Source organism: Papaver somniferum, chromosome 5 (assembly GCF_003573695.1).
Source record: "Papaver somniferum cultivar HN1 chromosome 5, ASM357369v1, whole genome shotgun sequence".
In the NCBI taxonomy this organism is placed as follows: Eukaryota; Viridiplantae; Streptophyta; class Magnoliopsida; order Ranunculales; family Papaveraceae; genus Papaver; species Papaver somniferum.
Genome location: NC_039362.1, coordinates 43,600,210 through 43,672,298, shown reverse-complemented (window position 1 = coordinate 43,672,298; position 72,089 = coordinate 43,600,210). Strand labels below are relative to the sequence as shown.

At 35.5% G+C, this 72,089-nt stretch overlaps 1 protein-coding gene and 2 long non-coding RNA genes across 3 annotated transcripts; all 3 read right to left on the bottom strand.

The window, feature by feature from the left end:
* Positions 1-6,048: 6,048 nt before the first annotated feature.
* On the bottom strand, positions 6,049-8,575 carry LOC113277390. The gene is made up of 5 exons (XR_003324887.1): positions 7,633-8,575; positions 7,320-7,531; positions 6,966-7,013; positions 6,739-6,802; positions 6,049-6,597 (listed from the first exon to the last, which is right to left on the bottom strand). It is a non-coding gene; the product is annotated as an uncharacterized LOC113277390 (long non-coding RNA).
* A 34,645-nt stretch (positions 8,576-43,220) lies between these two features.
* LOC113281478 lies at positions 43,221-45,665 on the bottom strand. Its single transcript, XR_003326174.1, has 2 exons — positions 44,185-45,665; positions 43,221-43,534 (listed from the first exon to the last, which is right to left on the bottom strand). It is a non-coding gene; the product is annotated as an uncharacterized LOC113281478 (long non-coding RNA).
* Positions 45,666-59,303: 13,638 nt separating this feature from the next.
* LOC113281477 (transcription termination factor MTERF5, chloroplastic-like) lies at positions 59,304-61,803 on the bottom strand. The gene is made up of 4 exons (XM_026530239.1): positions 61,574-61,803; positions 61,183-61,229; positions 60,818-61,030; positions 59,304-60,694 (listed from the first exon to the last, which is right to left on the bottom strand). The coding sequence occupies exons 1-4, from the start codon at positions 61,660-61,662 to the stop codon at positions 59,583-59,585; spliced, it is 1,461 nt and encodes a 486-aa protein (XP_026386024.1). The 5' UTR covers positions 61,663-61,803; the 3' UTR covers positions 59,304-59,582.
* Between the last annotated feature and the right edge of the window lie 10,286 nt (positions 61,804-72,089).

Sequence of the window (72,089 nt, the reverse complement as noted above, 5' to 3'; positions counted from 1 at the left end):
TGGAGTACTTGGAAGTGACGAAGATTTCGAGTAATGTTGAAGATTAGGAATGTGGAATAGAAGCCACAAAAGTTAATTCATTTATTTTTGTATTCCATATGTATTGCTAGTTTTGTCACTAAAATTGAAAAAAGGGGAGATTGTTAGAGCATTGCTCGGTCGAACTCGCATGCGTTGCTATCTCAAGCATGTTTGTCAATGTTAGTGACCAAAACTATAAGTCTTGATTTCTAGTCTACTATTGCTAAGTTTCGGACTAGGATAGAAAGTGTAGTTGAGCTCAAGAACTCCATGTCAATCATCATACAAGACGAAGGACTACTCAGAGAACTGGTGGATCTTCATAGACTAAAAGGTATGTGGAGACTTGAACTTATCTATCACTCAAAAGTCTATCTACTCTATCTCCTATTTTGAGACAAAAGTCGTTTTGCTATATAGACTTTGATTATACACATTTGCTATTTCGAGCCGAGTTTATCTCGTCTATCTATTTCTCAAAATAGGTGTTGGTAAGATTTTGCTTTGGCCAAGTTCATCTTTACCTAGTGACGAAAGTCATGTTATGTTTCAATCACTTTGAAAATTGCTCTGACGAAAAATGGTTTGTGAATAACAACTATATAACGTCCTCTGAGAATGTTTCAATGATTGAAATGAGAGTTTAGATTATATAACCAATGATGGATATAAGCATTGTGTGGTAACACATATATGTATAAGTCTTTTTTCCTTGAACCGAAGTTTGCGAACTTTGTTGATCAAGCGAACCGGAATAGTGGCGTGAGTTAAGTCCGCGAACCCAGGTCGCGAACTGGCGGAAGTTCTCGACCCGAGAATATCTGCTGGAGTTTGTGAACTCCTTCCGGGAACTTAAATCCGAGAACTAAGTTTGCGAACTTGAGTTGGTTATATCTAAAAACGATTGTTTGTGAACTTATTCATATTAACTAAGGAATGCTAAATGCAAACCGTGGCTATATAGTTCATGAAACGATTCGAGTGAATCAAATCGTTTTTGCTTCGATTGTGTCTTGTGTAGTTACATAAGATTTCCTTGCAATTGAACAACTCTCTAACTAGTTCATTTGAGTCATTTGAACTAGTCATGGTGAAGAAGAACATGGTTGATATGAAAGTGCTCATATGGCTAACCATTTGGTTAACTATGGTTGAACCAACAAATGTTCATGTTTGGGTACGGTTACATAAACCCAAAATAGTACATTTCATTTGTGTGTAACAATCAAAGTTTTTGATCTAACGGTTGAAAGATATTAGCTTGAATCTAATCAGGTTTTCATCTAACGGTGAATATTGAATGCTTTGTTACCAAGCTAACATTGATTGCAAACCCTGTTTTGAAAGACTATATAAGGGAGAACTCTAGAAACTGGGAAACCTAATCCCCACACCTTTCGTGTGGTACTAGTTGTATTAGCTAGAGTCGATTCTCCTTTAACCTTAGGTTTTCTTCTTAAACCATGTTAACGACTTAAAGACTTCATTGGGATTGTGAAGCCAGACCGATACCACTTTCTCGTAGTTGTGTGATCTGGTCTTGCTGATTCTATCGTGTTGAGTACAATCGTAACGATTGGATTGAGATCTTTATCTCTGATAGGCAAGATAGAGAAGTAGTCACAAACATCGTCATCTCATCGTTTGTGATTCCACGATATCTTCTTTCGCCGCGTCGATTAAGATTATTTTGAGGTGATTGATAATACTAGGTTGTTCTTCGGGAACATAAGTCCGGGTTATCAATTAGTTCCTGTTCACCTTGATTTATCAAAATACGAAACAAAAACTTATAGGTTTATCTGTGAGAGACAGATTTATCTATTCTGTAGACTTTTCTGTGTGATACAGATTGTTTTATTAAAGTCTTCGACTTTGGGTCGTAGCAACTCTTAGTTGTGGGTGAGATAAGCTAAGGGAATCAAATGCGTAGTATCCTGCTGGGATCAGAGACGTAAGAAGCGCAATTGTACCTTAAATCAGTGTGAGATTGATAGGGGTTCAACTACAGTCCAGACCGAAGTTAGTTTGTAGTAGGATAGTGTCTGTAGCGGCTTAATACAGTGTGGTGTTCAATCTGGACTAGGTCCCGGGGTTTTTCTGCATTTGCGGTTTCCTTGTTAACAAAGTTCTGGTGTCTGTGTTATTTCTATTCCGTATTATATTTTGTTATATAATTTAAATATCACAGGTTGTGCGTTTGAATGAATCAATTAGAAATCCGACCTTTGGTTGTTGATTGAAATTGATTGATCCTTGAACATTGGTCTTTCGTACCGTTCAAGTGATTTCTCTTGTATTCAATTAGACTCGCAGATTTCTATTTGCTTGAGAAAGAATTGAATCAAGAAAGAGAGATAAAACTCTTTGATATACTTTTTATATATTGAGTCTTGTTGATTCTCTTAAAGTATATTGGAGTTTGTCCATACAGATTTCTAAGCGAAATATTGGGTGTGGTCGTTGTACTCCCGCTTTTTTAGACATTTAATAACAAAGCTAATACTCCCCCTAAAGATAAGATAGGTAGATTTTCAATCCGCACGTCTTTGTTATTCCCTTTGTAGTCCAACAAGTATCAATATGATATGTTACTCCCCCTTAGTCTATGCTTTAATCTTTCGTTAGATATAATGTTTAAGCACTATTGTAATTTCCTTAATGATACCAAATCACTTGTTTACTCCATATATTTCTCCCCCTTTTTGTCACAAAATGACAAAGGTACGAGCAAATAAAGGACAAACCGAAAGGATCTTACAAATCTCAAAAGACTTGCAACCTATAAGAGTTAAGCACGAGGCTTCCACACACCATTTTAGATAACCAATATCAAAACCGAAACTACAAAGTAATTTTGTTTTGATATGTTATCAAGGAATTTCCTGAAGCAATTTTCCCTATTAGTTTAGTAAATCAAAAATTGACTAAGCACCTTAGTTCTTTTGCTAAACTGATTGCACAAATACAATCGCTTGTTCGATAAGACCAAAATAAAGATCAGAATTAACTCTATATTCTCATCAGGTTCTAATTATTCAAATAATAACTTAGACCTTTCACTTTTAAACAAAACAAGTATTAGGTTAGTTAACTAGAATTTCTTGTTAAGGCATTCGATTAGACTTGAATAACCGAAACCTCCACTTTGATAAGTCTAACTAAGATCAGAAATAACTTAGTTTCTCTTATCCGGAATCGAATTGGACTAAACAATTCATCTCGAAAACCCTTTTTGTTAAGCCATAAACAATTCATACAAACCAAATAAATCAACTTGCAAAATTATTTACCTCAACCGGAAGCAATTGAAACAACATAGACATTAAAGTACCGCAATTGCACCGAAATTTTGTAAGCCTGAAAAATTGATACCAAACAATAAAGCAAGATAGCAATAGTTTTCTTAACCGGAAACAATTGAATCACACACACATCCATACACAAATAATGGAATAAACATCAATTGTACCGAAATTTTGTTAAGCAAAAGCAATAAATATATGCAATAAAATCAGGCTTTTCTTAAAAAGGAAAATGATTAACTAACAAATTTGTTACCTCAAGTTCCGCATCCTCTTCTCCCCCAAAATATATGTCATTAAGCGCAAGTTCACATTAGAAATCTCCCCCGTTGTGTTGTCATCCTCTCGCCAAAACAAAAGAACAACAACAAGGACCAACCTTTACCAGAGAAAGGTTGAATACCGGTTTTAACTAATCCAATGCAAAAGTTGAAACCCCGAAACACATATGCTTTTATGTTAAACCAAATGATTCAACATATTGTGACTTTTCACATATTAGTTTCAATCGGAACCCCTTATGATCCTTTGATAAAGCCTACCAACATGGGCTAGAACTTAATCCTGCTAAACCAAAAAGTCACCCAAACCATAAGGGTTCATACAATATGAGATTAAATATCAAGGTTATGAAAACCGAAATCAAACATCCCATAAACATGCATAGCAATAAAATAAAGCATTCAAGCACAGGCTATGTAATCGTAAACTATCACAAGAAAAATTATAAAATAATAATTTTATTCATATATAATAGATAGTTTTATTCATAATAGCTTTATTGAAATACACAAAAACTAATGTCTATTTTTCTTGATTAATTATTGGGGGGAACATTCCTTGTGATCAAGTACTTTTCGATGCTCTTTTTCTATTTCCGATTCTTGGTTCCAATACTCTGATTCAATCTTTAGAATTCCTTTAAGAGTTTCTGGATCTTTTCGAGCAGCAAAGCCCAGCTGTTTCTGAAAACAGTCAAGTTGTTTACCAAGAGTTTCAAGATGAGCTAGAAGATACTTGTTCTTAGAATTCGGTGAAATCCTTTCAGTCGTTTTATTACTGGATTGGCCTCCAATCATTTGACATATAGTCCTTTTAGAGACAGTCGTAATGATTCTCATGTCATCAAAATCATCTCTCGCGACGAATTCACAAATCTTTGTAATTATACATGGAAAACCGAGATGCCTCATTATTCCTGAGGAAGAAATAGAAACTTAGATTTTTATCATTTGACTGACAATGATTCCACATATATCAATTTGAGAGTCTCTTGTTAACAGAAAATAAACAAATTATGCAAAATCTTTGTCCCAAGCTGACTTATCTCTAGTGCTTGCAAATAGGGTTGCTAAAGCAAGTTTACCGAATATCCTTAGGTAGAAGGGTATATCTTTTGTTGGTAATCTACCATTTTCCCACTCTCTCGGTCTTCCAATGAGATGTGTTGAAATGGTATCGTGCTCAATTTCAACTCCAGTAATCAAATGATTACATTTCACATTGTACTCAATAGCACTAGAAATTGTCTTACGATCAACATAGTAGAGTCCTTGACCAACAAGAGTAACAAAGGTAAGATTTTTACGATCAACATTATGAATATTCGCATAAAAAACTCTTACCATATCAGGTGAATATTTTTCAAAATCAAAAAGTTTTCCCCAGTTCCGATCTTGAACAAACTTCACATAATCCTTATCTGGATCGAATTTCTTTTCAGTAGTGAATTCCATCCTCTTGAGAGTTTCGTATTTTCTAAAGCATGAGCTGTCAACAAAACACGTAAATTCATGATTGTCATCAATACTGTTAGGAAATCTAATCCTATCAATATCATCATATCTGACTCGGTTATCAGATGATGTGTCTCTTGATTTCCTCTTTCTCATATTTGCAAAAATATGAAAAACCCTAGTTATGGTTTCGATCAATCTTCCCCAATATGTTTGTAAACATAGCAAGAGGTTATTGTTGGAGCATTTCTCGGTCGAACTCGCAAGCTTTGCTATCTCAAGCTTTTTTGTCAAGTTTAGTTGCCAAAACTATAAGTCTTGATTTCTAGTCTACTTATAGCTAAGTCTCGGACTAGGATAGAAAGTGTAGTTGAGCTCTAGACTCCAAGGCATTCATCATACAAAGACGAAGAACTACTCAAGGAACTGGTGGAACTTCATCGACTAAAAGGTATGTGGAGACTTGAACTTATCTATCACTCAAAAGTCTATCTACTCTATCTCCTATCTTGAGACAAAAGTCGTATTGTTATATAGACTTCGATTATACACATTTGTTATTCCGAGCCGAGTTTATCTCGCTTATCTATTTCTCGAAATATGTGTTGTAAGCTTTCGCTTTGGCCAAGTTCATCTTTACGAGTGACAAAAGTCATGTTGATTATTTCAATATCTCGAAAACTAGTGGATTGTCCGTGTCATAATGGCACGGGGGTGGAAGGGGTGTTGGTGATCTAATGGTGTATCGGGAACAATATCCACCAGTTTGTGATGAATATCTTCATAGCAGACAGTTTTGTTTATTTTGGATTTAATTGGTTTTATTGATTTCAAGTAATATTTCGATCCAGGCGAGCTGTCAGATTTCGTAGCAGATAGTGCTAAGAACGAACTAATATAGTTTGAAGCTGAGTTTATTTGTAAAAGGATTGGTACTTGTATTCTTTATGTTTCTCAATCTATCTGTACATTTTTTTAAATTGGTCTATAATTGTTCGCCAATGCAATCTACGATTGCCAAAGAACAAAACAATAATCTTGTCAGTTCCAAGTGTTCCATTCGACATTACAATTAACACAAATTAAACATCAAATTGACAACCAAATTAGCCAAGAATAGACACTGCTGATAAGAAATTAAGAACAATAGAATCAAATTTTGAAAACAAACTTAAGACAGGATTTCTGGATACACAACATTTGTTGTTTGTGTCTAGAACTGTTCTTTGGGAGCAACACATGGATCCTCCCGGCGCTCGTGCATCTGGACAGTGCAACATAGAGCTGTCCATGGCTAAATACGGGGCTCCTCAATGGCACGAAATTGCTGAAACCTCTGGTGATTTGTTACTTTGGCTTGAATGTGTTCAAGGCTATATGTAAGTCCACCTATCCATGCCAGAGCTGCTTAAAGTTTGCAAAAACCTTTGGTTTGCGTTTCCCTGTATTCGTACATCTCATATGGCTGCAAACTCTCCTAGTTGGCAACCTAAGAGAATTTCTCACATTGCTCAGCAGAGATAGTTCTTCAGACTCTATACGTGATCAGCCAATAAAGAAAAGACTCAATCATCAAGGTAAATGGTTTGTATGGAAGAAACGAAAAATATATGGATTTTCCAATAAAACTGGTACTCACTTCAGTTAGGATATAGAAGGGATAAAGATCAACTTACTTTATCTCTTTGTTGATGTTTTCCATTCCATTTTTTTCTGCTGCATCGCCTCACATTCAGCTGCCTATTTAAGAACATACATTAACTATATCATCTTCCAAACAGAAAACACCAGACAAATTTAATCTTCACCATAATGATATGCACGCATAATACCGAAAACCGGAGATGATCACTTTTAACTTAAAACCTTTGGAATGGGAATACATTTCTAAAAAAAGACTCACCTCAGTTGTTATTATTCCTACAACTCGATTCTGCCCAATGCTCTCCAGCTAAATCAGAAACATATAAAAATTTAGTTAAGGATCAAATCAAATTTAAGTAAGCAGTAGCTTTGTGGAGCAGTTAGATGGTTAAAGAAGAATAGGGTACCCAACGTCAGGTGAAGTAATTGCAATGCCGGAGTACGATAATGAAACAGCACCTTGGTGAGTCAAGGTTTCTATGGTCAGCTACGTGATATCTCGAATCTCAACTAATCCATCATTCCTATTACTTTTATCTATATATCATGGATGCAAGGATATAATAAACTAACACAGAAATATCAACATTTATAAAGAAATATCAAAACTTACCATTACTTGGCCCGCTCTGTGCTCATTATTAGTTGCAACACCTACTCCTATTCTTCGCATTGCATAAGTTTTACGCTGTTTTTCAAGGATCTCTTGTTTTTGATTTTCACTCATTGAACTTCGTCTATCCCTTTTTGCAATACGAAGCATCTCTAATTGAAGCTCTCTCTGTTACAGCTTAATTCTGGGGCTTCGGCGGGGAATAGAACTTGCTGCATATGTAAAACAACACCATTATAAGCTTATATTCTTAGTTTCTTACTCATGGAATGAACATTTACTAAAGATATATCATTGAATTTAGTAAACTTACAACTGGCTTCATGGTCATTTGGTTGGCGATTTGCTGCACTAATTCTTGCGTGATAAGCAGCACAACATTGTTCATTATTATCCTGTTTTTTTTTCGGTATTACTCTCCGTTAGCTCTCGCTCTCGAACTCGAGGTACATAACTAAGTTTCGAACTTGGACGTGGATGAGAACACGATGAATCCATCCACAATGGTAATGGAAGATGTTGATGCAGTTGAATAATGAATTCACTTAGACATTTACACAAACAGGTGATGTCCACAAACTTAACCTACCATCAATTCTATCCAACCAATTCAATCCTATCATTTCAACCCAATTCAATCATTTCAATCAATTCAATACAATTTCTAATTGATGACGGTAAATACGGTGCTAAACTGTTGAAGGTATTTTCATGGTGGTGGTGTAGAAGGAAGAGAACGGAGTTGGTGGTGATGGTGGTTCAATCGATTAGGCATTTACAGAAAAATACAAACAATTAATGTTGAAAAACGTAACCTGAAGAGAAGAACATGAGTTTAATAACCATACCAATTCTTAAGTGTGTCAACAATTCACCCGATTTCAAATTTAGGGTTACATAGATGATGATTGAATATTCAATCAAATCAAAACTCTGGACCCTAAACTCGAAACTGAGTAAAGGTTATTCGATATTTAGAGATTTAGAGTGGAAATTGATGAAGATGAACAGAGATTTAGATTGAGAAGGTAGGTGATAGTGATTTGTAGAAGAAGGCAGAAGATGAAATTGGTAGTAGTGGTGGTGTTTCAATCGATTGAGAAGTGCATGTGGAGATAGTTATATAAACCGTCAGTTTTTGTGGTGGTGATGACATCCGACGTTGGTAGTAGTGGTGGTGACGGTGGTGTGGAAGGTTGAAGGAGGTGGAGGGGGAGATCGAGATTCACAGTGAGAAGGAACCTGACAGGGGTTAGTCCACGAGTGAGTTGGAGGGAGTTTAATGTATTTTGAATCTTGGGGATTTTGAGGGAGTGTAAGAGAGTATTGGGAGTTTGAGAGAGTTTGGTGTGTTGAGTGTAGGGAGTTTGAGAGACTCTACCAAAATCTCTACTTTTTTGAGAGATTTGGAGTGAGGCAAAAATACACTATAAACTCCCTAGAACTCCCCAGAACTCCCAAAAAAAAACAAACTCCCTATCATTCTAATTTTTACCACTAACAGGGAGTTTAAGAGTTTCTTTCAAACTCCCCCACGACTAACGAGGTTTTCTAGGGAGTTGGAGAGACTCTTCTAAACTCTCCCACGACTAACAGGGATTTTAATAGACTCCCTCGAACTCCCTCACGACTAACGGGAAAAAACACAACTACACCCAACTCCCCCAACTCCCTTGAGGACTAACACCCTGTGAACTTTTCTTCTTAGATCTATTATCTAATTCGTTCTAAAACTACCCTTCTATCTTTTGTGTTATTAACAGATCATGGAGGGGAAATGTAGTCATTTCAATATGGGACACCAGACAAATCATTTTCCTTTATATTATAGATTTCCTTTATATTATAGATTGCTTTGATGAAGAATAATGTGTGAATAACCTATATTTAACATCCTCTAAGAATGTTTCAATGATTGAAATTTGAGTTTAGAATATGTAACCATCTTTGGATATAAGCATATAGTGTGTTCGCACATTAGTGTATAAGTCCAAAACCGAGAACCAAATGTATGCATACTTGTGTGTGTACTAAATGGTTGATGGAGACTGGGTAAGTATGCGTACCCGTACGCATACTGGCGGAAGTTCACGACCGTGAATTTCTGTTGAGTTTGGAAATCAAAACCAACTAAATCCGGTTACCTAAGTATGCGTACCCGTACGCATACTGGCGGAAAGTTCACGTCCGTGAATTTCTGCTGAGTTTGAAAACCAAAACAAACTCAAATCCGGTTACTTAAGTACGCATACCCGTACGAATACTTAAGTGTGTTACTTTCTAAAATTTGTTTATTCATGAACTATAATATTTATATAATAAGGAATCCAATTTGCAAACCGTGGCAATAACGTTCATGAATCGATTCGAGTGAATCAAAACCGATTTTTCTTCAATTGTGTCTTGTATACTTCTATAAGATCTAAGCAATTGAACAACTCTCTAACTAGTTCTTTTGAGTCATTTGAACTAGTTATGGTGAAGATGAATATGGTTGATATGAAAGTGCTCATATGGCTAACCATTTGGTTAACTACTGTTGAACCAACTAGGTGTACACGTTTAGGTACGGCTACACAAACGTAGATGAACGTGCATTTCATTTGTGTATAACAAGCTAAGTTCGGTCTAACAGTTGAAAGATATTAGCTTGAATCTAATCAGGTTTTCATCTAATGGTGAATATTAAATGCTTTGTTACCAAGGTAGTATTGATTGCAAACCCTGATTTGAAGACTATATAAAGGAAAACTCTAGCAACTGGGAAACCTAATCCCCACGCCTCCTGTGTGATACTAGTTGTATAAGCTAGAGTCGATTCTCCTATAACCTTAGGTTTCCATCGAGACCCTGTAGGTTAACGACTTGAAGATTTCATTGGGATTGTGAAGCCAGACCCAACTATTTTCTTTGTAGTTGTGTGATTTGATCTTGTTGTTTCTATCGTATTGAGTACAATTGTAAAATTGGCTCGAGATTAATTTCTCCGGTAGGCGAGATAGAAAAGTAGTCACAAACATCTTCGTCTCATCGTTTGTGATTCCGCAATATCTTGTTTCGCTAGTCGATTAAGATTATTGTGAGGTGATTGATAATTATAGGTTGTTCTTCGAGAATATAAGACCGGGTTATCGATTGGTTCCTGTTCACCTTGATTTATCAAAAGTCGGAACAAAACTTGTAGGTATTTCTGTGGGAGACAGATTTATCTATTCCTGTAGACTTTTCTGTGTGATACATATTTGTTTATTAAAGTCTTCGACTTTGGGTCGTAGCAACTCTTAGTTGTGGGTGAGATCATCTAAGGGAATCAAGTGCATAGTATCCTGCTGGGATCAGAGACGTAAGGAGCGCAACTGTACCTTGGATCAGTGTGACATTGATTTGGGTTCAACTACAGTCTAGTCCAAAGTTAGTTTGTAATAGGCTAGTGTTTGTAGCGGCTTAATACAGTGTGTGTTCAATCTAGACTAGGTCCCGGGGTTTTTCTGCATTTCCGGTTTCCTCGTTAACAAAACTTTTGGTGTCTGTGTTATTTCTTTTCCGCATTATATTTTGTTATATAATTGAAATATCACAGGTTGTGCGTTGAATCGATCGATTGGTAAATCCAACCTTTGGTTGTTGATTTAAATTAATTGATACTTGAACATTGGTCTTTAGTACCTTTCAAGTTAATTTCTCTTGTAGTCAATTAGACTCGCAGATTGCTATTTGCTTGAGTAAGTATTGAATTGATAAATTGAGATATAACTCCTTGATATACTTTTCTTAAGATTGAGTCTGACTGTCTAGTTGATTCTCTTGAAAGTATATTGGAGTTAGTCCATACAGATTCCTAAGTGAAATATTGGGTGAGGTTGTTAGACCCCCCACTTTTTCAATTGGTATCAGAACAGGCAAACACATTTAAAGACCTTATAAGTCTGTGTTTGTACCAATCTGACTATATGGACGACAATAATATCTCTGATAAATGCGTCACCAAAAACAAAAACTCGGTCTCGACAATGTCCATCAAAGAGAAAGAATCGTCAATCTCAAATATAGCAGAACCCGGTGTTCTAGCGAGACAGGATAGTGACATGTGTTATTCCGATTACCCTTCAAAAGAGTCTATCTCCGTTGATGAAAGGGAAACAACTGAAGAGAGTGAACTGATTCTAAATCTTGTTAGAATCCAAGCTGATAGATTTAATCGATTTAAAAATAATGTCAATGTTCTTCTCGGTGTAGTAAGAGATTATGATTCCAAAAATGTCGAAGTTCAGTCTTCACGTATCTTACTTGAGGCAAGCCTTAAAAAGGATGCTTTGGAAATTGAACATCGCTTGAGAAAACTCTCAATTCAAGGATGTTCCAAAAAATCTGTTATACCATCTACTTCTATTACAACTGAGAGAGTTCCAGTTCCAGAAGTAAAATCGAAATTCCCTTCTATTGGAAAAGATGTGCCTATAGCCTCTTCTAATCAAGGATGTTGCACATTACATGGAAGGAAGAAATCTCCAAACGATAATGTTAAGACGGTACCTTCTGATCACTCTCATGATCAGAAAGTATGTCTCTTTTGTGATTCAAAAGGGCATGTTAAGCAATAAAAGAAAAACTCTAGGTTGAATAACAATTTCATTGTTCAAACTCTAGGTTGAATAACAATTCCATTGTTCGACTTCAATACACCTTAGACTTAATCCTCAAAGGTGTAACTGACATTCGTATGTATAAACCAATTGGTTTCAGTACTCACCCTATGTATTCTACCAGTAAAGTCAGTTCTATGAGTTCTTCAGATGCTCAGAAGCATAACAGACGTCTCAACAAAAATCGTCTAAGAAGAGATCAGGAATTTTCTTCTGTCAAAAAGGGAGATAGTATTTTTTTTTATATGAACAAAGTATCAGGAGAAGGAAGCAAAAATGATAATATGAGAAATAACCTAAAGGTGATAATTGAAGGTTATAAAGAAATCGTCAACAGGCTGTCGACTTCCTCTAGTCAAAATTCTTCTGGTAAGAACTCAAACTATGTCTCGTATTTTGATGACAGTACGTTTTATGATAATTTTTCACATCAAAAGAGATTCTTTCCTAGACTTGAAAGGAAAAAGAGACTCAACCATGAACATCGTTCATTTAATGAGACGAGAGCTCATTATTGTGCTAATTAATCACAAGGGTTGAGAACTTACTCATAAATTTTCTTCTGTTTAGTTGAGCTATTTTCTTCTGTTTAGGTATCCTGTTGAGCAAGTTGTGTTAATAATCAGGTATACTTCTGTTAAAATTTTCTTCTGTTTAGTTGAGCTATTTTCTTATCGTTTATAGCTAAACTATTGTCGGCAGACAACTTTGCTTAAGTATTGGCTACGTATAAAGTTGTTCTTCGTGTTGCCTTCTTTTTACCTTGTCTTCGAAGAATTTTTCTTTGCAACTTAGTTGCTTGCTACTCTTGTGCTCTAATTTATTTTTCTAACTGAGTATAGAAATTATTGAGCCAAAATTTTGTGATATTCACGTAGCAAACAAATTCTCAGTCTTGACGTAAAGGTGCAATCTTTGTCTGTTTTAGTTATTGGGTCAAGTTGTGTTCGTACGAGTACCCGTGTTACTGTCACGAATCAATTTTTAGAAACCCTAAAAGTTACCTTCCCTAAGAAACCATTTAAATACCAAAACCCTTAAGTCAAGTACGCATACTCTGGGTTATTTTGTGGTTTGTCAAGAATGTCTTCTTCTAACTCTAGCGGTTTTGCAAGAGGTTTTGTTGACAAAGGTATTGGTTTCGAGTCCAAGGGAAGGAAGAAAAGAACCCTAGTAGAAGATGATCATCATAATGCCTCATGTTACTATTCCTATACACATCAGGATGTTGAGAATGAGGATATGGATTCTGCTGAAGTGGTTCATGATTTTATTAAATATTTTGAGAAAGCAAAACTGCAGCTCGTTGATACTTTGAAGAGTCTTGATGTGTTAAGAACTGGGTTGAAAAAGGTTACTTCTGACCTTTGTCTCATAAAGACACATGTTAAAGATATTCTCAATGAGGATATCTTCTCTGAAGAAGCAATAGATGTTGTCAATCACAAGCTCAAAGACCTCAAGGCTCGTAAGGATTCCGGAACGTCTATGTGATTTCCGTTTGTATTCGGTTTTGGCTTAGGAGTCTGTCTTTGTTCATTAGATTGTTGATTTTATTTTGTCTAGTAAATATTCTTATGAGAATTTTATTCTTATGTTTTTAAGAAGAATAACTAGAGTTTGGAATAGCCATTATTGTGATTACACATAGCTATGTCCAATGTCTTAATTTTCAATGTTTCTTATATTTATTTATTTAAATTCTAAAGTTTGTATGGAAGATGATTTTGCAGTATTAATCTTTATGGTTTTATATATTGCAATTTGTTATGGGATATGTGTGTTTGCGTCCGTGAACTATGAGTGTCCCATACTTGGTCTAAAGTTAAGTCTGTCATATGTCGATATGCAATTATTGATAAAAGATTGAATGAACTTTTGACAAACAAAAGTTAAGCCTTTTATGTCATTATGCAAATATTGATGGAAGAAAGGATGAACTTTTGTTTACAAATATTAAGTCTATTGTATGTCATTATGCAAATAGTGATGAAAGATAGAATGAATCTTTGTTTATTCTGCAGTATTGATCTTCCATGATCCATATTTTTATGTATATATTGTGTGGCTCCGTAAGTTCTCTTATGTTGAGCATTTCCGATTGAATTAATCATGGGTTCTCTTGTGGTTAATTTAATTGAGTATTTTGGATACAAATTCATATTCTTATGTGATTTATTATAGTCCAAAAAAATCCTTCTTTTCTTGTGAAAGTAAGGTCGCTCTTGTTGTTCTTTCGGGAATGACATTTTATGGGGGAGAGTTCTTAATTGAACTTGTGCTTAATTGCCAAATCTTTGTGGGGAGTGCGGTTGTGGAATATTGTAGGAGTTATCTTGTATCTTTATAAACTCCTTGATGAATGCATTTAGTTTCAGCTATATGATTGCATCTAAAAAGTTGATATGGGCTTTCTTTTGGTCATGAAATGTCTCTATGGAAATTTCATTAGGATCCCACTAGTTTTCGTACCTTTGCCAATTTTATTGACAAAAAGGGGGAGAATTAATGTGTAGTTCACACTACAAATACATATGGTTTTTGGATCAATGTAAGGGGGAATGGTTTCCATGTGAGATGGAGTATTGACTAAGGGGTAGTGATACATATCACCATAGTATTGTTGCCAAAGTTGTGATACAATTGAACTTTGATGATGTGTAATGATATTATGACACTGTGTAACAATGACCGAGAGATTTTGTTTTCTCATTGTTATGGCTACGGATCTTCAACAACGATGATGCTGCATTGAATATCTTTGGAATCATTGGAGTACTTGGAAGTGACGAAGATTCGAGTAATGTTGAAGAACCAAGGAGATCATGCATGTGGAAGAGAAGCTGCAAAGTTTATTTATTTTGTATTCCATATGTATTGATAGTTTTGTCACTAAAATTGACAAAAGAGGAGATTGTTAGAGCACCTTCTCGGTCAAACTCGCAAGCGTTGCTATCTCAAGCTTGTTTGTCAAGTTTAGTTTCCAAAACTATAAGTATTAATTTCTAGTCTACTTATAGCTAAGTCTCGGACTAGGATAGAAAGTGTAGCTGAGATCTAGACTCCACGGCGTTCATCATCCAAAGACGAAGAACTACTTAAGGAACTGGTGGAACTTCATCGAATAAAAGGTATGTGGAGACCTGAACTTATCTATCACTCTAAAGTATATCTTCTTGTAGATGGGGAAAGACGATTTTCTGGTTTTTACGGAATTGAGGAGATGACCGTGCGGAGGAGACTCCTTGAACCGAGCGAAATGTTTAACCTCACACAGATGCACTGCAAGAAGGGAGTGCTTTAAGTTCGAGAGATCAATATGTATGACTCCGGACTAAACCAAGACAATGGTCGTTCCAGAGTCAATTCGGTCACAAGAGAGGATGGGTCGATCTGTAGGACGGAAGCTGAGAAATGTGTGAGATCAATGGTGATCGAAGACTGTAGGTGTGTTTTGTATTCTACGTAAGAAAGCTCTGAATGATTGAATTTACTCAATTGAGAGTGATTGCTCAGACGATGAGTTTTTGTAGACGAAAGATTGTATGTATGAACGTTCTTGTCCTTTTCAATCATGATTCAGAGACTTTTATATTGCTGGAATTGTAGACACCTTGATCCCATGAAGTGTGACAGTTGCTGAAGTCAAAGAGTGGGGAAGTGGGAAATCGTGTCAAAACCAGTTGTTCATCGTGCGGAGACTTGGTTGATTTTCCATCCACTACTTTGCTAACTCCTCCAACTGATTGCAAGACTTGCTCACATTCTCATCGTGTGTATGAACACACGTGCCGTAGACCACCAGACCAAAACCCTAGTAAATATCCCCCCATGTGACACGATTGATGTCTCATGGTTTTAGTTAGTCAGTTGTTGACTTCATGGGACGATGAGTCCTTGTATTGCTGAGTCGAACAAATGTTCTGGGACTCATGAATTGAACGTGTCTGTTGAGACATAGGTATAATTGTCGAATAAATGTTGATAGTTAACGTGAACAAATATGGTTCACTTGATGAATTGTTGAATATTGATAGTTGAACCAATATTCCTTAGTCTGAGAAAATATTGCTCGTTTGATGAATTATTGGTAACATGACCAAATAAAATATTAATTAAAATACTGGAAATTGAACCGAGTATAATTAATTAAAATGTTGATCACGGGATCAACGTAAAATTATTAATGTTTAAATCTGATCAGAATTATGTTTTACAGAGCTTTGGATTCGAAACCCTAATTTTGATTAATTGATGATCAATTGATGATTTATTGAAAATCAACCACGGAGTGAAGGAGGGACCGGTTACATGGGATGATGAGTCAACCGTGTAACTCCCAGATGCTCGAGTGAGCAAAATACCAAAGTCTCTTGAAGACCAGTTGATGAAAAGATGATCAAATGCTGGTTTAATCATTTTTTAAAATAATGTTCGTCTGAACCTTAGATGATAAAACCTAATAAATTGTGAAGAGATGAAGGACCGACCAAGGGGTCATGAAACCGGCCCTGGTTGGTCACGGGATTGACTGACGATCATTTTATGAAATTTCCAAATTGTTTGAAGAGTTCTGGACCTAATACGTGCAATTGCGCAAATTAGGTCAAAATGGTGAAAATGCGTGGGACCGGCTCCTTGCAAGCCAAAGAGCCAACCTTGGTCGGTCAAGGTAACATGCTCACTTCGCCAAATTGTCTGTGTCTCAGTCCTGAGAATTTTGATATTTTCTGATGTGCGTTTGAGCAACATTTTTAGAAAATACGAAGAAATCAAGGATTTTGCTGAAACTGAGGAAACTTCATAAGATGAAGGAAATAATAATAATAAAATGAAAGAATCATGAAGTGTGGGACCGGCTATAGCCAAGGCATGGTCGGACGGACAGTGAGCACGGTCCCATGGCACTTTTCCTAATTTATTATTATTTTCATGATTTTAGGGAAATATCATGAAATCAAGGAGTTTGTTAAAATCAAGGAGTTTCGTTGAAGTGAAGTAGTTTCCATGAGATGAGGGAAATAAATAATATTAATGATAATAAAATAAGGGCGTGCGGGACCGACTTGGGCATGGTCGGCCGGCTATGGCCCGGTCCCGCGAGTTTCCCCTAATTTTATATTATTTTCATGATTTGAAGAAAATATCATGAAATTAAGGGATTTCCATGAGATGATGGAAACAATCAATAAAATAAGGAATTACAAGGTGTGGGACGGTCACGGATAGGGCATGGTCGGCCGGCTAGTGACCACGGTCCCGTGACACCTTTCCTAATTTTACATAATTTTATGTAATTTCCTTGATTTGAAGGAAATATCATGAAACTGAGGAGTTTCATAAAATTAAGGAATTTCCATGAGATGATGGAAATAATTAATAAAATAAGGGATTACAAGGTGTGGGATGGTCACGGCTAGGGCATGACCGGCCGGCTAGTGACCACGGTCTCGTGACACCTTTCCTAATTTTATGTAATTTTTGTGTAATTTCCTTGATGTGAAGGATATATCATGAAACTGAGGAGTTTCATAAAATTAAGGAATTTCCATGAGATGATGGAAATAATTAATAAAATAAGGAATTACAAGGTGTGGGATGGTCACGGCTAGGGCATGGCCGGCCGGCTAGTGACCACGGTCCCATGACACCTTTCCTAATTTTTAATTTTTGTGTAATTTCCTTGATGTGAAGGAAATATCATGAAACTGACGAGTTTCATAAAATTAAGGGATTTGCTCAAATGAAAGGATTTTCATGGGATCAAGGGAAAATAATAAAATATGATAAAATAAAGGAAGAAGCGTGGGACCGATCACGACAGCATGACCGGCCGGCCGGTGGGCTTGGTCCCCTTAGACGCCTTTTTAAATATTTTTTTATTATTATTTTCCCCATGATTTGATCGTTCCTTCATGTTATCAACAAATGCTCGTCAGTGCATTTATTGTTGAATACACTTGCACCATTTTCTTGGGGCTTACTCGATGGTGGCTCAGATGCCCGCACGTTGAATATTTATCACTAACCCATGGAATTCCACTGGGAAGAACCACGAATTGAAGTAATGTAATATTATGAAGAATGTAGAGTATTTCCGAATATTCAGTTAATGAATTTAAGGATTAAAGATAATTATTTGATGGCTCTATACTAGCAAGCATGCTCTCTAGGAGCATCAATTATTCAAGAATTCAGCGATATGAGCTTGTTGAAGCGTCATATTTATTATGCATAGTATAGTCAGGGAAAACACGTTGTTGCATTATGAAGACGTTATCGCTCTATACTAGCAGGCAAGTTGTCTAGGAGTCGTCCAATCATAATGATTCTATACACATGTTTTTTATATAGTCAGGGGAAACATTGTTACATCCTGAAGACGTTATCGCTCTATATTAGCAGGCAAGCTGTCTAGGAGCCGTCCAATCGTTCGATTCTATATAAAAGTGATTACTGAAATTTCTCAGTATTCATGAGATACGATGTTGTCTCAGTTGAGAGACTGCACATCTGCATATGCTCTGAGAGACAGTATTCTCAGTCAGAGGTTCTTGAGGCATGAACTTTCATGCTTCAATGAGAGACATGAGCCTCAATACTCATATGATTGTTGGATCAGGAGTATGTATAATTATGGTTTTACGATTTTACCCTTTGTCGAAAATCCACCATCTACACTACTCTATCTCCTATCTTGAGACAAAAGTCGTATTGCTATGTAGACTTCGATTATACACATTTGCTATTTCGAGCCAAGTTTATATCGCTTATCTATTTCTCGAAATATGTGTTGTAAGCTTTCACTTTGGCCAAGTTCATCTTTACAAGTGACGAAAGTCATGTTGATTATTTCAATATCTTGAAAATTGCTTTGATGAAGAATAGTGTGTGAATAACCTCTATTTAACATCCTCTAAGAATGTTTCAATGATTGAAATGAGTTTAGAATATGTAACCATCTTTGGATATAAGCATATAGTGTATTCGCACATTAGTGTATAAGTCCAAAACCGGGAACCAAATGTATGCATACTTGTGTGTGTACTAAATGGTTGATGGAGACTGGGTAAGCATGCGTAACCGTACGCATACTGGCGGAAGTTCACGACCCTGAATTTCTGCTGAGTTTGGAAATCAAAACCAACTCAATCCGGTTACCTAAGTATGCGTACCCGTACGCATACTGGCGGAAAGTTCACGTCCGTGAATTTCTGCTGAGTTTGAAAACCAAAACAAACTCAAATCCGGTTACTTAAGTACGCATACCCGTACGAATACTTAAGTGTGTTACTTTCTAAAATTTGTTTATTCATGAACTATAATATTTATATAATAAGGAATCCAATTTGCAAACCGTGGCAATAACGTTCATGAATCGATTCGAGTGAATCAAAACCGATTTTTCTTCAATTGTGTCTTGTATACTTCTATAAGATCTAAGCAATTGAACAACTCTCTAACTAGTTCTTTTGAGTCATTTGAACTAGTTACGGTGAAGATGAATATGGTTGATATGAAAGTGCTCATATGGCTAACCATTTGGTTAACTACTGTTGAACCAACTAGGTGTACACGTTTAGGTACGGCTACACAAACGTAAATGAACGTGCATTTCATTTGTGTATAACAAGCTAAGTTCGGTCTAAAAGTTGAAAGATATTAGCTTGAACCTAATCAGGTTTTCATATAACGGTGAATATTAAATGCTTTGTTACCAAGGTAGTATTGATTGCAAACCCTGATTTGAAGACTATATAAAGGAAAACTCTAGCAACTGGGAAACCTAATCCCCACGCCTCCTGTGTGATACTAGTTGTATAAGCTAGAGTCGATTCTCCTATAACCTTAGGTTTCCATCGAGACCCTGTAGGTTAACGACTTGAAGATTTCATTGGAATTGTGAAGCCAGACCCAACTATTTTCTTTGTAGTTGCGTGATCTGATCTTGTTGTTTCTATCGTATTGAGTACAATTGTAAAATTGGATCAAGATTAATTTCTCCAGTAGGATAGATAGAAAAGTAGTCACAAACATCTTCGTCTCATCGTTTGTGATTCCGCAATATCTTGTTTCGCTAGTCGATTAAGATTATTGTGAGGTGATTGATAATTATAGGTTGTTCTTCGAGAATATAAGACCGGTTTATCAATTGGTTCCTGTTCACCTTGATTTATCAAAAGTCGGAACAAAACTTGTAGGTATTTCTGTGGGAGACAGATTTATCTATTCCTGTAGACTTTTCTGTGTGATACATATTTATTTATTAAAGTCCTCGACTTTGGGTCGTAGAAACTCTTAGTTGTGGGTGAGATCATATAAGGGAATCAAGTGCATAGTATCCTGCTAGGATCAGAGACGTAAGGAGCGCAACTGTACCTTGGATCAGTGTGAGATTGATTGGGGTTCAACTACAGTCCAGACCGAAGTTAGTTTTTAGTAGGCTAGTGTCTGTAGCGGCTTCATACAATGTGTGTTCAATATGGACTAGGTCCCGGGGTTTTTCTGCATTTGAGGTTTCCTCGTTAACAAAACTTCTGGTGTCTGTGTTATTTGTTTTCCGCATTATATTTTGTTATATAATTGAAATATCACAGGTTGTGCGTTGAATCGATCAATTGGTAAATCCAACCTTTGGTTGTTGATTGAAATTTATTGATACTTGAACATTGGTCTTTGGTACTGTTCAAGTTAATTTCTATTGTATTCAATTAGACTCGCAAATTGCTATTTGCTTGAGTAAGTATTGAATTGAGAAATTGAGATATAACTCCTTGATATACTTTTCTTAAGATTGAGTCTGACTGTCTAGTTGATTCTGTTGAAAGTATATTGGAGTTAGTCCATACATATTGCTAAGCGAAATATTGGGTGAGGTTGTTAGACCCCTACTTTTTCAGTTATCTTTTATAGGAAGAATATATATCAAAAGCCGGAAATAACTAGTTTTAGGAAACACTATCAAAATCGGAAACCAAGACTTGTGGGGATACAATTCTTATTTTATATCTAGGTTTTTCTTTTGGAAAACCGGTTTTTCATGGTCTGGATCTTTATCTCAGACTGATTCCATGTTTCTGTTCAAAAATATGTTTATTCGCTTATTACCAGAATTTGATAACATCATTTGAAATTCACTCAAGAATTTTCTAATAGAGTATACAGAGATAAATTTGAACATACTATGATATTTTTTAAAAATACCATGAGAATCATAAATCCTGTAATATTTCAAAAGATCACTTGCTTCATTAAAACAGTTATGAGGTGTATGAAGCAATCCATTGTTAATAGAATTATTAACTGAAAATTCGTTCCTTGTAGGGTTACACGGTTTCCAAAATTGCATCCTAGGTAGCGATACATTGACAATCTTCGATCTGAAAATGTAAATATATATACTTTGGTAGGTCATCCTAAATATATTTAAGATTCCATATTTTTCAAGAACATAGTAGCCATGGTTCATATATTAATGAATTTTTTTGAGAGGAATCTTATGCATTTTTAAGATACATCTTGTCTCATAGAGAATTGTATCATTGTCACAGTTAGTATTAAACACAATGATATACAATCATATCGGATCCAAAGGATCATCTACGTCATCCAAGACATACATAGATATAATTCCAATCCCTAAACATACTTCATTCGTATCTTCCACCATGATTTTTTGAAGTAGTCAAATCTTGTCGCTACGTTAACTGAATCAACTATTAGATTCAACTTCTTATAGGTTGGATCGCACCAAACACAGATTGTTAGATTTTTTCGTGTTTGCCTGGTCTGATACCAATTGAAAAGACGATGGTACCCAAATTTACCTCAATCTAAAACTTTTCCACCTATAAGTCCTTTCTCCGAAAACGATTGTCTATGGACTGAGTCGACACAATACAACTAATCGGTTCACACTTCGTGTGATCGTCTATGGATACGAGATCGAGACAATACGACAACAAGATAACTTGTGTAATTGACTATGGATACAAGATCGAGACAATACAACAACGAAGTATGTTTACTTGATAATAGGTTCGGACTTAACCAAACACAATAAGATTGCTATCAAGTAAATAGGAATTAACGTTTGTGTATTTTACTTCTAATTATATTAAAATAATTATAATTGCGGAAAGAGAAAAGTAAAAGACACAGCAAGATTTTGTTAACGAGGAAACCGCAAACGCGGAAAAACCCCGGGACCTTGTCAAGAATTGAATACTCTCAGGATTAATCCGCTATACAAAATCAAACCAACTTCGTATAGTTGAGCCAAGAAACTAAACCTATAGTTCACCTAGTTCCGTTTGTATTCTCACGCCTCCAACTCGTAATAAGTCAAGTACTTGGAACAATTCCTTTGGTTAGTATTCCAAACAGTAAAGGAATACAAATATGTTCGGTAACAACTCTTTTAAAACAAGTGATATGAGTTTGACAAAAATCTTTTCTGTTTATCCCAATAAACTCCTTTGTCGGGTTCTTTGATCTATCTCAATACAACTACCAAAGTAATTGTCTAGATTTTGCAATCAATACTCTTAGTCACAAAGACAACATATTGATGCCGATCTACTCAACTAATCAATCAGGATTATAACAAAGATAAACCGATTATAGTTGGATCCCCAACCGATCAAGTTTTTTGCACACCAAAGATTATGAACTCAAACAAGCAATCTTCTTTGTCTTCAAATCTTCTTAGATCTTTAATAAACACCTGCACACAATCAACTTGAATCTCTTGTGATCAATCACACACAGAACGGAGTCTGTTAACAATGGATTGTCACAAGACGTCTTTAGATGTACAAACAGTCTAAAGACCCCCGTTGAAACTTCGATCTAGTTTGAGTGAATCTTATATCAGAAGAGAAGATTCTCAAGCAAAAACAAACTAGGTGCAATCAAAGTTCAACCACCGTTAGTCAATCAAATCAATCGAAAACTAATAATAAACTGCAATTATCTAGTTTCCCACCAACGGTACTCGTAGAGCTTCCCAATCCCAAAGTAGTCTTTAAAACGAGCGGTCGTAAGAGATTTCGCCTAATTAGGATACTTTCCTCTCCGAATAGACGGCTCCACCAGTAACAACACAACTAGGTAGTTTTGCTGGCTCTGACGATTAGTTTGCTCGAATGAAAACTTCAATATTTATAGACCAAGAAAGTTTGGACACCAAAGAATTTCCAAAATCGAAAATATTCTCAAGGTATGCAATATATTTCCAAAATTCGGTTTTCATAATTCCTGGAAATGCTCTGTCCAAATATTGACCGAAATCTCAGTAGAAAATCTCCAATTAGTAAATGCAGATTACCAATTTTTATTTTCTAAAGATATGCATTTTAATTGCTGGAAATTTATTTCGATCTGGGATTCTTTCCTTTAGCTATTAAAGAATATCTTTGAATAATAAAAGATAAGAGTTACTGCACATGTTCAAAGTATGTCGGCATCTTTACTTTGTAAATCCTTTTCATATTTACAATCTTGGAACCGATTTGCCACACTTCCAAAAGAGTTTAGAATTGGTTCATCTAATTTCCAAGAACTATGTGATTGATCAAAAACATTCAATCACCATTCATGGGTTTAATGGTTCTACAAGAACAAGTTCGGTTCTACCTCCATGTGGTTACTAGGATCGGTCACACTAGTTACCAAAATTTGGTTGACTAGGTACTAGGATCGGTTACCACATTTATATGGTATAAACTTGTATTCGGTTGCACAAGTTATAGGCTCGGTCACGCCAATTACTAAAACTTGTTAACCTACTACAAGGATCGATTACACATCTTGTGATTAGTCCCAACCAAGTTCTAGGATCAGTCACCCAATGACTAGGAACGGTCACACCAATTACAAATATCAATTATACCATCTCAGGTGATTACTTAAGATCGGTTTCTGAAAAGGCGAGGGTACCCAAATATACCTCAAGCTAAAACTTTTTCTACCTATAAGTCCTTCTCCGAAAGTGATTGTCTATGGACTGAGTCGAGACAATGCAACTAATCGGTTCACACTTCGTGTGATCGTCTATGGATACGAGATCAAGACAATACAACAAAGAAGTATGTTTACTTGATAGAAAGGTTCGGACTTAACCAAACACAATAGGATTGCTTATCAAGTAAACAGGGATTAACGTTTGTATAATTTACTTTAATTATAATAAAACAATTATAATGCGGAAAATAAAAGTAAACGACACAGCAAGATTTTGTTAACGAGGAAACTGCAAATGCAGAAAAACCTCGGGACCTTGTCCAGAATTGAATACTCTCAGGATTAAGCCGCTACACAAAATAAACCAACTTCGTATAGTTGAGACCAAGCAACTAAACCTATAGTTCACCTAGTTCCATCTGTATTCCCACGCCTCCGACCTGTAATAAGTCACGTACTTGGAATAATTCCTTTGGTTCGTATTCCAAACAGTAAAGGAACAACAAATCTGTTTGATAGCAACTCTCTTCAACCAAGTGATGTGAGTTCGACAAAGGCTCTTCTGTTTATCTCAATAAACTCCTTCGTCAGGTTCTTAGATCTATCTTATTCTCAACTACCAAAGGTAATTGTTAAGATTTTGCAATCAATACTTCTAATCACAAATAATTGTATTGATGCCGATATACACAACTAATCAATCCAATCTACCACAAGGATAAACTGATTATAGTTGGATCCTCTATAACGAAATAAGTATTGTGCACACCAAAGATTATGAACCCCAAATCAGAAATCTTAAATATATTTTTTGTATTCAAATCTTCTTAAATATTCAATAAACGCCTGCACACAACAACTTGAATCTCTTGTGATCAATCACGCACAAGATGGAGTCTGTTAACAATGGATTATCATAAGACGTCTTTAGATCTACAAAAAGTCTAAATATCCCTGTCAAAACTTCGATCTAGTTTGAGTGAACCTTATATCAGAAGAGAAGATTCTCAAGTATAAACAAACTAGGTGCAATCAAAGTTCAACCACCGTTAGTCAATCAAATCAATCGAAAACACAAGATAAACCGCAATTGTCTAGTTTCTCACCAACGGTACTAATAGAGATTCTCAATCCCAAATAAGACTTTAAACTGAGCGGTCGTAAGAGATTTCGCCTAATTAGGTTACTCTCCTCTCCGAATAGGCGGCTTCACCAGTAACAACACAACCAAGGAAGTTTGCTGTCACGAAGGATTAGTTTGCTAGAAATGCAACCTTCAAGTATTTATAGACAAGGAAGTTTGGACACCAAGGAATTTCCAAAATTGAAAATATCTTCAAGATATGCAATATATTCCAAATTCGGTTTCCATAATTCCTGGAAATGATCTGTCCAAAATAATGACCGAAAATCTCTTTGGAAAATCTTCAACTAGTAAATGCACAATTAAAAACCTTAATTAAAAGATTCTTAACTTATTTATGTTTCGATCTTGGGATTTTATTCCTTTAGCTATTAAGGAATAACTTTGAACAATTAAAGATAAGCGTTACAACACATGTTCAAAGTATGTCGACATCCTTACTTTGTAAGTCCTCTTTTATACTTAGAACCTTGAAACCGATTTGCCACACTTCCAAACAAGTTTAGAATTGGTTCATCTGACTTTCAAAAACTATGTGATTGATCAAGAACACTCAATCACAAATCATGGGTTTAACGGTTCTACCAAAACAAGTTTCGGTTCTATCCCCATGTGAGTACTGTGCATAGTTACACTAGCTTTCCAAAATTCGGTTGACTAGGTACTAGGATCGGTTCCCCACATATATATGGTATCTAACTTGAATGTGTTGCACATTTCCATAGGATCGATTCCCCTTTGCCTAAAAACGTGTTGCACATGTCCATAGGATCGGTTCCCCTTTCTACTAAATCATGTTGCACCTCATACAAGGATCGATTCCCCTTTGTGATGTGTTGCACCTCTTACTAGGATCGGTTCCCCTTTACCCAGAGTCGGTCATACACAAAATCACAAACTCGATCATACCATCTCAGGTGATTACTTAAGATTGGTTTCACTAATAAAAGTCATATCAATACATAAGTAAGGTCTTTGTGAATAGTTTTACCAAGAACACAAACAAGTCATGAGCGGTTATATTAATCACACATATTGGTTGTTCACAAGATATGCAATGAATAACAATACCAATAACGCCTATCGATTTCCTTTTCGATTCACAAAACAAGTTCATGAATTTACTTCCTTAAAACACATGTACATACATAATCACAATAGCATACATAATCATGGTTAAGAAATAAACCTCGTAGGATGAAATCCTCACCTCATACCCATACATAATCACAATAGCATTTAAACGATTATGTCGATGTCTTATCTACAAAGTTTAATGGTTAAGAAATAAACCTCGTATTGTATTCCTTAATACTATGTCTATCTAGAGTGTTCATGCTTCACAGTTTTGTTTTCAGTATGCACGACTTGAAAGATACGTTAGGGAATGAAACAGTTCAAGTCAAATATCACTAACCTCAAGTGGAAGGATGATGTTGTCGTTGTCGTTGTAGCTTCTTACTTCTTCACTTATTCAAGTCTTCGCAATACTTGTAATGTCTCATATCCTAATACTTTCAAGCTAACCTATACGAAGTTGACTCTAGTACATAACCAAGCGACTCTTTAAATGAGTTTTGATTCACTAAAATATGACAACCAAACTTGACATTCCAACTCTTGGCGGGTTCAACCGAGCTATGCTCTAACAGTTTCACTAATAAAAGTCATACCAATACAAAAGTCAGGCATTGTGAATAGTTTTACCAAGATACATAACAAGTTATGAGCGGTTATACTAAACACACATATTGGTAATCCAAAGATTTGCAATGAATAACAATACCAATAAGCCTAGCGATTTCCCTTTCGATTCATAAAACAAGTTTATGAATTATACTTCCTTTAAATGAATGTAAAAAATTGTTTCCTATGACGAAATCTTCACCCATACCCATATACATAATCACAATAGAATTCATACGATTATGTCGATGTCTTATATACGAAGTTCAAAAGATAGACGTTATACTTCGTATTGTGATTCTTTAATACTATGTCTAACTAGTGTATAATCATTCACAGCTTCGCAGTTATGTTTTCAATATGCACGACTTGAACGATACATTAGGAATGAAACAGTTCAAGTCAAATATTACTAACCTCAAGTGGAAGGATGATGTCGTCGTTGTAGCTCTTTACTTCTTCACATTCTTCAAGTCTTCATGTAATACTTGTAAGTCTCATATCCTAGCAACTTTCTAGCTAACCTATACGAAGTTGACTCTAGTAAATAATCAAGCGACTCTTTAAATGAGTTTTGATTCACTAAAATATGACAACCAAACTTGACATACCAACGCTTGGTGGGTTCAACTGAGCTATGCTCTAACAAGCATCTTACATGATTTGTGTGAGACAGTCATTTGATGCAGGATCATAATGTTTCATATTGATCATTTGATTACTTGAAAATTGCTTATAAGCTAATAGTTTGTGTGAGACAGCTATTGTCGTCTTCTAAGAATGTTTCAATGATTTAAATGAGAGTTAAGAGCTAAACCCCATGTCTGGATACATTACGGTTTGTGTACTTAGTGTACGAACTGTTTTGACGGAATTCAGGACCGGAAGTTTTCATACCCATTCGCAAACTTATTCAACTGTTTAAGTCAGGGTACTTAAGTTTACATACCCGTTCGTAAACTGATTTAACTGTTGAAGTCTAGGAACCAAGTTTGCGTACCCGTTCGCAAATGGTTTCAACTGAGTTCGGTCCGGAGCTAAAGTTTACATACCCGTTTGCAAACTTTCGGCTTGTGACCAAATGTCCGGAACTTAAGTTCGTGTACCCGTTTGCAAAGTTAAGTGGTTAAAGTTCTTAAATCGATTAAGTATGATTTCATACTCATGAACAAATACATTTATGAATTAAGGAATGCAATCTTTGCAAACCGTGGCTAGAATGTTCATGAACTGATTCTTTTGAATCAATCTTCAATCGTGTCTTGTATACTTATATGATAATATAAACGATTGAACAACTTTATGAGTAACACAGTTAGATTAATTTGATTATCAATTGATCTAGAAGTGTTATAATGAACAAGGTTAAGAGAAAAGTGTTCATATGGCTAACTTCGGTTAGCGGTTATTGAGACAACTCAATATACACGTTTAGGTACGGTTACCCATATCTAAATGAAGGTATATTTCATTTATGTGTAACAAGCTAAAGGCCATCTAACGGTGGAAAGATATTAGCTTGAATCTTGAATCAGGTTTCATCTAACGGTGAATATTGATTGCTTTATTCCAAAGTTATCAAACCCTGATTTGAAGACTATATAAGGGAGAACTTTAGCAACTGGGAAACCTAATCCCCACACCTCCTGTGTGATACTATTTGCGACGAGATTCGATTATCCTTTAGCCTAGGTTTTTCCTAAAACCATTATAGGTTAACGACTTAAAGACTTCATTGGGATTCTGAAGCCAGACCCAACTATTTTCTCTATAGTTTCGTGTTCTGATCTTACTTTGTTCTATCGTATTGAGTATTATCTTCTCTAAGATTTGATCGAGATTTATCTCCGATAGGTAAGATATAAAAAGTAATCACAAAGCTCTTTGTCTCATTCTTTGTGATTCCACAATAACTTGTTCTACTACCATATAGTTAAGTTATTGTGAGGTGATTGATATTTCTAGGATATATTCTTCGGGAACATAAGACCGGATTATCAATTGGTTCTTGTTCACCTTGATTTATCAAAAGACGGAACAAAACTTCGTAGGTATTTCTGTGGGAGACAGTTTATCTATTCTAATAGATTTTTCTGTGTGAGACATATTTGTTTATCAAGTCTTCGACTTTGGGTCGTAGCAACTCTTTAGTTGTGGGTGAGATCAGCTAAGGGAATCAAGTGCGTAGTGTCCTGCTGGGATTCAGAGACGTAAGGAACGCGACTGTACCTTAATCAGTGTGAGACTGGCTAGGGCTCAACTATAATCCAGTTCGAAGTTAACTTTTAGTAGGTTAGAGTCTGTAGCGGCTTAATACAATGTGGTGTTCAAATCTGGACTAGGTCCCGGGGTATTTTTGCATTTGCGGTTTCCTCGTTAACAAAACTTCTGGTGTCTGTGTTATTTCTTTTCTGCATTATATTTTCTATATAATTGAAATATCACAGGTTGTACGTAGTTCAATTAATTGGTAAATCCAACCTTTGGTTGTTGATTGAAATTGATTGACGCTTGGATATTGGTCTTTGGTACCATCCAAGTTATTTCTCATATTGATCCGGCTCAAAGATTTTTATCTGTTCGATTGCAGATTGATTTGAGAAATTGAGATATAACTGTTGGATATATTTTCCTTGATTGAGTATGAATATCTAGTTGATTCTCTTGGAATTATGTTGGAGTTAGTCCATACATATTGCCTAAAAGAAATATTGGGTGTGGTTGTTAGACCCCCGCTTTTTCATCATGTTTGTTCCACCAAATATCATGTTGTACTTTATCCATATCCTTGATTGTTGCATTTGGGATCTTAAATATATTCATACTATGTGAATGGATAACATTAAGTACATGCTTAACCAAAATAGAATGACCTGCTTGGTTAACAAACTTTCCCTTCCACTTTGTTAGTCTACGTTTCATCTTTCGAACAAGAAAAGAAAATGAGCATGTCTTCTTCCTGTTCATAAAGAGTGGAATGCCCAAGTAAGTTTCATACAAGCTCATTTTCTTCATCTTTAAACTTCTTAGTATAATCATGCCATGTCTACGATGGAAATTTCTGGAGAAGTATACTGCTGACTTTTGAAAATTGATTTGCTGGCAAGATATATCATTGAAGGAGTTAATCACTGATAAAAGATTGTTTGCATTATGAATATTTGCTTTCACAAACAATCAGACAATCATCTTCGAACATCAAATGAGAAACTTGTGGAGCATTTCTTGCTATCTTAATACCTTCAATATTGCCTTCTAGTTCTGCCTGCACAAGTGATCTTGTGAAGACCTCCATTGTAAGTAGAAAAGGATAAGGTAAAATTGGATCTCCTTGTCTGATTCCACGAGTGGGTTTGAAAGCCTGACACGGTGACCCATTCAGCAAAATTTGAATCTCAGAGGTATTAATGCATTCATAAAAAAGATTACACCACTTATTATTAAAACCAAGTATCTTCATATAACATCTAGATAAGACCATTCAACTCGATCGAAAGCCTTGCAGGTACATAAACCGCATGCATTAGAGAGATAAACTTATTGAGGTGAAGCTTCAATCGAGTAGCAATGATCTTTATAATCATCTTATAAGTAGTATTGTACAGTGCAATCGGCCTATAATCTCCAGGTGATTGAAGTAGACTACATTTTGGAATTACACATAAGTTGGTTTTGTTCATTATTCTAAACATTCTTCCGCTTGCAAAAAAACTTTGTACCATCTTAATAACATCATCTTTTACTGTTCTCCATTGAGTTTGAAAAAAGTCAGGCGGGAAGCCATCCGGTCCCGGTGATTTCCACGGCTGCATCAACTTGAGTGTTACAGATATCTCTGCTTCATCAGGGATCTTGGTCAGAGCTACATTGTGATGGACCAGAAAATTTACGCCTAGCGCGCCAGGGCGCGCAGGCCATAACTTTCCCGATGCGCCATGATGATGCTACTTACCGGGCCTTAAAACTAGGCAAATGCACGTTCATTTTTCCTTGCAAGCATGATCGTGGAGCATGATACAACTAAATTAGCCTCCACACTGTTCCAGCTTACCCTTGTTCCGCAAAGGGTTTATCAAGAAAACAAAAACTTTCGTAAAATGGCATTTTGAGGCCCTAAATGTTGGAATTTGGCTAAAATTCCAAGACCGTGATGCATAGATCATGTCTTGATCATTGGCCCGTTTCCAATCAATTTAAATCCGTCTTGAGCTAAAATACGACACTCGGGTTTTTAGCCTCCAGATAGGTTGTAGCTTTCCATCTACATCAACTTGTCTTTTTCGTGCCAAGGGTGCATCTATCAGGCTCATGTCGTACTTTCCTTAGGCTTATGCAAGCTCTGTTATCTTTCATATTGATGTAGCTTACTTTATAGGCCATGCCCAATTCACAATTGGTGTGTATGCCAACTCCGTGTAGCTTGATAAGAGGTATGAGCATACAGTGAATGGCATGCAAACTAGCCTCATCAAGTGTGCCCACAATCGCCTATTGTATTTCAATACCAATCCAGATGATACGAGAGGCCAAAATCCTGCAATCATCTCGCATCTAGATAATATGAGCGATAAGGTGCTGGACCGACAATGTTGAAACTCACTGCGGCTTCCTACATACCCTTCCCTACTCTAAAGGGATCAAGCACAGAGCGTAATTCATCCTCGAAGGGACAACCAACCTAAACTAACTCGTTTGCGAGGCTGTGACCTAGTGAAAAGACGAGGGCACCCAAATATACCACAATCTTAAACTTTTCCACATATGTCCTCTTACCGAAAGTGATTGTCTATATACTGAGTCGAGACAATACAACAAATCGGTATTCACAATTTGTGTGATCGTCTATGGATATGAGATCGAGACAATACAACAATCAAAGTGTGATTACTTGATAATAGGTTCGGACTTAACCAAACTCTATAGGATCAGTATCAAGTAATACGGAGTTAACGTTTGTGTAATTTACATTAAATTATAATAACAACAATTATAATTGCGGAAAACAAAAGTAAATGATACATCAAGATTTTGTTAACGAGGAAACCGCAAAGCAGAAAAACCCGGGGACCTAGTCCAGAATTGAATACTCTCAGAATTAAGCCGCTATACAAAATCAAACCAACTTCGTATAGTTGAGACCAAGCAACTAAACCTATAGTCACCTAGTTTCTTCAGTATCCCTGCGCTTCCGACATTCGATAAGTGCACGCACTGGAACAATTCCTTTGGTTCGTATTCCAAACAGTAAAGGAACAACAAATATGTTCGGTGACAACTCTATTCAATCTCAGTGATATGAGTTAGACAAAGGCTCTTCTGTTTAGTCCAATAAACTCCTTTGTCGGGTTTAGATCTATCTATCCAACAACTACCAAAGTAGCAGAGTTTAGATTTTGCAATCAAATATAGAATCTACCAAGATACTATTTAGTGATGCCGATCTACGCAGCTAATCAATCAAATCTATCAATGATAAACCGATTTTAGTTGAATCACAGCCGATCAAGTTTTGTCCACACCAAAGATATGAAACCAATAAGAAATCTCTTTGTCTTCAAATCTTCTTTAATCTTCAATAAACACATGCACACCACAACTTGAATCTCTTGTGATCAATCACACACAGAACGAAGTCTGTTAACAATGGATTATCACAAGACGTCTTTAAATCTACAAACAATTCTAAATATCCCGTCGACACTTCGATCTAGTTTGAGTGAATCTTTTATCAAAAGAGAAGATTCTCAAGCATAAACAAACTAGGTGCAATCAAAGTTCAACCACCGTTAGTCAATCAAATCAATCGAAAACTAATAATAAACTGCATCCCACCAACGGTACTAATAGAGCTTCTCAATACCAAAGAAGTCTTTAAACTGAGAGGCCGTAAGAGATTTCGCCTAATTAGGTTACTTTCCTCTCCGAATAGGCGGCTCCACCAGTAACAACACAACTAGGTAGTTTTGCTGGCTTTGAGGATTAGTTTGCTAGAAATGCAAACTTCAATATTTATAGACCAAGGAAGTTTGGACACCAAGGAATTTCCAAAACCGAAAATTCTCAAAGATATGCAATAAAGCCAAAAATCGGTTTTCATAATTCCTGGAAATGCTCTGTCCAATTAATGACTGAAATCTCAGTAGAAAATCTCCAACTAGTAAATGCACATTACTAATTTTTATTTTCTAAAGATATGCATTTTAATTGCTGGAAATTAAAAGTATATAAAACTAAAAACCTTAATTAAAATATTCTCAATTTATTTCGATCCGGGATTCTCCTTTAGCTATTAAGGAATATCTTTGAACAATAAAAGATACGAGTTACTGCACATGTTCAAAGTATGTCGACATCTTTACTTTGTAAATCCTTTTTCATATTTACAATCTTAAAACTGATTTGCCACACTTCCAAACAAGTTTAGAATTGGTTCATCTGACTTCCAAGAACTATGTGATTGATTATCCTATCAAATCACCATTAATGGGTTTCACGGTTCTACCTCCAAGTGGGTACTAGGATCGGTTACACTAGTTACCATAAAATGGCTAACTAAGTACTAGGATCGGTTACCACTTCTTATGGTAAAACTTGTGATCGGTTGACCAAGTTATAGGATCGGTTACACCATCTTACTAAAACTTGTTAAACCTCTTACAAGGATCGATTACACTCTCTCTTGTGATCGGTCACACCTCTTACTAGGATCGGTTACCCAATGGCTAGTATTTAGTCACACCAAATTCAAGATATCGATCTTACCATCTTATGTGATTACTTAAGATCGGTTTCACTAATAAAAGTCATACCAATACAAAAGTCAGGCCTTGTGAATAGTTTTACCAAGATACATAAACAAGTTATGAACGGTTATACTAAACAAACATATTGGCAATTCAAAAGATTTGCAATGAATAACAATACTAATAAGCCTAGCGATTTCATTTTCGATTCACAAAACAAGTTTATGAATTTACTTTCTTTAAACGAATGTAAAACATTGTTTCCTAGGACGAAATATTCACCCATACCCATACATAATCATAATAGCATTCATACGATTATGTCGATGTCTTATATACGAAGTTCAAAAGATAAGTGTTATACTTCGTATTGTAATTCCTTAATACTACGTCTAACTAGAGTATAATCATTCACAGCTTCGCAGTTATGTTTTCAATATGCACGACTTGAAAGATACGTTAGGGAATGAAACATTTCAAGTCAAATATTACTAACCTCGAGTGGAAGGATGATGTCGTCGTTGTAGCTCCTTACTTCTTCACATTCTTCAAGTTTTCATGTAATACTTGTAATGTCTCATATCCTAATACTTTCAAGCTAACCTATACGAAGTTGAATCTAGTAAATAATCAAACGACTCTTTAAATGAGTTTTGGTTCATTAAAATATGACAACCAATCTTGACATACCAACGGTTGGTGGGTTCAACCGAGCTATGCTCTAACAATCTCCCCCTTTGTCTATTTTAGTGACAAAACTCTTACTCCCTTCGTTCTTTTTTAGTAGGCTGGTTTTGATTTTAGAGAAAATTAAGGAAATTAAGAGAATCAATCATTGAAAGTGGTCCTCATGACACTTGTCAATAAAAGAAGTGAAGTGAAATGGTTCCCATGACACTTGTCAGCAAAAGAAATAAAGTGAAATGGTTAATAAACACTTGTCATCAAAAGAAGTTAAGAGAAAAGTGGTCCTAGAAAACTAAAGTAACATTTGACTTTCCAAATTAGGAAACCAGCCTATTTTTCTAAAACATTTATTTACAGAAACCAGCCTATTATTTAAGAACGGAGGGAGTACATCATATGGATAAATAAATTACAAGAATTCATTACACATACGATTGATTCCCAAATTCATGTATACATTCAATCCTTTAAATGACGCTGTTGACATAATAATAACAAAGCTAATACTCCCCCTAAAGGTAAGATAGGTAGATTTTCAATCTGCACGTCTTTGTTATTTCCATCATTATATGATATGTTACTCCCCCTTAGTCTATGCTTTACTCTTTCGTTAGATATAACGTTTAAGCACCATTATCCTTTCCTTAGTGATACCAAATCAATACAAATCAATATTGATATCACTTGTTTACTCCATATATTTCTCCCCCTTTTTGTCACAAAATGACAAAGGTACGAGCAAATAAAGGACAAACCGAAAGGATCTTACGAATCTTACAAAGAGACTTGCAAAACCTATAAGAGTTAAGCACGAGGGTTCCACACACCATTTTTATAACCAATACCAAAACCGAAACTACAAAGTAATTTTGTTTTGATATGTTACCAAGGAAACAATTGCCCGAAGCAATTTTCCCTTATAGTTTAGCAAACCAAAAATCGACTAAGCACCTTAGTTCCTTTGCTAAACCGATTGTACAAATACAATCGCTTGTTCGATAAGACCAAAAAAAGATCAGAATTAAATCTATTTTTCTCATCAGGCTCTAATTATTCAAATAATAACTTAGACCTTTCACTTTTAAACAAGAAAAGTACTAGTTTAGTCAACCAGCATTTCTTGTTAAGGCATTCGATTAGACTTGAATAACCGAAACCTCCACTTTGATAAGTCTAACTAAGATCGGAATTAACTTAGTTTCTCTTATCCGGAATCGAATTGGACTAAACAATTCTTCCCGAAAACCTTTTCTTTGTTAAGCCATAAATAATTCATACAAACCAAATAAATCAACTTGCATAATTATTTACCTCAACCGGAAGCAATTGAAACAACATAAACGTTAAAGTACCACAATTACACCGTAATTTCGTAAGCCTAAACAATTAATACCAAACCATAAAGCAAGATAACAATAGTTTTTTCTTAACCGAAAACAATTAAATCACACACACAACCATACACAAATAATGGAATAAAGCATCAATTGTACCGAAATTTTGTTAAGCAAAAGCATTAAATATATGCAATAAAATCAGGCTTTTCTTAAGTAGGAAAACGATTAAATAACAAATTTTTTACCTCAAATTCCGAATCCTCTTCTCCCCAGAAAGATATGTCATTAAGCGCAAGTTCACATATAACTCTCCCGTGTTATGTTGTCATCCTCTCGCAAAACAAAAGAACAACAACAAAGAGAAACCTTTACAGAGAAAGGTTGAAAACCGGTTTTAACTATTGCAATGCAAAAGTTGAAACCTCGAAACACATATGCTTTTATGCTAAATCAAACGATTCAACATATTGTGACTTTTTCACATATTGTTTCAATCAGAACCCCTCATGATCCTTTGATAAATCCTACCAACATGGGCTAGAACTCGATCCCGCTAAATCAAAAAGCCACCCAAACCATAAGGGTTCACACATATGAGATCGAATATTAAGGTCATGAAAACCGAAATCAAACATCCTATAAACATACATAGCAATAAGATAAAGCATTCAAGCACAGGCTATGTAATCAAAAACTATCACAAGAAAAAATTATAAAATAATAATTTTATTCATAACTAAGATAGATTTATTCATAATAGACTTTATTGTAATAATCAATAACTGATGTCAATTTTCCTTGATTAAGAATTACAACATGTATCTTAATCTTTAGTGGTGCTCTTGTTGTTCACTGAGGTTTCTTCAGTGTTCAAACTTTTGAAGCATGTCTTAAGAGACTTGTCTGGAACCACTTTCTGTTTTTCGATATTTTTAATTTGAAGCTTCAAGTCTCCAAGTTCACTTTTCATCTCTTTTATTTTAACTTTTAGTTCATCCCAATCTTGAACCAAAGTAAAAATATTTCCTATAAGTTCTTCAAACCCATGCATAACTTCACACATATTATCTGTGTGAAACCACTTGGTAAGATCTGAGCCATTGAAAGCAAAAAGATATGACTCTTCTTGAGATTGATCAGAGTTAGGATCAGAAACGACTCTTGAGACAATCTTCCTGATTCTTCGTTTTGAGACAAAACCTTGACAGTTTCTCACCTTTCGTGCTTCCCTTTTATTACTCCTTGTAACACTGTGAGTTATAGGAGACATACTAAAAAAAATTACCAAGGGAAGACAATATACCTAAGAGAACATTTTTCTTATTTTGATAAGAATATATTTAGTTCAGAAAAACAGGGTTTCCGAAACTACACAATATTTTTCGAAACTTCTCCTTTTATTGAAAGGAAGATATTCTTTAAAATATCTCTTATTATTGGAAATATAAGCTACTATGAACCTGTGCCCTTGATTTTTATGTGCTTTTCCCATCCAATATTAAGAGCGTGAAAGAGGATGAGAGTGCACACTTTTGATACAGCTAAGTTGTAACGGAGTAAGATTTTTCTAGCTTACAGCGAGTATCAAAACCATAGTTCATGTTTCTTCTTGGGAATTTCTGCCCAAAATTCTCCCAGAATAATGATTGTTTCTAACTCTCGAGATATGATCATGTGGAGAAGATGTGCTGATGTGAGAATTTCCAGGGATAGATAAATCTCTCTTAATTCTATCAATGAGATTTTTCATAAGATTTTCTCATTCTAAGGATTTCCTTATGATGCACATCAACATGATTATCTGAAATAATTATCGGAAATTCCTGATTGTTTCCTTTGGTAGAGATTCTCTCTTTCCCTTTCTTCTGGAATCGTTCTTCATCAAAACAAGAATTGTTTCGATATGGATGAGGAGGAACCTTTTTCCAGAAGAGATTATCAACTCTTTCTTCTGATTCTTTTGAGTTGATCTTATCGGGTAGTGGTATATTCTGTCTTTCTACTGAGGAATGGTCTTTCAGTTTTTTAAGACAAGAAACTTCTTTCAATAGCTTTACCACCGTATTTTGAAGAAGTATAAGTTTCCTGTCAAGTGACTGAAATTTGTATTCCTTAAGATCACGTTCACGGAGTCGGTTCAAAGTTTCCTTTGGACAAGATTTCGTCTGAACATCAGTAGATGTAGAATATGGTTTCTCATCCTCTTCTAACTTGATGTAGTTAGGCAAACTACCATCATCTTGATCTGTTTCAGATGTGACTAAACCGGTTTTATCACAGTCTGTAAAATTCGAGCAAGGACTTTTAGTTTCCTCAAAATCAGAAGAAATCACAACAACATCATTAGGCAGATTCATAGGACGTGTCTCTTTATCTTGAGTAAGAGATTTACCAAGAGCTTCTAATTTGATAGTGAGATCCACATTCTCTTTGGCTAGAAGATTCAGTTGAATGTTTTTATCTCAGATCTCATTCTTAAGAAGATTTGACTCTGTCTTTAATATCAACACCTTTGTAGACAGAGATTTTATAGGCTTTATGAGTTTTACCAACTCTTTATCAGCATCTTCTATTCCATCAGAGCACGAAACAGATGTTTTCGCAACTCCTGGATCATGAGTTAACGAAGTGGTAACATCTTCAACTTTTGAGCATTCATACTCTTGCATAACGTTAACTGAATCAGACATAGATTCAATTTCTTATAGGCTGGATTGCACCAAACACAAATTGTTAGATCTTTTCGTGTTTGCCCGCTCTGATACCAATTGAAAAGACGAGGTTACCTAAATACACCACAATCTTTTATCTTGATCACAACTTATACAAGACCCACTGTGTATAAACCTCTTGGAGATACAATCACTCAAGGAATATTTCAACACAGTGTCTACTTGATATAGGGTTAGTCCGAACTGGCCTAACTCGTGAATTAAATATCAAAGGCAAGTGGAGAAAACCAATACACTTTGTGTGATTGTCTATGGATATGGAATCGAGACAATACAACAACAAAGTTGAAAAAGCGGGGGTCTAACAACCACACACAATATTTCGCTTAGAAATCTATATGGACAAACTCCAATATGCTTTATAGAGAATCAACTAGACAGTCAGAATCAATCTAGATAAAAAAGTATATCAAAGAGTTTATATCGCAAATAGAAATCTACGAGTCTTTATCAAATACTAGAGAGATAACTTGGATGGTACCAAAAACCAATATCCAAGTGTCAATCAATTTAAATCAACAACCAAAAGGTCGGATATTCTAATTGATTGAACAACGCACAACCTGTGATATTTTAATTATCTAACAAAATATAATGCGGAAAAGAAATAACACAGACACCAGAATCTTGTTAACGAGGAAACCGCAAATGCAGAAAAATCCCGGGACCTAGTCCAGATTGAACACACATTGTATTAAGCCGCTACAGACACTAGCCTACTCCAAACTAACTTCGGTCTGGACTGTAGTTGAACCCCAATCAATCTCACACTGATCCAAGGTACAATTATGCTCCTACGTCTCTGATCCCAGCAGGATACTACGCACTTGATTCCCTTAGCTGATCTCACTCACAACTAAGAATTGCTACGACCCAAAGTCGAAGACTTTAATAAACAAATCTGTATCACACAGAAAAGTCTAGGGTAATAGATAAATCCGTCTCCCATGAATATACCTACGAGTTTTGTTCCGTCTTTTGATAAATCAAGGTGAACATGAACCAATTGATAAAACCAGACTTAATTCCCGAAGAAAAGCTTAGTATTATCAATCACCTCTAATAATCTTAGTCGATGCGGCGAAAAAAGATATTTTGGAATCACAAACGATGAGACGAAGATGTTTGTGACTACTTTTCTATCTTTCCTATCGGAGATATAAATCTCAAGCCAATCGTTACGATTGTACTCAACACGATAGAATCAGCAAGATCAGATCACACAACTACGAGAAAGTAGTATCGGTCTGGATTCACAATCCCAATGAAGTCTTTAACTCGTTAACCTGGTTTAGAGAAGAAATCAAAGGTTAAAGGAGAATTGACTCTAGCTTATGCAACTAGTATCACACGTAAGGTGTGGGGATTAGGTTTCCTAGTTGCTAGATTTCTCCCTTATATAGTCTTTCAAATCAGGGTTTGCAATCAATGTCAGCTTGGTAACAAAGCATTCAATATTCACCGTTAGATGAAAACCTGATTAGATTCAAGCATTCAATACACAAATGAAATGCACGTTTCTGGGCTTGTGTAACCGTACCCAAACATGTACATTTGTTGGTTCAACAATAGTTAACCAAATGGTTGGCCATATGAGCAATTTCATATCAACCATATTCTTCTTCACCATAACTAGTTCAAATGACTCAAATGAACTAGTTAGAGAGTTGTTTAATTGCTTAGATCTTATGTAACTACACAAGACACAATCGAAGCAAAAACGGTTTGATTCACTCGAATCGGTTCATGAACTTTATATCCACGATTGGCAAAAGCATTCCTTAGTTTATATAAACATTAGTTCAAGAAAATCCGTCTTTAGATATAACCAACTCAAGTTCGCGGACTGGGTTCGCGGACTTAAGTTCCCGGAAGGAGTTCACAAACTCCAGCAGATTTTCTCGGGTCGAGAACTTCCGCCAGTTCGCGGACTGGGTTTGCGGACTGAGTTCGCGGACTGATTTCACGCCACTATTCCGGTTCTCTTGATCAACAAAGTTCGCAAACTTCTATTCAAGGAATAAGGACTTATACATATATGTGTTTCCACAACAATGCTTATATCCACCGATGGTTATATAATCTGAACTCTCATTTCAATCATTGAAACATTCTCAGAGGACGTTATATAGTTGTTATTCACAAACCATTTTTCGTCAGTGCAATTTTCAAAGTGCTTGAAACATAACATGACTTTCGTCACTAGGTAAAGATGAATTTGGTTAATGCGAAAGCTTACCAACACATATTTCGAGAAATAGATAGGCGAGATAAACTCGGCTCGAAATACTAAATGTGTATAATCAAAGTCTATATAGCAAAAAGACTTTTGTCTCAAGATAGGAGATAAATATACTTTTGAGTGATTAAGTAAGTTCAAGTCTCCACATACCTTTTAGTCGATGAAGATCCACCAGTTCCTTGAGTAGTCCTTCGTCTTGTATGATGGTTGCCATGGAGTTCTTGAGCTCAACTACACTTTCTATCCTAGTCCGAGACCTTAGCTATAGTAGACTAGAAATCAAGACTTATAGTTTTGATCACTAACATTGACAAATATGCTTGAGATAGCAACGCATGCGAGTTAGACCGAGCAATGCTCTAACAAAAGTGATCACTTGATAAAAGGTACAGAAATAACCGAAACCAATGGAATCACCATCAAGTCCCTGTTAACGTACAAAGTGAAATTTACTTTAATTATAATAAAACAATTATAATGCAGAAATTAAAAGTAAATGGCACAACAATATTTTGTTCACGAGGAAACCGCAAATGCAGAAAAAACCCGGGACCTTGTCCAGAATTGAATACTCTCAGGATTAAGCCGCTACACAAAATTAAACCAACTTCGTATAGTTGAGACCAAGCAACTAAACCTATAGTTCACCTAGTTCCATCTGTATTCCCACGCCTCCGACCTGTAATAAGTCACGTACTTGGAACAATTTCTTTGGTTCGTATTCCAAACAGTAAACGAACAACAAATCTGTTTGATAGCAACTCTCTTCAACCAAGTGATGTGAGTTCGACAAAGGCTCTTCTATTTATCTCAATAAACTCCTTCGTCAGGTTCTTAGATCTATCTTATTCTCAACTACCAAAGGTAATTGTTAAGATTTTGCAATCAATACTTCTAATCATAAAGAATTGTATTGATGCCGATATACACAACTAATCAATCCAATCTACCACAAGGATAAACTGATTATAGTTGGATCCTCTATACCGAAATAAGTATTCTGCACACCAAAGATTATGAACCCCAAATCAGAAATCTTAAATATCTTTTTTGTATTCAAATCTTCTTAGATGTTCAATAAACACCTGCACACAACAACTTGAATCTCTTGTGATCAATCATGCACAAGATGGGTCTGTTAACAATGGATTATCATAAGACGCCTTTAGATCTACAAAAAGTCTAAAGATCCCTGTCAAAACTTCGATCTAGTTTGAGTGAATCTTATATCAGAAGAGAAGATTCTCAAGCATAAACAAACTAGGTGCAATCAAAGTTCAACCACCGTTAGTCAATCAAATCAATCGAAAACACAAGATAAACCGCAATTGTCTAGTTTCCCACCAACGGTACTAATAGAGATTCTCAATCCCAAATAAGACTTTAAACTGAGCGGCCGTAAGAGATTTCGCCTAATTAGGTTACTCTCCTCTCCGAATAGGCGGCTTCACCAGTAACAACACAACCAAGGAAGTTTGCTGTCACGAAGGATTAGTTTGCTAGAAATGCCACACTTCTAAACAAGTTTAGAAATAAAGGATTAGTTTGAACAATAAAAGATACGAGTTACTGCACATGTTCAAAGTATGTCGACATCTTTACTTTGTAAATCCTTTTTCATATTTACAATCTTAAAACTGATTTTCCACACTTCCAAACAAGTTTAGAATTGGTTCATCTGACTTCCAAGAACTATGTGATTGATTATCCTATCAAATCACCATTAATGGGTTTCACGGTTCTACCTCCAAGTGGGTACTAGGATCGGTTACACTAGTTATCATAAAATGGCTAACTAAGTACTAGGATCGGTTACTACTTCTTATGGTAAAACTTGTGATCGGTTGACCAAGTTATAGGATCGGTTACATCAACTTACTAAAACTTGTTAAACCTCTTACAAGGATCGATTACACTCTCTCTTGTGATCGGTCACACCTCTTACTAGGATCGGTTACCCAATAGCTAGTATTTAGTCACACCAAATTCAAGATATCGATCTTACCATCTTAGGTCATTACTTAAGATCGGTTTCACTAATAAAAGTCATATCAATACAAAAGTCAGACCTTGTGAATAGTTTTACCAAGATACATAAACAAGTTATGAGCGGTTATACTTGTAGCGCCCCCTAAGCTAGCAGCTGACTAAACAACGAGATTAACCAAATAAAGAGGCACTAATGATCTAAAACATCTATTTAAACAATAAGAAAGAAGATCTAAACAGAGATTAACCCGAATCTAACCCCTCTCTGAAATAAATACAAGAATTCCTCTCAAATGATACATATTCAATAGTGAGTTGAGTTACAAATAAAATATAAACACAAAATAAACATAGCGAGAGCAATCTAAATAACATAATCAACTCCTCGAAGTTTTCGCTGCACAACTCTGATTTGTCTCTGAAACTGAAAGTGGGAATGGGTGAGCACATCATCCCTAAAAGGGGTGCCCAGTGGAAATAACATTTAACTTTCAAGTAATCACTGGAATGATCTAGAAAACATACATGTTTTTCCAAAACATTAAAAGACAATCAATTCACAGAAATAAACAATCATGTATATGGAACTAACTCCTTCACCAAATAATGTATAATATTTGTGCTAATCACACTCAATGATAATATTGCGGTGTATTGCCCTAGCCATGTGCATAAAAGATGAATTCATGTAGATATAAAAGAAGGAGCAGTATCATATATACCACAGATGGAAATTCAACATACAAATGGAAATTCTTATTTCCCAAATAATTCATAAATACAAACAAAGCATTGCAATTCCTTTCCAAGCAATGGAAAGATTAAAAGAAATAACAGAACTTTCATAATTCAAAGTTAAACAATGCATGGAAAGCACAACCAGACAATGCATGAGTTTTTTAAACATAAACTTTTGTAAAAGAAACAACAATGGTTACAAAATAGTTAAATATATATTCCCATCTCTTTTGATGACAAGCCACGCCTACCTCGAGATCCACGATCCACTGGTTCATCCTTTGAATCGATCGTTGTTAATAAACACTAACTGTTAATCACACAAAAACTCTAAGAATCTAGCCAAAATGACTCACTCAAGAATCATACAAGTTTATCTAATGGTTCTAATCCCATTTATGACTTTACACCTTTTCATTCTTTATCTTTAGCATAGCTAAGGTTTACTAATTGAATTAGGCTGGTTCTATAATCCATTAGCTAAGTCTCATGAATATCTACAACTTTGTAGAAGGAATCAAAGACTAATTCAGACCATAAGGGTCCAATACATCAAAATACGAAAACTAAACCTAAGCCCAAGTCTACCAAACAATCCCATAACACAAGGCCTGGTCCAGTAAGGTCAACTAACGGTCAGTAACTGTCAAATTAATAGTCACAGGTCAACTAACAGTCATAGGTCTAAGACAAAGTCCAAGGTCCAGCCAACGGAGTCAAAGTCTAAATCGGTCAACTGAGTCAACATAGTTCAACTCAGTCAGACATCTAACTGAGAAAGGGAACACTGGCCTAAGCCATAACAACACCATTTCTACATCAACTCCAAAATAAATCACCCTATCTTTCTCTAGCAAATTTCAGTTCTGCAAGTTACATCTAAAAGCTCTACCACAACAACAATACATTCATTTCAACAGAATCTTATAATTTAATTTACAATTGTAATTTAAGCATTACCTGCAATTTAGCAGTTCCAAGCTTTAGTAATTGCAACTCTAACACCCAGAAAACAACACCATCTCTAAACTCTGAACTGCCTCAATCATTAGTTCACTCAAAATAGTTCATAAACCTCCACCAGCTACTCATATCCCATGTAGCCTCAATCACACTACCATTACAACTTCAAATGTACATCTTGGATCGTTCTCAGCCCTACCAATCTCAACTATATTTCAAATTCAACAATTCCTTTACTATCAACACCACATCTACATCAGTTCTGCAAATGCAGGCTTTCATAAGGTCTCAGCCCTAACAACACTTCACATTCAAAACCACCAGCAATAGTACTCAGCTTCAGAATCCTCTTTTATACTCGATTCATCTTCCTTCAACGCCACAATCATCCACTTACACCATCATATCTTATTATCTAACTTCAACACCCAAAGCTGCAACACCAACTCATTCTATTCTTACCATTCACTGTCATCATCTACATTCTAGTCTCCAACTCCAATCACACACCCTGATCCAATCTGAACTTCAACAACAACATCTTTATCACTTCGAGCAGTTCATATCCTCACCTTTGCCTAGCCATGACTTCTCCACCTGCAGTTCATCATCATCTGTGATACATCGCCAACTCTTGAATACAACTCAAGTTCAGTATTACCAACTACACAACACTCTACATATTATAGCTAATATCACTCATTAACATCTTTTAAGCCTTGTAGTTCTTCAAATTACTACCACCAGTCCAGCATCATCTCCCTGTAATCAGCATAAACACAATTCCATTCTGTTCCCATAACAATCACATACACAACCACCAACCCTCACCAACTCTTCTTCATGAATCTCAAATTAACAGAAATCCTAAGTATAAATCTTAAATTCATACCAAACCCAAACTGAACTCCATATAATCAAAATAACTTCAATTTAACAAACCCAAATCAGATTCATCAACTCTTAACTAAATTCATGTAAATAAGGTCTAAATAAAAGAAACCCTAAATTACCTGATTTGGGGAAGAACATCATTCTCAGAAACTTTAACTCTTGATTTGTGACAAACCCATCTTCAATCAATCCTATAAACCTTTAATTTCACTTTCCTTGGCTTTTTCTCACAAACTCTAATTCAATCTATGAGAAACCCCAACTCTTCGATTCATCACTGAATCAACTTCAAAACTACAATTAAACGTCAACCCATCCAATCTTCATCCATCAGGAACTCAATACACTAATCAATTCCACGAAACCTCCATTAAACTTCATCTTCCAGAAAACCCTAACTTCAATTCACGGCAGAAACTCAATCATCTTCATCTCGTGCTCAATTAACCACAACATCCTCATCATCTTATACTTAACATGTTCTCCTTCTTCGATTTAATCTCTCAAATCGAACTCTCAAACATCGGAAGAAAAATAAGAACAGAGGACGAATGAAAGAGAAGAAGAAAACAAGAGAATGGAGAAGAAAACAAGAGAGATCGAGTTTATCTTCTCGACCCGGTCTAGATAAGACCAAAGGAAGTTTATGGAACACCCGCTGAATTGGATAAGGGAAGCCCCAGTCCGTCTAATGGCAAAAAGACAACTTTACCCTTCTCACTATTTCGATGATTTCTTATTCGTCTGGTATCCGATTAACACGTTCGAGTAGTTCTTTCCACGTAACTTTTCGAGATCTATCCAGCGGTACTTGTTTCGTATCTAGTTCGTTGTTAGATTAATCTCTATTAATTAAGGTCCGTGTTAAACTAATCAAGTTATTATTGGCTAATACATCTCTTGACTAGTCTAATAGCGTTGACGATCTTGAGGGTCCTTACAATACTAAACACGCATATTGGTAATTCAAAAGATTTGCAATGAATAACAATACCAATAAGCCTAGCGATTTCCCTTTCGATTCACAAAATAAGTTTATGAATTTACTTCCTTTAAACGAATGTAAAACATTGTTTCCTAGGACGAAATCTTCACCCATAACCATACATATTCACAATAGCATTCATACGATTATGTTGATGTCTTATATACGAAGTTCAAAAGATAAGCGTTATACTTCGTATTGTAATTCCTTAATACTACGTCTAACTAGAGTATAATCATTCGCAGCTTCGCATTTATGTTTTCAATATGCACGACTTGAAAGATACTCTAGGGAATGAAACAGTTCAAGTCAAATATTACTAACCTCGAGTGGAAGGATGATGTCGTCGTTGTAGCTCCTTACTTATTCACATTCTTCAAGTCTTCACTTAATACTTGCAATGTCTCATATCCTAATACTTTCAAGCTAACATATACGAAGTTGACTCTAGTAAATAATCAAGTGACTCTTTAAATGAGTTTTGGTTCACTAAAATATGACAACCAATCTTGACATACCAACGCTTGGTGGGTTCAACCGAGCTATGCTCTAACACTTCTAATCCCAATGTTTTCAAACTTTGGCATGACCGATTAGGTCACCTGGGATCAACAATGATGCGTCTAGTTATAGAAAACTCGTATGGACATCCTTTAAAGAATCTAAAATTCTTGTCGACTACAGATTGTCCATGTAACGCTTGTTATCAAGGAAAATTAATCATTATACCATCTTTGATGAAAGTTGGCACTGAATCACCTAATTTCTTGCAACGCATTCAAGGTGATATTTGTGGACCAATTCACCCTTCATGAAGACCATTTAGTTATTTTATGGTTCTGATTGATGCTTCCACACGATGGTCCCATGTTTGCTTACTTTCAACTCGTACCTTTGCATTTGCAAGACTTCTTGCGCAAATTATTAGACTACGAGCTCAGTTTCCAGATTTTCCTATCAAAACTATTCGTCTTGATAATGCTGGTGAATTTATATCAAAAATATTTGACGATTTTTGCATGTCGATTGGTATCGATGTTGAACACCCCGTTGCTCATGTGCACACCCAAAATGGTCTAGCGGAATCTTTTATTAAACGCTTACAGTTGATTGCTCGTCCATTAATTTTAAGGTCTAAATTGCCATTTACAGCATGGGGTCATGTTATATTACATGCTGCAGCATTGGTACGTATCAGACCAACCAACTATCAAAAGTACTCGTCTGTACAACTTGTATATGGGCAACAACCAAATATCTCCCATCTTAGAACTTTTGGCTGTGCAGTGTATGTTCCTATAGCTCCACCTCAGAGAGAAAAATGGGTCCTCAGCATAGACTCGGCATTTATGTTGGCTATGACTCTCCATCTATCATTCGATATTTAGAGCCTCAAACAAGAGATGTCTTTAAGGCAAGATTTGCTGATTGCCAATTTGATGAGTCAATTTTCCCGCCGTTAGGGGGAGAAAAGCTAAACCTTAAGGAACGCCGTGAAATCTCATGGAATACACCATCATTATCCCATTTTGATCCACGTACAAACCAATGTGAACTTGAGGTTCAAAGGATCATACATTTGCAAAACATTGCAAATAAAATGCCTGATGCATTTACTGATACGGGTAAGGTAACAAAATCACATATACCTGCTGTAAATACTCCATCCAGAGTAATGTAAAGACCCTCAAGCTCGTCAACGCTATTAGACTAGTCAAGAGACGTCTTATCCGCTAATTACTCGATTAGTTTAACACGAACGTTAATTAATAAAAATCAATCTAACAATGAACTAGATGCAAAACTAGTACCGCTGGATAGATCTCGAAAAGTTATGCGAAATAGACTATTCGAACGTGTCAATCAGATACTAGACGAAGAAGATATCATCAGATGAGTATGAAGGGAAAAATGGTCTTTTCGATTTAGATCGACCTGGATGCCCATATCATTTGGGAGGGTGCCTTTATCACTTGTCGTTGGTCTTACCTAACCATACCGAGAAGATAAACTCTCGTACTTTCTCTTCTTCTTTATTCTTATTTCTTTTTCTTCTTTCCTTCTTCTTTCTTCTTTGTCTTCTTCTTTATGTTTTTCTTCCTCTTCTCTTCTGGGGATCTGAAGTCAAGAGGATTAAGTGAGATTTGTGTGTTTGATTCATCAAAAGCCTTGTAACTTGATGAATTGAGGAAGTTGGTGTTAATACTGAAACTGATTGAGTTTCGGGAAAAGAAGGAATTAACGTTGCTGCTAATAGAAGTTAGGGTTTATACGAAAAAGCTCAGAGAAGGATTAAGAGATGAAATAGGTGTTCTAAGATCAACAATTGACATGGGTTTACGTTTAATTGGGTGATATGAAGTCGTTTTGATGAATAATCAGTGAGTTTGGGTTTGTAAGAAATTCAGAGAGGCTGTAGAAGATGAAATCGAAGGTTTGGAAGATTAATTGGAGATGGGTATGACGTGAATAAGAGTATGACTGAAGCTGTTAACAGAAATTAGGGTGGATCTATAAATCAAAGATGGTGACGAAGATTGATGGGTTGCTGAAGTGAATTCAATTGCTTGAGTTGAACTAATATAAGGTAGTGATTTTCTTGAACTGCTCGACTAAAGTTATTATGTTCAGTTCTGAGTTTTAATGATTATCATTAGAACTGTGGTTGTTTGTGAAGATGATGTTTGAGCTAGATGAATCTGGTGTTCGAAGGTTTGAGAAGAACACAAACTTGAATTTTGTGTTTGAGACAGGGAGAATGGTGTTACTGAATTTATAGGTGGTGCAGGAAGAGACTAAAAGGGGGCATTGGGTTGAGCTGCAGTTGTAGATGTTGGATTTGATTTGGTGGTGAACTGAATACGAAGTGAAGGTAGAATGAGATGGTGTTGTTGTCTGTGCTTATGCTAATTGCAGGGGTTATGAATTGGTTTAGATGAATGATGGTGATGATGTCTGTGTCGAGGATTACTTGCACTGGTAGTGATGATATTGTTGAATCTGATGGTGATGTTATTAGTTGAAGTTGGAATTGTTACCGGTGCTGAGATTGAGTTGCAGGTGATGTTGTTTTGGTAAGTACAAGGTCATGAAGTGGTTAAGGGAGTTGTTATTGATCTGAGTTGCAGATGTGATAATTGAGGCAAGTGGTATGTGATAATTGAGCTTTGCTCAGATGGTAGTGGTGGTAAGCTGTAGGTGTGGTTGCTTGGGTATGGAATGGAGTTTGATTGTTGTGTGAGTTGCAGTTAAGGTCTATATGTATGTAGTGAACTGGTGTTGAGAGATGTTGGTAAATTGCAGGAGGGAGTGCTGAGCTGAATTCAGTTGAAGTAGTCTGTGATTTGTGTAGAACTCTTGGAGTTGGTTTGTGCAGTTAAGATGTATAAGCTGAGTTGATTGTAATGTTGTCATAGCAAAGGGTTTAGTGAAAGATGCAATTGCAGGTAAACTTAGTTTATATTTGTAAATGAAGTTTGAAGTTATTTAAGAACGAATGATTTAATCCTGTAATGTTAATCAAGAAGCTGAGAATGTAAGAAATAGAGTTGAGGTTAGTCTGCAATAGAAGTTACATGTTAGTCATCCCAGTCAAATTATCTGACTTAATTTGTTTAGCTGACTCAGGTAGTCTGACTGAGTTAACTGAGTAAACCAGGACCAGACTTGACCAAGTTAACCCTGTGTGCTGACCTTAACCAATAGACCGCACCGTTGACTTTGACTTGGGCTTAGACGTTCACCGTTAATTGACCCTTTTGACTGTTAGAGACCGTTAGTTGACCCTAGTGTACCAGGCCTTAGATTAAGGGGATAGTTTATTGGGCTTAGGGTTAGTGCTATGTCTTCTCAGTTTGATACTTTGGATCCTTATGGTATGAATTAGCGTTTGGTTTCTTCTACAAAGTTTTAGATATTCATAGAACTAAGCTAATGGACTATATAACCAACCTAATTGAATTAGTAAACTTTAGATAAGCTAAAGAAAGATAATAGATAGGCTTAGAACTATTAGATAGACTTGTATGATTCTTGTGTGAGCCATTGTGGCTAGATTCTTGGACTTTTTCTGTGATTAACAGTTAGTTATTAACAACGATCGATTCAAAGGATGATCCAGTGGATCGTGGATCTCAAGGTAGGCGTGGCATGTCATCAAAAGAGGTGGGAATTTATATTTAACTCTTTTGTGATCATTGTTGTTTTCTTTTACAAGAGTTTATGTTTATCAAATTCATGCATTATCTGGTTGTGCTTTCAGTGCATTGTTTAATTTAAATTCCGAAAGTTCTGTTGATTTCTTTAATCATTCCATGGTCTGGAAAGGAGTTGTAATGCTTTGTTTGTCTCTATAAATTGTTTGGGAAATAATAATTTCCATTTGAATGCTTGGAAAATAAGATTTTCCATCTGTGGTATATATGATACTGCTCCTTCATTTATACCTACTTACTTTCAGCTTTTATGCAATAGCTAGGGCGATACACCGCAATATTATTATTGAGTGTGGTTAGCAAAAATATTATGCATTGTTTGACGAAGGAGTTAGTTCCATATACATGATTGTTTAAGTCTGTGAATTGGTTGCCTTTCAATGTTTAGGAAAAACATGTATTGTTTTCTAGATCATTTCAGTGATTACTTGAAAGTTAAATGTTATTCCTACTGGGAACCCCTTTTAGGGATGATGTGCTCACCCATTCTCACTTTCAGTTTCAGAGACATATTAGAGTTGCGCAGCAGAAGCTTCAAGGAGTTGAGTTCGTTAGTTTGGTTAACGTCGGCCATGTTTATTATGTTGTGTATTTTATTTGTTAACCAAATGACTATTATATGTATCATTTGCGAGGATTTCTTGTATATATATTCAGAGCGGGGCTAGTTTGGGTTAAGTTTTGTAGCAGATTTATTAATTGAATGTTTAAGTAAATGATTTAGATTCTTAATGCCTCTTTATTTAGTTAATCTCTTAGATTAGTCAGCTGCTAGCTTTGGGGACGCTACAATATTGGTATCAGAGCTCACTATTAGATCTTACATGGGAAATAATAGGAATAGCAAGTGCTAATTGGTGAAATAGATTAGCTTAAAACTCGGTTTGGTTGTGAGATAAATTCTAATCACTAAAATCTATCAATAATTAAAAGATTTAAGATTTATTTGATTGATTGATTTGTTTGCTTGGTTGTTGTTTTTATGTGATGAAGTAAAAATTGTAGGGTTCACCAATAACTTTTGCTAATGAAGATTAGAGAATAATTAGTCTAAAACGCGTAAACACTTAGATAATTCAATACTAAAAATAGTGAGATTGGTATTATTGATAAATCTTGAAAGTCACATAAAAATTTATTGAGTGCGTTGACTTATACGTAGAATCAACAATTTATAATCATATAAATGTTAATAATATTTGTGAGTAGTAAGAATAATAGTTCGACCATCAATGTTAATAATAAAATATTATAATAGTAATTATAGATGATAATAAAAGTACTAATAATTTTAATAAAGTAATGATTAGCATTTATGTCATATTGAACTTAGCTTAACAAAAAATCCAATAAAAATATATAACGATAAAAATAATAATTATGATTAAATAGCTATGGAACATTAATAACGCTTATCTACGATTAAGTTTTGTAAATTATTCTAATGACAAATTAGAAATAAATGTGTTGCGTTTAAACTAGATAGTTAATATAATACTTATTAGGCGTTAGACGTAAGAAGGTGAGGATATAATGCATAAAATAAAAAGACTCAACTTGTTAGTAATCTTGTACTGAATTATTTTTGGTCTAACGAATGATCCTGTAAATCTTTAAAATGGAACGAATATACATGAAGTAGTAGTAATAGTGTTCAGATGTTTAATGTAATATTATAATTAAAAGAAAATAAATTTGTGTATTAATAGGATACTTTACATTAGTAGCAAAATCTAAAGACTATTAGGATACATTATAATTTTATGCAGACTCAAAAATTTAAATCATATTAAATTACCAACGCCAATATTTAACAAGGTATAATATACATATTCAATCTGAATAAATAAAATCTGTTATATCAATCCTTACGTGAATGTAAAAATTATATTTAGAAGATTAAGACTTAATCCCAATAAGAAAATCAATTTAAGAATAATGGGAATAATAACACAATTGATAATACAATTTGAGTAATTAAGCTAGTAGCAAATCTATAGTAAATAGTATTTGGAAAACTTAATTTATATATGGTATTACACTAAAGTTAAAATTGTTAAATTATAAATTGTCGTGAAATCGAATTTGGATTACTTATATTGATAAAACAAATAAATAATAATAAAAATAAAAAGGATAAAAGAAAATAAATTTTGAAGATTAAATTGCTTAAAATGATGTAAACTATTTATATATTTTACGAAGTAAATTTATCAGACTTACACCAATGACGATAAAAGTATATATAGAGACTAATTAATCTTAATAAATTAGTACTTGGTTAATCCCCAGTGCTGAATAGTGAGGTTGGTAATTCTGATGTGTTCGGGTGATACTTTTTACGTAGGTAGGCATTGTCAGGCGTCGCGAACCAAGACATGGCAACTACAATCTTGTATCACTAGACATAGAAGGGGAACTTGCTTCTATTAGTGGACTGATAGTTCCTAAATTTTACTTAGAAACTTTATTATAGAATATCTTCCATCGTAATTAGAATCATTATCTTATTGAAATATAAATTAGTCTATTGAACCTAGAGCCACAAATTTTAGTAGTAGAAAGCCATATAAGTTTGTGCTTTGTTTTTTGTTGTTTTTGCGCTTAGACAAGAGATAGGATTTTTCTTTAAGGTGGGGAGTTTCTGAAAACCATAAGGATGGTTCAATTTTCGAGGACGAAAATCTTTAAGGTGGAGAGAATGTAAAGACCCTCAAGCTTGTCAACGCTATTAGACTAGTCAAGAGACGTCTTAGCCGCTAAATACTCGATTAGTTTAACATGAACGTTAATTAATAAGAATTGATCTAACAACGAACTAGATGCAAAACTAGTACCGCTGGATAGATCTCGAAAAATTATGCGAAATAGACTATTCGAACGTGTCAATCGGATACCAGACGAAGAAGATATCATCAGATGAGTATGAAGGGAAAAATGGTCTTTTCGATTATCGACCTGGCTGTCCATATCATTTAGGAGGGTGCCTTTATCACTTGACGTTGGTCTTATTTAACCAGACCGAGAAGATAACAAACTCTCGTACTTTCTCTTCTTCTTTATTCTTATTTCTTTTTCTTCTTTCCTTCTTCTTTCTTCTTTTTCTTCTTCTTTCTGTTTTTCTTCCTCTTCTCTTCTGGTGATCTGAAGTCAAGAGGATTAAGTGAGATTTGTGTGTTTGATTCATGAAAAGCCTTGTAACTTGATGAATCGAGGAAGTTGGTGTTAATACTGAAACTGATTGAGTTTCGGGAAAAGAAGGAATTAACGTTGCTGCTAATAGAAGTTAGGGTTTATACGAAAAAGCTCAGAGAAGGATCAAGAGATAAATTGATGCTCTAAGATCAGGAATTGAGATGGGTTTACGTTTGATTGGGTGATATGAAGTCGTTTTGATGAAGAATCAGTGAGTTAGGGTTTGTAAGAAATTCAGAGAGGCTGTAGAAGATGAAATCGAAGGTTTGGAAGATTAATTGGAGATGGGTATGACGTGAATAAGAGTATGACTGAAGCTGTTAACAGAAATTAGGGTTTCTCTATAAATCAAAGATGGTGACGAAGATTGATGGGTTGCTGAAGTGAATTCAATTGCTTGAGTTGAACTAATATAAGGTAATGAATTTCTTGAACTTCTCGGCTAAAGTTATTATGTTCACTTTTGAGTTTTAATGATTATGATTAGAACTGTGGTTGTTTGTGAAGATGATGTTTGAGCTAGATGAATCTGGTGTTCGAAGGTTTGAGAAGAAAACAAACTTGAATTGTGTGTTTGAGACAGGGAGAATGGTGTTACTGAATTTATAGGTTGTGCAGGAAGAGACTAAAAGGGGGCATTGGGTTGAGCTACAGTTGTAGATGTTGGATTTGATTTGGTGGTGAACTGAATACGGAGTGCAGGTAGAATGAGATGGTGTTGTTGTCTGTGTTTATGCTAATTGTAGGGGTTATGAATTGGTTTAGATGAATGATGGTGATGATGTATGTGTCGAGGATTACTTGCACTGGTAGTGATGATGTTGTTGAATCTGATGGTGATGTTATTAGTTGAAGTTGGAATTGTTACTGGTGCTAAGATTTAGTTGCAGGTGATGTTGTTTTGGTAAATACAAGGTCATGAAGTGGTTAAGGGAGTTGTTATTGATCTGAGTTGCAGATGTGATAATTGAGGCATGTGGTATGTGATAATTGAGCTTTGCTCAGCTGGTAGTGGTGGTAAGCTGTAGGTGTGGTTGCTGGATATGGAATGAATTTTGATTGTTGTGTGAGTTGCAGTTAAGGTCTAGATGTATGTAGTGAACTGGTGTTGAGAGATGTTGGTAAATTGCAGGAGGGAATGTTGAGCTGAATTCATTTGAAGTAATCTGTGATTTGTGTAGAACTCTTGGAGTTGGTTTGTGCAGTTAAGTTGTATAAGCTGAGTTGGTTGTAATGCTGTCATAGCAAAGGGTTTAGTGAAAGCTGAAATTGCAGGTAAACTTAGTTTATATTTGTAAACGAAAATTGAAGTTATTTAAGAATGAATCATTTAATCCTGTAATGTTAATCAAGAAGCTGAGAATGTAAGAAATAGAGTTGAGGTTAGTCTGCAATAGAAGTTACCTGTTTGTCATCCCAGTCAGATTATCTGACTTAATTTGTTTAGCTGACTCGGGTAGTCTGACTGAGTTAACTGAGTAGACCAGGACCAGACTTGACCGAGTTAACCCTGTGTGTTGACCTTAACAAGTAGACCGTTGACTTTGACCTGGACTTAGACATTGACAGTTAATTGACTTTTTTGACTGTTAGAGACCGTCAGTTGACCCTAGTGGACCGGGCCTTAGATTAAGGGGATGGTTTATTGGGCTTGGGATTAGTGCTATGTCTTCTCAGTTTGATACTTTGGATCCTTATGGTACGAATTAACCTTTGGTTTCTTCTATAAAATTGTAGATATTCATAAAACTAAGTTAACGGACTATAGATTCAACCTAATTGAATTAGTAAACTTTAGATAAGCTAAAGACAGATAATAGATAGGCTTAGAACCATTAGATAGACTTGTTGAGCCATTGTGGCTAGATCTTTAGAGTTTTTGTGTGATTAACGGTTAGTTATTAACAACGATCGATTCAAAGGATGATCCAGTGGATCGTGGATCTCGAGGTAGGAGTGGCCTGTCATCAAAAGAGGTGGGAATTTATATTAAACTCTTTTGTGATCATTGTTTTTTTCTTTTACAAGAGTTTATGTTTATCAAATTCATGCATTATCTGGTTGTGCTTTCAATGCATTTTTAATTGAAATTCTGAAAGTTTTGTTGATTTCTTTAATCTTTCCATGGTCTGGAAAGGAGTTGTAATGCTTTGTTTGTCTCTTTGAATTGTTTGGGAAATAAGAATTTCCAATTTGGATGCTTGGAAAATAAGATTTTCCATTTGTGGTATATAGGGTACTGCTCCTTCATTTATACCTACTTACTTTCAGTTTTTATGCAATGGCTAGGGCGATACACCGCAATATTATTATTGAGTGTGGTTAGCACAAATATTATACATTGTTTGACGAAGGAGTTAGTTCCATATACATGATTGTTTAAGTCTGTGAATTGGTTGCCTTTCAATGTTTAGGAAAAACATGTACTGTTTTCTAGATCATTTCAGTGATTACTTGAAAGTTAAATGTTATTCCTACTGGGCACCCCTTTTAGGGATGATGTGTTCACCCATTCCCACTTTCAGTTTCAGAGACAGATTAGAGTTGCGCAGCGGAAGCTTCGAGGAGTTGAGTTCGTTAGTTTGGTTAACGTCGGCCATGTTTATATTTGTAAACCAAACGACTATTATATGTATCATTTGCGAGGATTTCTTGTATATATATATTTCAGAGCGGGGCTAGTTTGGGTTAAGTTTTGTAGCAGATTTCTTAATTGAATGTTTAAGTAAACGATTTAGATTTTTAATGCCTCTTTATTTAGTTAATCTCTTGGATTAGTCAGCCGCTAGCTTTGGGGACGCTACAAGTAACTATCCCAGAAGCACATCATGATAATGCAAATCAGTCGACGATACGCTTAAAGCGTGGAAGAACTCTTGGTGCAAAGGATTCAGTTCCGCGGAAAAAGAGATCAGTAGTTGGCATTCCGGAAAAAGCCATTCTCTCTGAAACATTGATTGATCAATCAGATACTGATACAAAGTTGCACCTGAAGAGGCACATGTACCTCAAAACAATGAGATCTCTATAAACTATGTTGGTACAAGACAAAACTGGGAAAGGAGTACGATTATTCCTGATAAATTTGCTTTTACAGTTGCAACGGATGTCATAGAAAATATTGATGATCCCGAACCATAATTTATAGATGAATGTCGACGTAGAAAAGACTGGCCAATGTGGATCTATGCAATCCAAGCAGAGTTCAACTCATTGACTAAACGGAAAGTTCTTGGTCCAGTTGTTGAAACTCCTGAAAATGTAAAAGCCGTTGGGTACAAATGGGTATTTGTACGAAAGCGTAATGAGAAAAATGAAATTGTGAGATACAAATCTCGACTCGTTGCATAAGGTTTTTCACAAAGACCTGGTATTGATTACCAAGAAACCCATTCTCCAGTGATGGATGCCATCACATTTCTGTTTCTAATTAGTTTGGCAGCTTCAGAAAAGCTTGAAATGCGTCTTATGGATGTCGTCACAGCTTATCTTTATGGGTCACTTGATACTGACATTTATATGAAAGTCCCTGTAAGATTTCGTATACCTGAAGCAAACAATTCCAAACAACGAAGTCTATACTCAATAAAACTTCAAAGAGCTTTGTATGGATTAAAGCAATCTGAGAGAATGTGGTATAATCGCCTCAGTGAATACTTATTATAAGAGGGATATACTAATAATACTATTTGTCCATGTGTTTTCATCAAGAAGTCCAGTTCTGGATTTGCTATTATTGTAATATACGTTGATGATCTGAATCTCTTCGGAACTCTAGAAGAACTCTCCGAAACCGCTGCTTATTTGCGAAAGGAATTTGAGATGAAAGATCTTGGTAAAACCAAATATTGTCTTGGTTTACAAATTGAGCATGTCTCAAATGGGATATTTTTCCATCAATCTACTTATACAGAAAAAATATTAAAACGCTTTTATATGGAGACAAAGCACACACGTTGAGTTCCCCGATGGTCGTGAGATCACTTGATGTGAATAAAGACCCATTTCGTCCTAAAAAGATGGCGAAGAACTCCTTGGTCCAAAAGTGTCATATTTAAGTGCAATTGGTGCTCTTATGTATCTTGCAAATTGTACAAGGCCTGACATTGCCTTTTCAGTTAATTTACTAGATAGATACAGTTCTGATCCAACTTTAAGACACTGGAATGGCGTGTAGCACTTATTTCGATATCTTAGTGGTACTATTGATTTAGGTTTATTTTACCCTTATGGATCTGAATCAAAACTAATTGGGCATGGAGATGCAGGTTATATTTCTGATCCACACAAAGGGCGATCACAAACTGGGTATTTGTTCATTTATGGAGATACGGCTATATCTTGGCGGTCAGTAAAGCAAACCATTGCAGCTACCTCCACAAATCATTCTGAGTTATTAGAATTCCATGAAGAAAGTCGTGAATGTGTTTGGTTAAGGTCAGTAATACATAATATTCAAGAATCATGTGGACTTCGTTCGGTTAAAGACTCTCCAACAGTATTGTACGAAGACAACACTGCTTGCATTGCACAACTAAAGGAAGGTTTCATCAACGGTGATCGGATAAAGCATATATCTCCGAAATTTTTCTTCGCACATGATCTACAGAAGGATGGTGAGATTGATATTCAACAAGTACGTTCAAGTTACAATCTAGCAGACCTCTTCACCAAAGCATTACCTACTTCAACATTCAAGTAATTGGTTCACAAGATTGGAATGCGTAGTCTTAAAGATTTGTAATTCAAGATTTGCTGAAGCATCCATCAGGGGGAGCATCTTTGTAAAATGTACTTTATTGGATTTATCGTACTGTACTCTTTTTCCTTCGTCAAGGTTTTATCCCACTGGGTTTTCTAAGTCTCATTTTCATGTTTTACTCTCTTGAGTTTTCCTGACATATTATAGTGACTTAGACACAGTGGTCATCAGGGAGAGTGTTATAAACGTCTATTTATGCTAATAATATCTAGGATAAATCCTGTTTATTACCGGATGTCCTTGTGTCTATCCCTATAAATAGAGGCTGTAATATTTATCTATTCTCTACATTGAATAAGAATTCTTCCTCTCCTTCTCTACTTTTCTATCTTTTACATTAAAAAAAAGGATCTCCGGTTATTGTTTCTTAATGGATGGACCTGATATTACATAGGCCCGTAATATACTATCTATTACGCTAAATAGTTATAGATAATATAGGTTGACTTAATGTCGCAGGAAATGCCAGTGTGTGAAACTGCAACTAAAAGCGGAGCTGACTATACATATAGCCTGTGCCATTTGCAATGTTTGTTAGAGCAAGGGCTATGAAGTGAGTGTTCTCATTCAATATGAATGAGTATCACTGGATTTGATCAAATTAGATGCTACAATGGAGTGAGAGTACACACTCATTCATCAATAATCACTCATGCAGTCACTGGAACGAATGAGTGGGCGAAAGGGGAGACTAAGCGGCTGATTTTTGACCGTCTGGAAAAAAAAAACACATTGAACAGCTAAAAATCTGCCTCCCAAACCTATTTTTAGAGTTTTATTAATTTAAAACTCTTAGATACGGGACCCACAATTAGGTTTTATTATTAAAAAAGAGAAAAAAACTACGAGGAAGCATATGTTTAGCCGTTTGGAGAGAAAAATTCTCTCCAAGCGGATAAAGATTAGCCGCTTAGTCTATAAATTTAGACTCCCATGGACAGAAAACACTCTTTCACTCAGTCTCTCACTCAGTTTGGCAGTGAATGAGCGTTAAAAACACTCACTCCATAGCCCTTGCTCTTAGGCGTTGTGTATTAGATCCGAAAACAAATGTATTCGAGAATCGAGACGGTCAATGCTGATTACACTGTGATATAGCCCGTACCATTTTGGCACGTGTCATTCCCTAGTAATTATACGTTGAAGGTATTCAGTGGAGTTTCTTGTTCAAGGGACACTATTTCAATGAAAGTAGGGTTTTTGTTGTTTTTCTTGATCAGTATTCATCCATTTCAACCCATTTTGATTCATCAAAAGAATGTAACTACTAATAATATCTACAAAAAAACTACAGCTTCAACTCTTCCATGCTTGAACCAAGATCGACGTCGTTGTTTTCTGAGTTTTACGTGGATGACGGTGATGCTGCCTCCTCTTGATCATCAAGCATTTTCTTCACTCTCTTCTTCAAAACTTTGTTAAAATCAGCTTCAGAAACAGATAATATCTGGTTCAGTAACAACTTCGCACCGCTTCCCTTCACTTGTGCATATCTTGGTTTAATCCTCTCTTCTAAGCTGTAGCCAAAGAACTGAGGAAATTTTACCAGCTCCGACTTCTGATATCCCATTGTTAAAAAGTACTCCCACTTGGGTACTATGTTTTCCTCCAAGCTAAAAGTGTACAGAGCTCCATATCTCGAAGCCATGGTTCCTATCTCCGCCATAGTGTATCCCTTCCCCAAGAAAAACTCTGTTAAGGGCTTCAAGTTTGCCTCAATACTTAGACCAAAAGTCTGTGGCGCTCTGTACACAAGGACAGCAACGTCAACACCCATAGACTGGAAGTACTCAGCAGTAGGACGAAGATTATCTTCTACGCTATAACTTATAATGTGCGGGCAACGTGTGAGTATCTTCCCGATGTTTTCTGCTGTGAGACCCAACTCATAGAGGAATTCTACAGTTGCTTTGACCTTCTGTCTGCTGTATGTGAGCAATGCTGGGAACCTGTAAATAACCTTTGCCCATTGTTTCTTATCCACACCCAAGTTCTCTAAAAATATCATTGTAGGTATTAAGTTCTCAGAGAGACTGATCCCACACAACTGTGGCCTTTTGTTAAGAATGGTTGGGATATCTGTTCGTTTTACCCCGAGATCAAGGAGAAATTCAACAACAGGCTTGATTTTCCCCTCCAAACTGTAGTAAGCAAAAGCTGGGAATTTACGGGCCATTAACTTGATCTGGTCAAGTTCCAATCCTAGGTCTACGAGATAAAGGACTTGTGGCGGAAGTTGACCATCGGCACCTATCTCACTAACACGAGCCATGGCTTTAAGTTTCTTGGAGTTGAGAGATGGACTGACAGGAGTAGGCGAGATTTTTGGTTTTTCTGCGCCAGGTGGATCCGGGTAGTTCTCAACCATTTCAACCAAAATTTCTCCGTGTTCTTCGAGAAGTGATTCAAGGTAAGGAATAAGTGTGTCCCTAATCTCAAGCGTGCTTAGCTCTCTTCCTGTGGAACCAAGGTGAACTCGGATTAGTTTTATCGAGGTCGAAAGGGTTCAGCTTGGATTTTATTTCTACCCGTACAAATAAAAGTAAAAACCAAAAACTAAAATATTGTTGGAAATCGAACCTACTAGATATCGAGTCTTATGAGCAGCATGGAGCTTTAATATGAGATGCTCAATGAAATGCTCAGATGTATTGATGGTCCTTGAAGCAACTGCATTGCTCAACCCTTGTTTTCTTAAAAACAAATTCAAAACAGCCTTCGCTTCTTCTTTCTCCGCTGTTAGCAGGGTTGCAGGTACTGTTCTGACGTTGAACCCATCTACCCCAGGTTCAACTGATATGACAACCAAGCAAAAACATGGTGAGTATAACTTTCGAACAACAGATACACATGTACGTCAATGTAAATTAATGCTTTGCATTATGGTTGGTATTGCATGCTTTTGATGAAAACAATAGCTACAAAGTAGAGAAAAGCTTGCTTACCATACTCTGCTCGACACAAGTGTTGCCGTGGAAAACAAATTCCGGTCCTGATAGAAATAAAAACAACAAACAATTACTTCTCTTGGCTCAACAACCCACTAATTTCCAAATAAACGAAGTGTTCGTGTACCCTTACAGCTTTTACCACTAGAACTCTAATTGGAAAATTCAAAGTTTACAACAATAAACTTCGCCATAAAACTCATACAGTACCCGTTTCCACACATACAATGAAGTTCTTAGGTGCATTTTGACATATACTTGAAGTGCCAAAACATTAGTCTCACTATATAAGCAAAAAGAAAAAAAACAGAAAAAAAAAACAAATCCTAAACCCAAACAAATGATAGTGTACCAACTACAAATAACTAAGGAAGTAAAGAACAAGTACCTTGTGACTGTAAAACATGGTTGTCTTAATACAGTACTTCTAAATACAAGCTTATTAGGACTCTGATAAATAGTGGAAGATGCTCTCATCTTTTTACTTTCTCTTTCTATCTCTCTCTACAGCTTTTTTGATTCTTTCAGAATGTAAAACAACATCAGACTTTCTTATAAATGGGGGTTTCTAGAATGTTGTTTTGAGATTTTTTTCAGAGATGAGAAATGAGGGAAATATTCAAGGATATGATCTTCTCAAATATCTGAGGATATGAGGGTAGGTATGTGAAGGTAACAGTGACGTGTGTGTTGCACGTGATATAAACAGTAATTTTGAGATTGACATGGTATTTCTCTATGCTGGACTGGACCCATAATGGAGGCTTGAGCTGGAATATTGGGCCTTCACAAACCCATGATTACAGGTAATAGCCCTGTAGTACCTATAACTTGGTAATTCTGTCAAGAGCTATATGTTGAAAAGAATATTAGTCACCATGATAGAGTTGTCGATCTTACTAATTAGTTGAATACATGGTTAACTATTCAGAGAGATTTTTACAGGCAGGAGGCTGGTGACAACTACTCCACATGTTGTGATGATAAAACTAGATATTTTTACACTCTTGCTGAAATAAGAATGTTCAGAAATACATTGATGTTCTTTGTGATTCTAACGATATTTGGTGTAAAGACAGGGATGAAGCCGTTGATCTCCTTAATACTTCATTTTAGTAATGTAAATAACAATATTAATCATGTTTCTTATAGTAATATACTTTTGATGTCATTCCTTCTGTTATTCCTAATGAGGATAATATTATATATTCTGACTTCTAGTCCTACTAGTGATGAGATTCATGCTACAGTGAAAGATATGCCAATCTGGAGCTCCCTAGGTCCAGATGATTTTCAAGCTGGCTTTTACCAAACTCAGTTGCACCTTGTTGGTAAGGACATTATTGATATGGTTCAAACTTTAGTTGTTTATGGATCCATGCTTAGCCTATTTCCTTAATTCTTAAACCCAATGAAGCCAAGTCCCATGTGGACTTTAGGCCTACATGATCGCGGAACACCACCTATAAGATTGTGTCTAAGATTATACCGAATAAAATTAAACCACTGCTTAAGAAACTCATTTCGCCTTTTCAAGTTGCATTTGTTCCTAGTAGACACATGAAAACATCATTGTTACTCATGATTTGGTACATACTATGAATCATAAGGATGGATTTAAGTAGTGGTACTATGACCTTAAAACTTGATCTTTCAAATGCCTTTGACAGATTGGAGTGGCCCTTTTTACTTAAGGTTTTAAAGAAGTTTGGCTTTTGCAATGATTTATATATGCGGTCTAATTAGTTAACGTTTTTTCCCCAACTAACATATCTCTCTTGTTGAAAGGTTCACCTTGCAAGAAAATTTTGCCAGCTAGAGGTATAAGACAAGCGGATCTTTTATCCTCTTTTTTATTTATACTGGATATGGAGTATTTTTACACAAATTTCATGTTAGATGAGTATAATAATGTCATCTTACAGGTATAAAGGATGCTAGGAGAGATCTCATAATTTCTCATTTGCTCTTTGCGGATGATATTCTCATCTTTGTAAAAGCATATATGCATAATGTTGGAGGCATTCTGAATCTTTTAGAGAATTTTGGTCATTGATCAGGTCAGTTGCTTAATTTTAATAAATCATGTGTTTACTTTAGTAAAAATTTGAGTCATGGTGCTTGTAGTGGTCTAGTTAAAGCAATAAATATGTCAATGACTATAGATTCTGAGAAGTATCTAGGGGTCCCCTCCTTTTATGTCAAAATAAAACACATTCTTTTGATCCAATCATACAATCTTTTAAGGCTAGACCTAAGAACTGGAAGTTCATCAAATACATCTTTCAATTTCTCTAAAACCATTCCCAACTGTTATCATAAGAGATAAGAGCAAACGCCAACGGGTAAAATCCTAAAAGAGGTTAAAACAAGAGAAAATGAAAACGTTAATACAAGGCACAAAAGAAAAAGAAAACAGAAAAATATATAACATAAAATGAAGTAGATTTATCAGAAAATGAACAAGAGTGCACAATTCGACGTACAACACAAACATATAAGAAACCAGAGGCGTTGCAAAATAAAGTGTACTTACTAACTTTTGTTCACATTCACACAATTTGCACCCATTAAACCTTTTAAAACCAACCAGTAAGGAAAATAGTGTCATGTATATTATAGGACTAATATATTTACAACTCTATCTAGAAACATCAAAAATAAAATATGAAAAACCTCATGAATTATCTTGATTGCTCATCAAGCTGAAAATCCACTTAACCACAGGATTAGATTCCTTATGAGTCAGGACTCTGAATATACTACACTAAATCATAGTACGATCTCTCGTTGTCTTCAAAATATTTATTCAAATACAACCTCATTTCCTCTATGAGCACGATACTTAATGTTAGAACCTTAAGTCTTCTTAAAATTTGATCTGCTTACATTTGAAACTTAGTTAGTTGTACTTACAGCACCCGTTATTAAATGTTGGACTAGTTTGTTGTTGCTGGTGAACTATAATTTTTTTAATCTGACGCCACTATTGTGAACATCATTCAAATATTTCTGAGAAAAGTGAGATTCATTATAACCATTTACAAGAAGAAAGTGAATCTTTATAAACAACCAACATTCTTACATTTTATAATATATTGATCTTTGTCATTCTTCTGAATCATCACCCTGTAACTAGAGATTAAACAACATTTCAGAACTGCAAATCTAATAACCACAATACCGTTACTAAACTCTTCGTGTGCCTTGTCAAAAATGTGAACCCATCATCTGAAAATAAGAGTTTTAGCTTGAAGTGTGGTATCATGAACAACCACTTCATCAAGCTTAGGAGTACCGGGAGAGCTTCCCCTTACACCATAATTTTTTTATTGTGAGATAACGACTTGGAACTATCTAGAAATACTACTTGCAAGCAAATTAACATGCAAATAGAAATCTTCACAATTATTCGCATAGGTAACAATAACAATCACTTGAAGAGATATATCCCCGAACACATGAATTTTGTAATTATTGTCCATAGAACTAAAAATTATACTCTCAGGGACGAATGACCCCCACTTCTCCTGCTTATATGAAATTGAATTCAATAAAGCAATCTTAATCTTCATATTAACACAAAAAAGAATGAAAACTTACCATGATATAAACTACATAAACAACCTAACCATACATGGTTAGATCATGCATATTACAAGAATTTAAAAATATAAATAAATACAACATAAAACAAAGATAAACAATAAAATGCATAAATAGTCAGAATATATAAATAAGTGCATAATAAGATGAATTATTACTACCACCATTCCAGATACTAACAACCTGAACCATCTAGTGATATATTATTACTAATCCAAAATCGAGACAGTCTTACCTAGTGAATTAAAAGTTGCACTGCTCACTATACGAAATCAGGGAATTTGTAACGTCGAAATAACGTTACTATATATTTACTGTAACATCAAACAAATGTTAGAGGTATGTCGTTATTATTAGTGTTACAATAATTTATCAACAGTCAATACCATTACAATAAAAATTATTAAATAACAGTTTCATTCGTTGGAGTAAATACACCAACGATTATCTAGTCAATACAAGATTAAACTGCTATCATTTTGTTGTAACAGATAGACGTTATTGCACATATCGTAATGATTAGCTTGTAATAGTTCGATGTAACATTTACTGTAACGACGATTTCGTGTGTAATGGATGACTTCTTTCCACCTGTCCTTCTTTGTAACGACTACAGTTGGAATTGTTTTTTAGTTCATTGTAATAGATCCGTTGTAACAATTATCGTAACGATTCAAACCGTGACAACTCAGTGTAACGGCTGGCATCTACCATGTGTAGAATATGTAAAGTAACGGCTTAAAAAGTTGATAATTGATTGTAACATTTTGGATATAACATCTTGTTGTAACGATAAGATTCGAAACAGCTGACTGTAACGTGTGACGTTCGCCACGTGCCGATCATTTATAACATGTAGACTAACGACTTTAGACGTTGACGATTGATTATAACAGTAATGAATTTTCCAGGTATCCTAGATTACTAACGGGTTTTATAACGTCGATTCGACGTTGATAAAAAATATATTTTTTTATGTTATAAATAAGATCCCATATTTGGACCATATAATACAATATAATCTGAACTTGGACCCTGTAATGCAATTCAATCTGAACCTGCAATGTAATTAATTTATGAAACTGCATTACGATTCATTTCTAAACCTGCAATGATGTATCTAAAACCCATAATTTATTCTCATTCTGCAAGATATACATTCTCATTCTGCAATATATACATTATCATTCCAACAACACAAGTAATTCATTCATTCAATAATTCTGGAATCCATACAACAACCAATTGAACCAAGGTTTGTCTCCTCATTCATTCACATACGTAAGTATATATGAGTGTAATTCTTATATTGAAAGAACTACTTAAGACTAAAAACATACATGGTTCTGTTAGAGCACTGCTCGATCGAACTCGCAAGCGTTGCTATCTCAAGCTTGTTTGTCAAATTTAGTTGATCAAAACTATAGTCTTGATTTCTAGTCTACTTATAGATATGTCTTGGATTAGGATAAAATGTGTAGTTGAGCTTTAGACTTCACGGTGTTCATCTATTGAAGACGAAGATCTACTGAGGAGAGCTTGGAACTTCATCAATAAAAGGTATGTGGAGAATATCTATTACTCAGAAGAATATTTTATTTTATCTCCTAATGAGACTAAGTCGTATAGCTGCATAGACTTTTATATTATACACATTTGATATTTCGAGATGAGCTATTTCTTGAAATATGTGTTGGAAGCTTTTTTCTTTAGCTACGTTCATCATATTCTTGACGAGTTTAGTTGGAAACAATTTATTTGTTGGAAACTAAATAATAAGCCAAAAGATGATCATGTGGAAATTGCCTTGAAAACATCTTTTGGCTTATTATTTAGTTTCAAGGCAATTTCCACATGATCATCTTTTGGCTTATTATTTCTATGAGATAGTGAATAATTGAACAACTCTATGTGGAACATAACTAGATTCTTTTTATTATCTTTCATGATTGATCATCATAGTTGATCTATATGTGTTAGATGAATGTGGTTAAGACAAAAGTGTTCATATGGCTAACTTCGGTTAACTGTCATTGAGCCAACTCAATATACACGTTTAGGTACGATTACCCATATCTAAATGAAGGTATATTTCATTTTTGTGTAACAAGCTAAGACCATCTAACGGTGGAGAGATATTGTTTTGGTTTTAAGCATACTTAGCTTGAATCTTAAATCAGGTTTTCATCTAGGGATGAATATTGAATGCTTTGTTACTGAGCTATCTTAGCTTTGATTGAAAGCAAACCCTGATTTGAAAGACTATATAAGGGATAACTCTAGAAACTGGAAAATCCAATCCCGACACTTTCCTGTGTCCTAGTTGCGACTAGAGTCGATTCTCCTTTAACCTAGGTTTTTCCGAAACCATTATAGGTTAACGACTTGAAGACTTCATTTGGGATTCGTGAAGCCATACCTAACTACTTTCTCTCTAGTGGCGTGTTCTTATCTTACTTGTTCTATCATATTGAGTATTATCTTCTCTAAGATTTGCTCGAGATTTATCTCCGATAGGTAAGATATAAAAGTAATCACAAATCTCTTCGTCTCATTCTTTGTGATTCCACAATAACTTCTTCTACTACCATATAGTTAAGTTATTATGATGTGATTTATATTTCTAGATGCTCTTCGGGAGTATAAGACCGGATTATCAATTGGTTCATGTTCACCTTGATTTATCAAAAGACAGAACAAAAACTTCATAGGTACTTTTGTGGGAGACAAACTTATCTATCAGAATAGACTTATTTGTGGTAGACATATTTGTTTATAAGTCTTCAACTTTGGGTCGTAGATACTCTTAGTTGTGGGTGAGATCAGCTAAGGGAATCAAGTGCGCAGAATCCGGCGTGGTTTTAGAGGCGTCAGGAATGCGACTGTACCTTAATCGGTGTGAGACTTGGTTATTTGGGTGTCGTGAGTCTCATTTCAGATTTTCGTGGCAAACAACTCCTATTCTAGTCATTTATCTTCAGATGTTCCAATTCAGTTGTACTTTCTACACAAGTATCAAAATAGTGTTATTATCCAGAAAATCGAGTATTAGCTAATATAAACATGGGCATAAAATATAGCATTTACGTGCTTATCACAAGGTGATGGTGAGTTCTCCCCACCTACATATGAATGTGTGTGTAGGAATACACCATCGAGCAAGCAAAGCTACGATACCAGGTACATCTATATGAATACTTCTCCAGACGCTCTAATAGCTTCGGTGACCTGTGCATCGTTCAACATCTTTCTGACATGGTCATAACCAAGCATATGTCTCGTCCATCCAGAAAATTCAGGCAAGGATTTTCTAGCAATCCTAAATTATATGATTGAAGCGGCATAATGGCCTCGTTGTAGACAGAATCGAGTGATGGCTTTCAGAGAAACCATCTTCATCTTATCACTTTCTCTGAATTTACAAGAAGATGGAAGTTATGTCCTTGGGGAAACTTTGTTGGGTTATACTGAACCACAAAGAATTCATCATCCATGTTCGGAGTGGTCTTAATCATGCTCTCATCTCCATCATTGGAAGCACAATCATAATAATCTTCTGACATCTCTACGGATCGGCTAGGAATGTATACTTCAATACATCATGCAAGGAGATGAAAACTCAAAAAATAAGCAAGGTGTCTAAATTCAAGAGTGATGATTTCAGAGGATGATTATATCGCAAAGTTGCATATATCGATTAAAAACGGCATAAACAAAGGAAAGGTAATGAAACCCTAATTGTTACCTGTTTACGGTTCAACCAACAACCAGTGGTGATAGCACAAGAGTTGATGCTACAAGGACCTCCTCTTTGCTGTACCAAAGTTGATTAAAGCACCTACGAAGACTTTTGAAGCACCGAAAGTCAAAAATACGGTATTTTGACCTAAATCTTCATTAATTCATAAAAAATACTAAAATAATTTTTCTTTCCATGGATGAAGCATCATGTTGCGACAAAAGAAAAAGGAAATAGGAAAATCAAGATTTTTTTTTTACCAGAAGTGGTCGGTGCCGACGCCGGAACTTGGTCGGCCGGCGGGATTTACTACTGGTGCTCGGTGGAAAAGGGAGAAGAGAAGAGGTGCTCTTGCTGCTGGTCGGTCGGTCATGGTGATGAGAGAAGGTGAAAAGATTAAAAGGGTTTTAATCCCTTTTATATGTATTATTAGGTTTTTCTATTTTCTGTCAAATTAGGATCCCTCTTTCAAGCAGCTCCCGTGCCATACACGGTCGACATGATCCTTCTACCACCAAAATCAGTGTGCCTTATCATTTTATGCTCTCCGGAAGATCCCCAGTCCTCATGTAAGAGCTCCTACGTCTGACTATTACTCTTTCAACGATCATTCAACATGATTGGAACATTATTGGATCAGAAATCATGGTAACATCTTACAACTGAGCCTATTTGTTCATTTTTCTTATGTCAGCAAAAAACAGTATTTATATGCATACTGCGAAACATGACTGTCCCACACTAAGCAGGGGACTTAATGTTGATGGTGGATTTTTAACGAAGGTCATATTCGTAAAATCACATCGGAAATCATATATCTCTGGTCGATATCGGAATTATAAGATATTTGTAGCTTCACAAGAGGTGAATCGCAGTTCTGTAATATCATGACAGTAATAATATATGACGGCGATATTAGGGTTTCTGAGGCAAAACTTTTAATATTCCATATATTTCATGATTAAAGTTGAAAGACTCAGCACATTTATTGAATTCGGAATTCATCTCTGGTGTCTGAGTTAACCCAAAATTACATATGATGCTGATCACATCATATTTGAAGGTCCTTAGACATGCGGCATGCTAGTGTTGCGCAACCTGTTAGTTACATTTAGTGATGTATTCATCAGTTGAATTCCTAGAGAAAATTTAATAATCAAACCCTAATATTCAATTACTCAGATCCTTGGCTTTTCTCAGCTGAATTCCATGGAATAGTAATGGATATTCACCTTTCGGGGATCTGGGGCACCCCGAGTAAGCCCCGAGCAAGAGGCACGGGTGTATTTAGTAATAATGCTCAAAACATCATCCAAAAACATGGAAGAACTAGGATTGGAAGTCTGATCAAAGAAGGAAAGGGAAGAGAGACAAAATAACCGATTCTGGTTCAAATTTCTCGAACCAGAAAACACATGCAGCACAATCGGTGTTTGTGACCAAAAACATCAACCGTTTCTAAACACAATCGGTTTACAAGTACATTAACATCATCCGATTCTGGGAAACCCAGAAAATTTTGATTTCAAAATTTTTGAGCGATTGCATGTTACTAGAACCTAGTTTAGAGGATTGGGTTAATACAAAAGTACCTGATTCGACCCATTTCCTCTTCAACCGTTGTGTTCTTCGATTTGTATCTTGTATCGAATTGCTTGACCAAATCCGGGATCTTGCGAACTAGGAAGAGTTCTGTTACTGGCTTGCTTCATTCTTTTCGTCATTTTATAGAAGAAAAACAACGATTAATCGTTTTTTGATCGGACGATGTTTTCGTTTCAATAAAGAAAAAAGAGGGAGAAAAATAATCTGTTTTTAAGTTAGTAATTGAATCTGATTTTAGTTTTAGGTTTTATTATTAAGAGTTAATGAGGGTAAATTGGTAGTATTAATATTTTTTAGAAGGTAAATTGGTAGTTCCAGCAAATTTAGACACCCATATCATTTCCTATTAGGTAGATGAGGTAATTTATAGGCCCCAAATATTCACACTAGGCCCCAAACTAGCCAGGTAAAATAACCTGTTTCCATGTGAAACCTGCCAACCACCACACATAAAAGACGGTGTATGTGTGCTTATGTAGAGATCACTAGAATATGACCCGTGTCGTAACGGCCCGGGATGTCGGTTGTTGTTATCCTTGGTTAATGTGGCCATAAGTTGTTTTTTTTTTGAAGAACGTGACCATCAAATTACTTACCAGAATTTTGACACTACTACACAATAAGATCTTAATACAATCAAGAACCATTGCCAATTGCTAAAAAAAAAGAATTTTTTTTAGTGGCATTTAGTACAGGACCAAATGACCGTTTTGTCAGAATGAAGGTTAAGGCTGAGAATATGACATTATAATAAAAAATACTTTGTCCTTCCAACTGGGTGCCTGATTTTAAACGCTGGTAGTCAGGTTCTTCTCGTATTCCGCCCCGTTTACGTGTTTTTGTTTGTATTGACTGAGTTGACTTCCTTCTAAATTTAGGAAATGCCTTTGTGTTCCATTGTTTGGTATTCTTCCAAGATGCCAAGAGAACGAAAAAAAGGTATCAATCTATATCCTCAATGTTTTTGCAAATCATTATCGTTTCCTAGGATGTCGACTAAAATAGTTACCTTAACGTTGTTGTTCCCGTACTTTCTTAATTAGTGTGCTACCTCAATGGATGTAACTTAACCTCAACTCCGGGACATGTACACGGTTTTTATTTCCTTGCTTTGAACTGCAAAATACTTCAATGGAAAATTTTACGCAAGACAGGTTGTAATCTTAGGTCTTCAATATATAAGAGCATATGATTTCGGGTAGTGAATACTCTGAAAGGACAATTTGTTTTAGTGATTGTTAAAGCTTACCGAAACCGAAACAAAAGTATTCGAAGTGTAAGGTATCCATAATAGAAGTGCTGACTCGTGTTGTGTACTTGCAACTTGCCGCTTATGTCAATGTAGTATGTACATATGAACAATTACAATAAAAATTACCGCCCTATGTTCATTCTCGACTTACTCACAATAGATTTTTTTTACCAGGCGTCGTACATACCCTTCCAGCACAAATCAAATACATCCTAAGGATATACATGCAATATGATTATCTTGAAAACTCTTTTCAAGAGATAAGAAGGTTATGGATGCTTGGAAATCATGCAATGCTTCGCCAAACATGTTTGACGAAGTATGTACCATGGATGCGAGAATGTTTCTCAGAGAGACTGATGGCAAGTATGAACTTATTGTCGGCATTGAATCCATGATGCTTTGCTACATATTTTGAAATAAATGAACTGGATAAGAAACAAAGAAAAAGAAAGAGTGAAACCTCACACCATATATCGTTTGGGTATGGTGAATTTCGTAATCATAGAAAGTCTGATAAGTTTGTTTCCAGTTTTCCTAAATTTTATGTGTTCCACCAAAAACATGAGTTTGCATTACATGTTTATTATTAAAGCAAACATACTAAACCTGCAAAGGAAAATGTATTTGAAATGTTTATAGTGAAAAAACTTAAGAACTTAATTACCTTGATGGAATGCTATTGTGAGAAAGTTGCATCTT

Excerpts from the sequence above, each read along its gene's own strand:
- LOC113281477 (XM_026530239.1), bottom strand. The coding sequence starts at position 61,662 with ATGAGAGCATCTTCCACTATTTATCAGAGTCCTAATAAGCTTGTATTT. Across the intron at positions 61,230-61,573 it reads CCATGTTTTACAGTCACAAG|GACCGGAATTTGTTTTCCAC; the intron begins GTACTTGTTCTT and ends TATTTCTATCAG. Across the intron at positions 61,031-61,182 it reads CTTGTGTCGAGCAGAGTATG|TTGAACCTGGGGTAGATGGG; the intron begins GTAAGCAAGCTT and ends TTGTCATATCAG.